General features: G+C 39.9%; 1 pseudogene; it reads right to left on the reverse strand.

The window, feature by feature from the left end:
* Positions 1-29,456: 29,456 nt before the first annotated feature.
* Positions 29,457-29,573, reverse strand: LOC125937175 (uncharacterized; annotated as a pseudogene).
* Between the last annotated feature and the right edge of the window lie 42,516 nt (positions 29,574-72,089).

The following is a 72,089-nucleotide window of genomic DNA, read 5'->3' on the forward strand; positions in this document are numbered from 1 at the left end:
TTTTTAAACACTCTTACCTGGCTCATTTACCTGCTTAAGGGTCTACCATGGTTTACTTTGTCTTACTTTATCAGATCTAAAACAACCTAATCTAGGGGCTCCTGGGAGGCTCAGTAGGTTGGGCATCTGACTTTGGCTCAGGTTATCATCCCGCAGTCTATGGGTTCCAGCCCCGTGTCGGGCTCTGTGCTGACAGCTTGGAGCCTGGAGCCTGCTTGGGATTCTGTGTTTCCCTTTCTGTCTGCCCTTCCCCCGCTCTCACTCTGTCTCTCTCTCTCTCCCTTTCAAAAACTAAACATTAAAAATAAATTTTAAACAATCCGATCTACTTTCAAGAGCTGTTGTAACCTGAATCTATTTTCTCCATTATATTCTGAGCAATGTATGGACTGGCCTGTATGGGTACCTATGTTAAGACAGAAGAGTCTTGAGAGACAGCTGAATCTAAAAATTAACAATGGATTTTTAGGTAGATAACATCTAGGAGTAGACCTGGTGAGTTTCTGGGGACCAGTAGGCAGAAAGACACATCAAAACCATTTGATAATAAATACACAGGAAAATGCAAAAATTGCATCAGAAGGTCTAGAAAGAGCAGCAATGTGTCCCAGCAGGTGGGTGAAACCCAGCAATGGAAAGACGAAGGACAGGAGAACTGCAGGTAGGCGAGCCGAACAGGAAAGTGTCTCAGTGGATTGAAAACCATGTGCCCCTGGGCTAAAGATCAGGAGGAGGTCCTAGGTTCTCTGGATGAGCCTTTGGGCCCATGAGAACAAGCAAAACAGAGCCCAGAGTGATTGAGGACCAAGGGACCGAGGTGACAGCCATGGGGACATGGAAACCAAATTCATCAGCCCCGTCCATTCAAGCTGGACACAACCAGAATCATGGAAGTGAGTGGCACAAGAATAGTAATGAGAAACTCTGCTTACATAACCAATCTTCCCTCCCGACCGGAAAAGATGTACAGATAAAAATATTTTGTGGCAGATTTTAAAGAGCCCCAAAGGGCTTTCCCATTTTAAAAACTTGTGACAGAGGGTGGCACAGTGGTGACGAGGCTGGATGTCACCTAAAACTTCACATTTTTCTCCAGGAGCGATCACCGCAGATGGAGACGTAGCACAGGGGGGGGCCATGGACAGGGACTCTTAGACTCCCTTCCCAGTTTTTTGTCCTGCTGTTAACCCCCAGTGGGCCTTAGGGTTTCTCCCCCAACAAGGGTGACAGGCCGTCCCATAGCTCCATCCTGACGCCCATCTTCCAGAGTCGTCTTCACAACCAAAGGAGATCACGTGTGTGACAAACACAACGTGGCCTAGAAGGTGCTCTTCCAAAGCATGTCCCCGTGTCCCCATCCCGGGCAACAGCACAGAAGCGGCTGATGTCATAGAGCGGGCGCATATACTGGCAGCATGAGGGCTGTTATTTAAAGTCTTTGCGGCTCGGAGGAAAACCCGACCTCACCCCTCGTTAGCTTGATGTGGATTTGGCCCCCGTCCAAGTGGCTCAGCAGCCTGCCACGGAGCCACGGAGCCGGGGAGCCGAACAAAGGGCGACGGAGGGGGCGCGGGGTGGGGGAAGGGGGCCCGGCAGCCGGGCCCCCTTCTTCCTCCCCGCCCCCCCCCAACCCGTCTCCCTCGGGCGCCGCTCCCCTGCCAGTTCCACAGTGACAATATGAGATAGCGCATCCGAAGAAGCACAGCCAAATATTTGATTTGGACGATTACACTGAAGATGCCTCATCACAACTGTGGGTGCCCAGATTACCAACTCCTTGCTCTTGGCTCCCGCACACTTTGCAGTGAGTACAAACGGCGCGGATAGAGCTCATTGCACACTGATGGAAGGGGTCCCAAATGGCTGATGTGGAGTGTCTTGTTTGGGGAAGAGTTCACTGACGAGGGATAAGCTGAGGAGGCAAGATGCTGTTGTTTTTCCTGTCAAGGCAAATGGTACTGAGAACATGGCAAGCGTGTTTTTTTTTTTTATTTTTTTTATTTTTTTATTTTTTTTTTTTCTTTCTCACTTGGATTCAGAAATTCTTGGCGACCGTAAAGCAATTTCTTTTCAGGGGAGATCACAGAGGAATAGTTACAATGGCTCTTCCTCTTGTCTCCTTGACGTGTGATGGTCTTCCATTTCCGGCAGCATGATGTGATGAGAATTGTCATCTGTGATGAAAATTACAGATCTTGGAAGGATGGGGGGGCGGGGGGGGGGGGTGTGTGGCACCTGTTTTGGGCAACCCCCATCACAAACGTCCAGCCCAGCCTCAGCAGTTTCTAACCCCCTCTTGTGTTCATGTTTTAATTTGATGGCTATGTAAACAAAACCGAGGCGCCTGACTGAAACCAAATAACACCTTCTTAATATTTTTATTCCACAAAGGATTTCTTGTAAGCGTTAGGCAGAAGTCCTCAAAGTTGCTCAAGAAGAGAGGAGACTGGAACTTCAGATTTCCCCACATTTGCTTGCGACACGCAAGAGGCACTGTGTTCTCATTCTCAATGTGCAACAGTGAATTTCGCGTTCAAAAGTATCCCATCTTTGTGCCGTTAGAGTTCCAAGTATAATCAGAGTCCAGAAGTGAGATGCGAAATCAGTGATGCCTTGGTCATTATGTGCATACATAGACACAGCACACACACATTTGGTAATTATACGGGAACATACATAGATGGATGTGCACCAATGTACAATTATGATGAGGTCCACATTTTACCTCTATAGTCGTCTTTGCATGTACTCACGTACGTTATTACATACATGCGTACAAACACAAGTATATGCCCATGCCAACTTATATATATATACCAAATTGAAGTCTTTAGTACAATCTAGAAAAAAGATTGAAATGGTCCAATGTGTGTGTCTTAATAGATTTCCCTACCTGATTTGCATACCCTGCAAAAACAAAAACAAAAACAAAAACAAAAACAAACAAAAACAAAAGAAAAGAATCTGGAAAATATGCTTCTGCAATTAAGTTAGTTCATTAGCTGTGTGCTAACCCAAGGTCATGGGTTCAGTCACCATGTGGGCCATTGACATTTGCTGTGCTCCAAAGCACCAGGCTGCCCTTCCAGCCCCACATTGGTATGAAGTGAATGTATCCCAAAGGGCTATAGCAAAGGAATGAGAGTTCTGGAATTGGCCAACATGGATGAAGGGCAGCTTTCCACTTTGCTAGCTATGTGATTGCCAATATGATACTCAACCGTCTTAAGCCTCCATATCCCCATCTGTAAAACTGGAATAGTAACCATATGTCTCTCATCAAATTCTGACGGAAGCTCAGTGAGAACTTGTTCCGCGGGGCTTCACACCTGACCGCCTAACAGACAAGATAGCTGAGGTGGAGTTGGGACAAGGTTGGAGGTGGTGGGGATATTCACAACTTTGTTCACAACTAAGGGGATATTCACAATTAAGTTGCCCCTTAGTTGTCAAGGGGCAACTAAGAAGTTATGTTCAGTGACTCATAAAAGTTCCATCCAGTGATCACAATTCAATAGCATGTTTGAAGTCCAGGATCCTGAACTTGAAGAGTTTGGGCCTAAAAATTCAAAACTACAGGTACAATAACTGGCTTATTTCCCAGCTTCCTACTCTATATTCACGGTAGAAAGTTAATTGACTGTATTCTCCAGACATTCCTATTTTAACTTTACTTCTAGTGAGTCTTTTCTCCTAGTATTGCTTCTATGATTTCACTGAGTCCAACAGAACTTTTAGTAGAATATGAAGTCAGATTTAATTTTGTTATCTAGAGTCCTAATTCACCGTAACAACGTTAAAACCATAAATAAGGAAGTTTGTGAGGAGTCCAAACGTTTGCCGCATACAGTATGTAATTTTTCTTTGTGGTAATTTACCTAATATCATTAAAGCAGAGTCTAGATTAATGTTCTGCTTGAGATGTACTGAGTCTCAGACTCTCCTATTCTTTTCTGTGTTCACTAAGCTACAATTTCTTCTCATAGTATGGGCTTGTGTTGCTCCTTTACATTAATTTTCCCATATGTTTCCAATGTATTCTCCAGAGAAATCGAGGTCACAAATAAACAAAACCTCAACTTGTTAAAAAGTAGAAAAAAATAAATAAACCAATCACTTGCCATCATCTCTCACCTTTCTATTTGCCTCACCCACCCAGGTAATCATTTAAATAAATTCATCTTGTGGCACTAAAATGGTCCATTTTATAATTAGCTCTAACACAACCTAAATCTTAAATCAATCAATCAATAAATCATCTCAGAGAACCTCCAGGCTTTCAGAGCCATTTGGAAGGAATTCTTTCTAGCCCTTTCCAGCATCTTCTCACAGAGAACTTCTAGAAAATTGTTGAGTGTCCCCAAAAAGTTTGATCCATTTTAAATATGGTCATCCTACTTCTTTACCCTATATTTTACATCTACATGTACTTTTACCATTATCTAAACAAATTCCTTTTCATATTTTTTCATGACAATTTTACCTAAATGTCTGTTTACTGGCCCTCTTCTCCTTCTTATACCCACATAAACTAAAAAAATTAAAAATATACATTAAAAGCCAGAATCTCTACTTACAGTGCCCTTAATAAAACTGAGTAGTGCCTCTTCATCTGATAGTGAAATATCTAACTGTTAAGTTCAAGCCACAGACAACATTTAGGAAAGGGGGGCATCCACGTTGAGCTCAAAACGTTATCCTTTACATTGCTAGCAAATAGAAAATAATTAGCATTTACCTGAGGGCGTGAAAATGAGAAAGAATTCCAAATATGGATTCATCTGCATGTCTCAATAGTAGGAAAATAAATACAGAAAACTACCATAAGATGTCGTTTACTGAGATGCCGATTATTCCTCTGGGGAATTTTCCCGACAGTTTAACGAGACCTCCTGAAAATAGTATCTGGCGTGGAGATTTACACTGACCACTTGGAAGACCGAGAACAATACATCTTGGGGTAGGCAAGGCCAGATTTCTCCCTCTTTACTGTCCCCCCCTGCAGTGAATCTCCAGTAAAGCTTGGCTAGGAAGACCTGTAGGTATCTGCCATCATCCAGTAGCTGTGCTGTGAATGCCGTAGGGACACAATCAAGACAGAGCTCTCTGCCTGTGGGAAGTCCACAAAGGATGCTTGAGAATGTGAAGATGTCCTTGAATCCCAGAGGCCAAGGCAGTGCCCTCCCTCCAGACTTCTTTGGTTACGGGACTATGACTAAAGCTCTTCCCCAGCTTTATATAATCTTCACCCCACAGCACATTAGGAAGACAGGGATATACCGAACGGATATTTTGTTAAAGAACAATGTAATACTAATTCGGGGAGCAGAATAAGAAGGAATCCCTCACAAACCAACACCCTCTTCGATGGTACAATTTGGTCATGGGCCAGGGTCGTGAAACAGAGTGATGACTCGTAACAACCACAGGTAGATTCTTCTCTGGATTCATATTTTGATTTTTAACCCTAAATGTTATTCATGGCAGCAAGGAATAAATGAATAGTAGTTAATGGTGAATAATAATCCAAGGGGGGGGGGGGGACGCAAAGCTCCAGGCAAGGTGATAAAGCTTCTCTTAAGGCTTAATGACTGTTGGAAGTGGATTTTAAGTAGGCAGAGAGGAAGGTATTACAGAAGTCAAGAGCTACTGAGGAGATGTTTTCTGCATCGTCAGTGGCTGAAGTGGTTTCGTATGGTTTTCCCTGCTATACAGTCCCCACTATATTGTGATGCTCGATAAATATTAATGGGAGATGAAAAATGCGTGAAAAGACAGACAGGAGCCTAGTGCCAGAGGAAAGAAGATTGAGAACTCAAGAATGCTTTCACTTCCATTTTAAGCTGGATAAATACAAGGGCTTGGAGGAGCATGAGGAAATCCTCAAAACTGAAGGGATACGAATGGGAGGAGGCAGGAAATTGAGAACAATTTTTAATTATCCTCAACCTGCTTATTACCACTTTACATTTCGAAGAGCTTCATAATCACTCGTTCCTTCCAACAGTGCTGGGAACAGGAGGCGTAAGACGCGTACATCACAGGGCAGCAGAGCAACGTTGTGGAGGAACAGGAAGTTCAGCGTTGGTGGGGGGGGGGGGGGGGGAAGCATAATTCAGTAAGGAGAAAAAGAGAAAAAGAAAACGCGTAAAATACTAGAGCGTAGTAAGTAAGATTGGAGACGCAAGCACCAGAGAAGGAAAGAGAACCTGGAACAAGGACAGACCTTTGCTTTCAGTGTTTGTTTTGCTTTTCAAATTGGTATCAGAGGCCATGCTTCATGAGATTCTGGCTGGGAGAAAATAAAAAATGCCTACTGCCACTTCAAGTAAGAGGCTATGGCGGGGATGATATTTCCTGCAACCAGTTCGTGGCATCATGGGTTGCAGTTCCGAAACTCAGATGCTCTGGAGCCTGTGCTCTGATGCTGCGAAAGCCAACAGGAGAACAGGTGCTTGAGTTATGTACCGTCTGTATGTAAGGGGATAATAGCTGAACAAAACTGCAGGCACCATGGCTAACTCCTTTCTTGAACAGTCGCTTGCCTAGTCTAGTTTGTGCGTTTGTTTGTTTTTAAAAATTTTAAGTTATTTATTTATTTTGAGAGAGAGAGAGAGAGATGAGAGAGCATGAGTGGGGGAGGGGCAGAGAGAGAGAGAGGGAACTGGAGAATCCCAAGCAGGCTCTGCACAGTGCAGACTGTGATGCGGGGCTTGAACCCACGAACCATGAGACGATGACCCGAGCTGAAGTTGGATGCTTAACCAACTGAGCCACCTAGGTGCCCCTATGGTTGTTTTCATAAGATTTTTTGACCTAGGAAGGGTCAGAAGACATTTAAATATAGAGAGAAGAAGGGAGGGAGAGGAGAGAACAAGTAGAGAGTTTCTAATGATGACAAAAGTGTATCAGTGAATTCCTGCTTTTGGTAAAATGTTCATGGGGATGGTGATGGTGATAATAAGAATTCGGTTGTTACATATTGTCTGAATTTGTCATGTGTCATCAGGCCTGGCATACCCAGCCACAGCTACCACTCCATCCTCTACTTGTGTCGTGACGTGTTTAACAAACCCAACTGGGTCTTTTAATTTAATGAATCAATTAATTAAATGATGATGCTGATGATTTCTTTTGTCAATCACGCCTATGATGATCACTTTACTGCCTCACCATAAAATTGCTAGTACAAAGAGTGAAGAGTCATTCCTGATGTTAAGAAATGGGAAAGTGGGGTGTCTGGGTGGCTCAGTCGGTTGGGCGTCCGACTTCAGCTCAGGTCATGATCTCATGGCTTGTGAGTTCGAGCCCCATGTCGGGCTCTGCGCTGACAGCTCAGAGCCCGGAGCCTGCTTCAGATTCTGTGTCTCCCTCTCTCTCTGCACCCCCCCCCCCCGCCCTGCTCATGCTCTGTCTCTCTCTATCTCAGAAATAAATAAACATTTAAAAATATTTTTTAAAAAGAAATGGGAAAGTGTCTGAGGCACCTGGGTGGCTCAGTGAATGAAGCGTCTGACTCTTGATTTCGGCTCAAGTCATGATTGAGCCCCAAGATGGGCTCCACGCTGAGTGTGGAGCCTGCTTGGAATTCTCTCTCTCTCTCTCTCTCTCTCTCTCTCTCTCTCTGTCTCTCTCTCTCTGTCTCTCTCGCTTTCTCTCTCTCTCTCTCTGCCTCTCCCCTGCTCACATGCATTCTCTAAATAAATAAATAAACAAACATTAAAAAAAAAGAAATGGAAAGTTATCAACAAAGAAGTTTCTTGAATGTCAAAAATAGGCAGTTTTATAAAGAAAGAAACAGCATATTTCCAGAAAACAGCTCCCTGGGCCTCCAGACATTCCTGGCAGGCACATATGGGTGTGGACAATACCTCTGCTGTTGAATGGGGCTCCAGCAAAAGCATAAGAAACTCCCTTTGGTGAGCTTACTAGGTCTTGATGCTATCCCGAATTCTCCCTGCCACTTGGATAGTCCTTCTGTATTAACTGTGTCTTGTCTCCAAGTACAAAGTCTTGTCAAAACGGCAACAAACACACTCCTGAGTATTTCATCTGAGACTGGATAAAGAGAACTTTGATTTCCCAGAAACATCAGGTCCAGCTTTTAGAGTATCTGAGGTTCATTCCTTAAAAGAGTACATAGATTTTGACTTGTGTAGTTATGAGGGGCTTTTTGGCGTTGTTGTTGTTGCTGTTTTCTAATTCAATACAGGGCTTGAACCCTGACATCAAGACCTGAGCTGAAGTCAAGAGGCAGGCGCTTAACTGACTGAACCACCCATGCATCCCTGTAGTTATGAGCTTTTAAAGGCTGGCATTTACCACGTGACTATAAGTCTAAGCACATTAAATAAAGTATGGCATATCATCTTACATATATAGCTGACATTACAAGAAAGAAACGAAAATCCGTTTACGGTAAAAATAGAGAAACTGGCATCTGAATGAGAAGCAGGTAGGAATGAGCTAACAGTTGCAATGGTGTTTTCTTGTCTATGTAACCAAGCAGTGTGTGTATTTCAATGACTGTGAAGTGAAGAAGACAAGGTAGGAATTGGAACGCAGAGAGTGACCAGTTTTAACTGGGTCACAGTTTACCTTTAACAAAAAGAGTAGAAGAGAAATTCTTCATCCAATAAGAGAATGAATAAATAAAGTTTGTCATAGTTTAGACTTTTCCTAGCCAAAAAAAAAAAAAAAAATTATACGTATAACCATAGTACTACTTTAGTACTAGTTTAGGGTTTGAATTTATACGATTTGCAAGGTCTGGGACATCATTTTCTTTTTAATGTTTATTTATTTTTGAGAGAGAGACACACACACAGTGTGAGAGGGGGAGGGGCAGAGAGAGGGAGACGCAGAATCCGAAGCAGGCTCCAGGCTCTGAGCTGTCAACACAGAGCCCCACGCAGGGCTCGAACCCAAGAGACGTGAGATCATGAGCTGAGCCAAAGTTGGCCGCTTAACTGACTGAGCCACCCTGGCACCCTGATCCAGGACATCTTAACTTGAGAAATGAACATAAAAATCCATCCCAGATTGTAACAGATCCAAAAAGTACAGAAGCCCCACCTCCCAAGGAATTCAGATAACAGAATGATCAGCCATAAATTCTAAAATAATTATGGGTAAAATAATAAAGGAAAGCAAACGAAGATACGGTGAAAACTTGAAGCACTCCAGGTTAAAAATTAAACATATTTGGGGCGCCCGAGTGGCTCAGTCGGTTAAGTGTCCAACTTTGGCTCAGCTCATGATCTCACAGTTTGTGAGTTCGAGCCCCGCGTCGGGGTCTGTGCTGACAGCTCGGAGCCTGGAGCCTGCTTCAGATTCTGTGTCTCCTTCTCTCTGTCCCTCCCCCCACTGGTGTTCTGTCTCTGTCTCTCAAAAATAAATAAATGTAAAAAAAAAGTTTTTAAATAAAAAAAATTAAACATATTTGAGAAGGAACCAAAGAAAACTCTATTACTAAAAATATTTCATTAGATTTAAACTTTTCATGGGTGAGTGAAAGACAACCTTCAACAGGTGATAAGAATATCAATCCGTATACCAGCAGATAGATTTTTATGGCTGTGCAATGGTCTGAGCCTATCAACCCCCCCCCCCCCCCCCCCCCCCCACCCCCCCCCCCCCCCCACCCCCCACCCCCGCCAGAGGGTGGACTTTGAACTCTAGGCCCTAAACTAAGTGGAGCTGGTTGAGTCCCTTTGGAGGGGGTAAGTTTTCTATGCAGTTCTTGGTCCTTCTGGTGTTGGGTGGGGCCTTGTGACCAGCTGTGACCGGTGAGTTGTAAGCAGAAGTGGTAGCAAAACCATTTGGGGACCAGAGCGTTTCCAGGTGGATGAAATACCCTGATGAATTCTCTGCCAGTTGAGACGGTGGCTGCTTCATCCCCCCGGCGAAGCTTCTCCGTGAAGAGTCCCCCGTATTGTGCACCGTATGGTGCTGCCTGTGTCACGTGAGCAAGAAATGAACTCCGCTGTTTCAGGGCAGGGAGAGGTGCGGGTTGTTCGCCACCACAGAATTGCCTTGCCTATTCCAACTTGTCAGTAAGAACTCGGTGCTATAAAGGGAAATTATAATAATGAAAATTTTAATGAGTAACGATGCTTCTGTGTTTATTTCTAGGAGAGGAAGACACAGCATGAGCAGGGGAGGGGCAGAGAGAGGGAGGGAGACACAGAATCTGAAACAGGCTCCAGGCTCTGAGCCGTCAGCCCAGAGCCCAACGCGGGGCTCGAACTCACAAGGAACTGTGAGATCATGACCTGAGCCAAAGTAGGATGCTTAACTGACTGAGCCACCCGGGCACCCTAAATGTGTCTCCCAAGACTTCCTGTTCTCTGAATCTTACCTTTTCTCCTTCTACCTAAATATTTACAGTAATTTAACTCGCTCTTGTTCGTGTTGTTACCCTTGCTTTACACTAATCTTTACGCCTCCCTGAACAAGAGGAGAGTCTGCTTCGGATTCACTGGACAGTGATGCACAAAATAGGTAAGATCTTTCTGTCCCTGATCTCTCATCACTGAGCGAGGGCTGGATCCCTTTTTAGATGGAGGCTAAAGCATACTGTGCTCAGCACCCAAGCCAAACACTCCTCTCTGGGGCAGCATTGCATTCCAGAGATGTCATCCCCCCAAACCCCTCTTTCATTCTCTGATGCTTTGGAGCAAATGGCCCAATTCAGTGAATATCGAGACAACACGATGATTTCAAGTAGCCCTCCTTCTCTCCTCTTTCCTCTCTCAGTGGAAATCCAGATTCACTCCAGGATATCACTTTTTATCATTCGTCCCTCACAGTAGGGAAAACCTGTCGTATTTTAAGACAGGACATTTTTAAGACAGGAAGTAACAGAAAGCACCTTAGTATGGATGGGTTGATTCGTGTTCCCTACAAGAGATATGTTGGGGTCCTAACTTCCAGTACCTCAGAATGTAGACTCGTTTGAAGATAGGGTATTTATAGAGGTAATAAAGTTAAAATGAAGTCACTAGGGTCGGCCGTAATCATTTTGGATTTAAGAATACCCGTAAAAAGGGGAATTTTTGACGGAGACAGACACGCATGGAGAGAAGGTGATGTGAGGAGACACATAGAGAAGACGGCTATCTAAACCAGGCCTGGAGCAAATACTTCCCTCAAAGCCTCACTAGAAACCACCTCATGGCACCTTGGCCTGGGACTTCTAGCCTCCAGATGTGTGAGACAATACATTTCTATAGGTTAAGCTATTAGGCTCTGGTAGTTTATCATGGCAAACTAATATCCACATGCTTAAAATTTTAATATTATTTTTTAAGTTTATTTATTTATTTTGAGAGAGAAAGAAACAGAGAGCAGGGGAGGGGCAGGAAGAGAGGAAGAGAGAGAATCCTAAGCGGGCTCTGTACTCACAGTGTGGAGCCTGACACGAGGCTCGAACTCATGAACCACAAGATCATGATCTGAGCTGAAATCAAGAGTTGGATGCTTAACTTATGGAGCCACCCAGGTGCCCCATAATGTTTATATAATTATTAAAACTAAAAATTAAAAAAATGTTATCAACTCAAACTTTAAACAGATGATGCTCTTAAGGAAACAGGATTTGATGATGATTTCCATGGTTACTTCCAAAATTTGGATCATGGATTTTCTTCTAGGATCTGTGTTCTAATTTTTAGATGCATTCCTTTATTTGTGGCAAGATGCCCATCACCTTCTGGATTCTGATGGTGACCATCTCTCTCAGCCTATTTAAGTGACTTCTCTTATTTTAGGTGGAAATTACACCCAAATACATTTTACTTTTGACATTAAAAATGGCAGCTCTCAGTAGTGCACCCCAGGAACCTACACATCCTGCTGGGGAACCAGAGAGAAAAAAAAGAAGAATCAGGTATCTATAATGCCTTAGTCTAAAGAAGCAGGAAAGCTTAGTCTGGAGAATGGAAAGTTAGGGAGAGACTGGACACACTTCCTGGAAGACTGAGGGGCTAGCTGGTAGCCTTAGCTAATGAGGACAAAGCAAACAATTCCTGAGTACAGAAGCAACATGGAAATAGGGTTTCCTCAAAACATTGTCACTGGGAGCAGAATTTCCCAGTCCCAGTGTGGAAACTGTCTTTAACAGACAAATAACAGAATTTCAACAACCCTTTGTCTCCTTCCATATAAAAATCATGGCACTCAAGAATGTTCAAGTAAGATCTTACCCTAAAATTATGTAATTAAAATATATAAACCACACTTTACAAAAACATAAAAGGCTCCTAAGTATCAACAACATGTGGTGGCCACAAATAAAGTCCGATTGAAAGTTGCTTGGAAACTTTCAAACAAGGGCATTCTAAGGTGAGTAAAGCCTCACTAACCTAGCCTACATTCAGAAAACTACAGTTCCTATCAAATGGCATTTCGTTTTTATAAACCACTTTCTAGCATAATAACAGTAATGATCATATAAATCATCACCTACTGACGTAAGGTTTAGGTATCACTCTAACCCCGAACTCCCCACAAAGCACATCACCACCCACTCATATACGCACACACATGCACTCATGTACATGCACGCTCATATACTGTGTACCACTCCAGCCCGGTTTTCCAAAGGTGAAAGTAGACTGGATGCTGTTTCCCACTTGTTGTCGCCATGGAGGCTCAGACACAGAGACACAGGTGATTTGCTTAAATTGATTTAGTCCACATTTACGGAGACAAGAAACAAATCAAAGTTCCTGGCTCCCATCCCAGCGCATAGTAGTAAACTTTGTTATCTCTCGCCATCATTCTTGGATGAAACATATCAAATGAATGTAAGGAAGAGGTCACCTTTGATTGCGCAGAGGAATTTTACTGTCTGTCTTTAAAAAAAAATAGGGAGAAAGGAGCCCCGAGAAGACGTCATTGGCTGATGTTGTTACACTGCATCTCTGACACTGTTTTTGAGAAAGGTGCCCTGATGGAGTATCACTGCTTGTTACCTGAAATGCCTCAATGCCTCTTGCTGTGTAGGATTGAAAGAAAAAGATAACTAGGCAAGTGTGCACCATGTCAGTGGCAAGAAAGACTGTGTCTTTTTCACCTCCGAAGCCTGAAAGCCCTTTGAATATTTGGTCTAGGATCTCCTGCGAGGAATCTATTTTCCATGTAATGGTGTGAATTTCCCACATTGAAACTAAATATTCATGACTTCACGAAAGCACTAAGCTTCTGGAGGAGAAAAAAAAAATAGACTCTAAGTCCGCTTTATACATTTTGGACAAGCTGGTATTTGACATACTCTATATGTTCCGAATAGTATTATAATTTCAAATAAATCTCTACTGACATCATTTCAGTAATGTCATGTCCTTAAAAAACGATCTCATAGGTGAAGTGCCCTTTTTGTGGATTAACCAAGTAGACCGTATGAGACAGGGTGTAGGGAGAGAGAAGAGAGGGCAGGCCAAGAAGACAGTTCCCTCTCACATAGTTCTTGTAGCCTCTTATCTTAGAATCTCATAAAGTCCTGTGGAACTTCTCTATGGCTCCATGCCTGGGGCATTTCTCACCAGACACGCTAGAAAGAGTTACTCTCGCTCTCTTCCTCTGGGGAAAATGCTAAACAAAGCAGATTACACGGGCTGTTTCTTGCACAAATTGAGTCTAGTAGGAAAATGAGGAGGGTTTAGGTGTGTAACCACAAAGTTGATTCTATGAAAGCCAATGACCTTACTGTTAAAGCCTCATTCAGGATGCTCTTTGTATATGGAGAACCATACTTATTTCTCTTTGTAGCCTCTCCCTCCTCCTCCTCTCCTAGGAGCTAGCCTGCTATTCACTCCAAATACACTCACTAATTTTGCTGAATAGGATATATGAACCACTCTGGGGCAAAATTTCATGCTCGATGTGGAGTTGATGAATATATAACTCTTTGATTCTGTGTTTGAAAAATAACATCGTAATATCTAAAACAAAGTAAATTTTTTTCTTTTTAAGAAGTACAACCTCGGGGCGCCTGGGTGGCTCAGACGGTTAAGCGTCCGACTTCAGCTCAGGTCACGAGCTCGCGGTCCGTGAGTTCGAGCCCTGCGTCGGCCTCTGGGCTGATGGCTCAGAGCCTGGAGCCTGCTTCTGATTCTGTGTCTTCCTCTCTCTCTGCCCCTCTCCCATTCATGCTCTGTCTCTCTCTGTCCCAAAAAAAAATAAATGTTAAAAAAAAAATTAAAAAAAAAAAAAAAGTACAACCTCAAATATTCAGTGATGGGGGAAGCCCTCAGACCTGGAAGATAGACTGTTCTTAGCCAATTGAGCTGAGCTTTCCGAAATCGGTCAGTAAAATAAATACATGTTCTTCTAATGTTCTTATTTTGTGTCCAGTTCTTCTTCAAAAGGAGAGTAGCCAAAACTTCTTGGTTGGGGTGCCTGGGTGGCTCAGTCGGGTAAGTGTCCATCATCAGCTCAGGTCATGGTTCGTGAGTTCAAGCCCCACATCAGGCTCTCGGCTGTCAGTGAAGAGCCCACTTTGGATCCTCTGTCTCCCTCTCTCTCTGCCCTGTCCACTCTTGTGCACTTGCTCTACTTGTCTCTCCTAAAAGTAAATAAACATTTTTTCAAATCGAAAAACTAAAAAAAAAAAAAAAAAAAAAAAAAAAAACAGAAAAACAAAAAAAACTTCTTGGTTTCCAATGAAACATTCCACACATTAGAATCTAGTCAACGATAATTGCAAACAAGAGACGGTTCCTTCTTTTACATTTTTTTTAATGTTTATTTATTTATTCATTCATTCATTCATTCAGAGAGAGACAGAGAAAGAGAATATGAGCAAGAAAGGGGCAGAGAGAGAGAGGGAGAGAGAATCCCAAGCAGGTTCCACACTGTCAGTGCAGAGTGCAATGCGCGGCTCTATCTCACGAACCATGAGATCATGACCTGATCTGAAATCAAGAGTGGAATGCGAAAGCAACTGAGCTACCCAGGGACCCCAGTCCCTGCTTTCAAATTTGAATATTGTGAGGGAGCGAGAAAAGTAAAAGCGTTACTACATTGCAGAAGGAGGGGTGTTATGATAGGTGAAGTGTTCTCTAATCCTTGTACGTGGCAAGTCTCAGGCTATTTCCCTCCAGGCTCCAGTTTTTAACTCTGGAGTTTCAACAAAGGGAAAGGAAAACTGGAAAACTGGACATCTTGCCGAAGTCTTGGTGCGGGGAATCCATGCTCTATACAAGACCAAGAGACTTCTCCTTTCAGACCATTGAGATCATTTCCAGGATTGCGTGGCTCTTAAGGGAGCCCTTCCACTTCCCCCCCCCCACCCCCAGGAAAATGCTCTCCTGCCATTTCTTCAAGTCCTGCCTTCTTTCTTTTTTATTTATTTATTTTTTTTTATTTTTGAGACAGAGAGAGACAGAGCATGAATGGGGGAGGGTCAGAGAGAGGGAGACATAGAATCCGAAACAGGCTCCAGGCTCTGAGCTGTCAGCACAGAGCCCAATGCGGGGCTTGAACCCACGGACCGCGAGATCATGACCTGAGCCAAGGTCGGCCGCTCAACTGACTGAGCCACCCAGGCGCCCCATGCCGTCTTTCTTAATTCACCCCTTCCCCATCCCGTCTTCCAGAATAAGCAATATTCCCTCCAAAAATCTTAACTCTCCAATCCAGGATTGCATCTTACAAACTTCTCAAATTCAAATGAACCTCAAACATCCAAGTGACCAAACAGAGACTTTGGGGAAGATAAGATAACAGTTGTGTGAGCAGGAATGGAAGTTGGGAGAGGAGTGTCATTTACTCTAGTTTGCAATTTCCTTACTCTGAGAATATTAGAATATCATCTTTATATTGAATCCAGAAGGAGAGTTTTCCATAAGTAACCCCTTACCAGGTCAGTGTGCTATAACTGCAACCAGTTCATCACAAATTACAAAGTTTTCTTCCAGGACCATAGTGAGGAATGGGTGCTTTTAATAGCTTTTTCATAACTTCCAAATTCTGCCTCCCCAACAGAAAAAGCAACCAGTTTTGTAAAGAAGGTCATGCATAGGGGCAATTACATGGCTGGATTTTCAAAGATTCAGATTTGTGAGTTATCCAAATGACAACTAAATCCAGAGAGGCAGGTAAGATTATCTTCTCTCTTTACCTGGATGTAGAATCAGAACAAAAATGCTCTTTGGACAGAATATTAAAAGGGACAACATACATGTGAGAAGCTTGGGATGACCAATGTGCTGACCAGGGAAATAAGAGCTTCCCAGGAATGTTGGGGTGTTAGAGAAGATTGATGTGAAGGACGACACACATTGTTCATTGGACTTGGTAACAAAAAAAAATGTTTGAGTGGATTCACTGAAAGCAGTATATATGTTGGGGAGGCAGAAGCCAGATCATAATGAATTAAAGAGTGAATGGAGGGTCTAGAACATTTCTAGAACTATGGCAAATTAGATACCTTGAATGAACCTCCTTACTGAAAAAATTAATATACTGGGTAAAAACAAAACTAAATGAAAAAAAAAAGAAAGACAAAAAGAAACCACAGCTCTTTAAATGCATTGCTGAATTGATCTGGTATTAAATAATTTTCATGGGGAGCCTAGGTGGCTCAGTTGGTTAAGCTTCTGACTTCGGCTCAGGTCATGATCTTGCGGCTCATGAGTTCAAGGCCTGTGTTGAGTTCTGTGCTGACAGCTCAGAGCCTGCTTCAGATTCTGTCCCCCTCTCTCTCTTCCCTTCCCCCTCTTGTTCTCTCACTCTCTCAGAAATAAAACATTAAATTTTTTTAATTAAAAATATAATAATAATTTTCTTACAGGAAAAATGAAATGAAACTAGAACCCTTGCTTCCATCCTGGAGGCTTCTATCAGAACAACCCTGAAATTTTCAGCTCCCATGCTAAGAAAAACACAGGCTTTCAGGTGGATGGTAAGCCTATGCCAGTTCAAGCAGGAGGAAATCTCATAGATTGTCATGTAAAGCTATGGACTGAGCCTTTCCCATCAGAAAAAGACAAAGGTGAAGGAGAAGAGAGGTAAAGAATAAGGACACTTGCTCTTTCAAACTATTTGCTGGTTGAAAGAACAAATTTGCTCCTTGGAATCTAGAACTGCAAGTGGTCCCTTACATGAGATTTTATTCTGAGTTCACAATATCGATGAAATCCAAAATTTAACTTAAAGTAAAATCAGATCAGTAGCCCACTCAGCCAACTAGCAGAAGCAAAAACAAATCCTTTCTAAGGCTTCACAGAATTCACACATGGAACATTCTTAGAATGAGAGTAGTTCATATCTAAAAATAATAAACAGGCAAAGAAACGAGTCACCATGAGCAAGAGCCTCCAAAAAAACAGCTGCAGTGAAATGCCCTAAAGTATGCACTTCAGTGTCTCAGGGGGCCACAGAGTAGCCACAGGATGGTTTAAATTTTTGAAAGAAACACAACAACACTTGACATCTGTCAGATTCAGAGAGAAAAACTAACTCAGTCACAGTTTCAATATTAGATCATGCTACATCTCTTGCAATGACTGTAACATATCTTTGTCAAGCTGCCATTGATTAAAAAAAAAGAGAGAGAGAGGAAGTACATGTGAGCATCAGCATAAAACCAGAATAGAGAGGTCAGTGCCCCATCTTTTTCCAACATTTGAGAAGTTGCACCCCCCCCCAAAGGCACAGGCATCTCATCAGCACACAGAGGTGATTACTAACTCTGGACCAATATTTTAATTATGTTATTCACTTATGCAATTATAAAATAATATAAATTGTAAGTTATAAGTAAAAATTATGTAGTTATTTATTTAACGAATTATGGAGCTTTTTTAATGTGAGATTTTTCCAAACTGTCCATAGGTTAGTAGAACTTGAATACTTATTAAGTTGTTTGGACCTACGTACTAGTAGATATTTCTTTTAGTCTGGGTACTCTGAATGAATCACAGGAAAGAATTTGGGTCCTCTGGAAAGTAGATGCCATTGCAGAGTTGGAAGTATAGGAGGTGCATTTAGGGTAATGTCTGTGAAAGGTAAAGGAGAAAAGAAGAGAAGTAGATGGGGAAAGCCTTGAGATTATGATGCAAGCCTAGTAACTCCAGTGGAAGGAGAGTAAGGAGGAAGGATTGGGTAGGAGAAATGTCACCTGGGTTACAGCTCTGAGAACGTCTCTGTCATCCTAACAGGGAGCTCAGATATAAGGACTGCCCACAGAGGAGTCCTGCATTGGGAAAAAATGGCCAAACGCTGATTCCTCATTATACTCAGACATCGACTGAAATTCAGCTGTCCGAGGACAATATGACTTAAAGCAGATCCTAAGCACTGCAGCTGAAGGGGCCAGTTTTCTGTTCTGCCCACAGCATCACCCTCTTGCAGAGCTATCTTAGCAGTGCCATGTGCTACAGCTACAGGGTCTGTGGGAAAGATCAGAGAGGAGCTCTTTCACGGGATTCTCCTCCTGAGCAGAATTTGGAAGAGGGAGGTTGTTAGAAGGAACAACCCCCTACCATCGCTGCATTAGTTGTGGGGCCACAACTAGTATCCATTGTCTTCCTTTTCACTTTTCATTTTAACCTCCCCCCTCCCCCCAGCTTTCATCTCTATAGATTTGGATAGCTTACCTAGTAGTATGACCTTAAGACCAATTGGTAAGGGTATGAGCCTTGGTTATAACATCCTCCTCAGGTCCCATTGGCTACATTTTTCCATCCATAGTGACTACTGGGCAAGAGAGTACCAAAAGGTGCCTAGTGGCTCACCAAGGGCCCCCATATATTACTTCCTGCTTCCATTGTATAAAAGTGGCTCTACTCTCTCACACTGGTTGACTGGAGCAATATATAGAGTGGCATTCCTCTAAAGAAATGAAGGGAAAAAAATGAAAAAAGAACAAGAAAAAAATTTCGAAAGATAGTAAGAAGAGATGAGAAGGGAAAAAGACACACAGAAAAGCAGGAAACAATAAAACACATAATAAATACAAAGTTAAAAATAAATCCAAATTAAACAATGACCACAATAAATATCAGTGGACTAAATCTCCAGTTAAAAGATAAGGATGTAAGTCTGAGTAAAAGCAATATAATAAGAGTAAAACAAATGAAACAAACATATTCACTGTTTATAAGAGAGGTCCCTTGAGCAAAAGGGTAGAGAAAAATTAAATCTCAAGATAAAGAAAAAGACAAACTAGGAACATACTAACAAAAAGAAAACTGGTGTAGCTATAGTAATTTTAGATCAAATATCACTTAATACCAAAAGCTGTATTAATAAAATAATAGTAAAGTATTTCATTCACCAGGAAGACATGACAATTTTAAGCTAATACATTAACAGAGTCTCAAAAATACATAAAGTATAAATTTACAGGCTACAAAGGAAAATGAATTCATCTGACATCTTAGTGAGATTTAACACACATATTTCAATAGATGATAGAGTACAGTAAAAAATAGGACACATTAACAAAACATAGGGATATAAAATACTTGAATATTATAAGTAAAAAATTTCACCTAATGGGTGTATATAGAAATATCTCCCATCAATTGAAGACAACTTATTTCTGAAAAGCACATATGGAACAGTTACGAAACCAATGAAATGCTAGTCCATAAAGCCCTCAAAAAATATGAAAGGACATGTATCACACAGAGCATTTTGCCTAATCTGACCTCAATAAAATGCAGTCATAAATCATTAAAAAAAGATAATGAGAAATAGCTCACATATTTGGAAATTAAAAACCATGTTCTAAATAACTCATGGGTCAAAGAATAAATCATAAGGGAAATTAGAAAAGTAAAGTAGAATGATAACAGAACAATAGTTAATAAATCTGTGGGCTGTTGCTAAAGCTAAATTCTCAAGAGAAAGTGGTAGCCTTGAACACTCACAAAGAAAGTCTCAAATTTAATGAATCAGTTATTCAACTTAGAAATTATCTAAGGAGAAATAGGATAAACCGAAAGAGAGAGAGAGAGAGAGAGAGAAAAGAAAGAAATAAAAGTGGAGATCATTTTCTAGAAAAATAAAACTTCTGAAAATACCTCAAGGAGAAATACCCAGCATCATTCTGAAACATTTTTTTAAAAATGGACTCAGTAAACAAAATTCTTCTCCTATATCTCCCTACAAAATGGAAAAACCAGCACTTTAATTCTACCAAACACTCAAATAATACTTCCAGAATATAAGAACAAGGAGAAACAGTATAAGCTTCATATCCATATTGGAAAAGGACAGTGTAAAAAAAAAATACGGATCAATCTCACACTCTCACACATGCATGTAGATATAAACATTATAAACAAAATATTAGCAAGTAGAACTCAGTATTATATGTTCTAAAAATGATAAAATTCATCAAGAGAAAATAGAGAAAGCAATTTTCTAGGAAAATAAAGTTGGTTTAATGTCAGAAAACCGATTGATGTAATTCAATGCATTAGAGATCAAACAAGAAAAAACATATGTTTGTCTCAATAAATGCAGGAAAAAATTAGGTGACATTTAACTTCCATTTGTAGTTTAAGATAGAATAAATTTCTTAGCAAATTATGACCAAGGAATTTCCTTAAGATAATAAAAGAATTTCCCAGGAATCTCTCACATTTCCGCACATCTTGTGGGCAGACACATTAGCTGCCTTTGTTTTGGACTATCTTTGCAAAGATGCTTATATTGCAAACAACCTTGAAATATAGCAAATCCCTACAAAAGGTAGATTTGTTTACTGCTTAGTAGAATAAAGATAATAGCTCAACCAAAATGGTGGCGTATGTAACCGCAGCCACCATTACTCAATACAGATAAACAATTAGACTACTATTCATTACCAGAAACAGCCCTGGGACAGGTCTGGAGTCCTCTTAAGAAACTTTACCAACACCATGGAACAAAAAAACCTAAGAATGGCCACACAAAAGGGGAAGAAAAGTAGTTTTATTTTACCTACCCCATCGATCCCCAAGCTAGCATTGCTGAGCCAGTGCTGAGAAGGAACTCCCATTTGGAAAAAGTTCCCTTAATGGAGAACTAGCGAGTGACCAATTACCCCAGCCTTTCAGAGCACCCTACAAAGAGCTCGTTTCCTTTTCACCCCACCTAGAGATCAGCAAAGCTAAGATGTATACGCACAAAGAAGCAACCACAGTCCCCATGACCTGCTCTGCAGACAACTACAGCGGCTTTGCCACAGAAGAAATCAAAGGCTAACACAACCACCACAGACCTCCTGCACATTTTCCTTGTTTTTTTGTCCTACAGGTATTCACAGTCACAGACACTAACTTCCTCTTGGCTCCTTCCATCCCAGTCGCCCTTGCAGGAGCCACAGCCACACCAGGAGCCAGCCCTGGTTTCTGTGGCTGCACAAGGGCAAAACACTTGCCTAGATCCCTGTCTCTGTCCCCCACCATCACGTGTGCATTTGTTTCTGCACCTGCACACTGATGACCTGATGCCCATCAGAGGCCTGTACTGCAGTACATCTATGGGGAGACTGTGCAGGCATAAGGTTTCACATTCACATCCAGGGCCTCTGCAACTCTTTGTGAGTCTGAACCTGACCCTTTCCCTGTCACTGGAGGGGCCCATTTGATCTAGCTCATCCAGCTGTGCACCTGCATGACCTCGGCTTGATTCCTGACACCAGTTTCCACCGCTGTGCACCTGAAGGAAGACCCATCACCCACAATAAAGCATGCCAACAGCCAGGGTCCTTACAGCAGCCAGTATGCCCACGTTTGGCCTTAGCCATTGCCTTTGGGACTGGCCTCCACCACTACATGTGTATCTACAACCAGTCCCTGCCACTAAACAGACACCTACAACTGGTCCCTGCACCTGAGTGTATGCCACTGACTCTAGTCACCGCCACTGCCTGCCCTACTGCCTTGTCAATAAGGACCGTAATAGCTCTTGAGACTGCTATAGATCCCCATAGAACTAGCCCAGGACCACACAGTTGTCCATGTTGTGGACCCCAGAAGCCTGAGATGAAGAGATATCAGGATCCTTTTTCTCCAGGGCTTGGAGTCACCACACTCCCCCCACACTTAGTGCCCTCCACCACTAGACTCAGAAACAGCACATTCCAGAACACCCCCACTTGCAGATGAAGGGCTTTTCTTACTGAAGTCAGTTTATAAAGTCTAGAAGAAGTGACTTTTTCAAATGTGCAGACACTTGTACAAGGCTACAGGGTCTTCCCTGAAGAATCAGGGAAACATGGCAGCATAAAAGGAACATAGGAGGCTTCCAGTGACTGGCCTGAAAGAAATAGAAATACATAAATTGCTCAACAAAGAATTCAAAATAATTGTTTTAAACATGATCAGACAACTGATAACATAGATAAGTAACTTAAAGAAATCAGAAAAACAATACAAGAAAAAAACTAAGAAGTTCAACACAAAGATAGAAAACATAAAAAAGAACTAAACAGAATTTGGGGAGTTGAAAAATACAATGACTGAACTGAATAATTTAAGACAGAGCTTTGCCAGTAGACTTGACTAGGCAGAAGAAAGAATCAATCAGCTTGAAAACAGAGCAACTGAAATTGTCCAATAAGAAGAGAAAAAAAAAATGATGCAAGCCGATGGACATGGGACCATTAAGAGAAACAAAGTATTCACCACTGGAGTTCCAAAAGTAGAAGAGAGGGAAAAAGGGGCAGAAAGCTTATTTAAAGAAATGATGGCTGAGAACTTCCTGTACCTGGAAAAAATTTTGACAACCAAGTGCATGAAGCTAATAGGTCACCCTAAAATTTCAATACAAAACAGTTTTCTCTGAGACACATTTTCAAAAATGTTTTATTTATTATTTTTGAGAGAGAGACAGACACCAAATGTGAGCAGGGGAGGGGTAGAGAGAAAGACACAGAATCCCAAGCAGACTTCAGGCTCTAAGTTGTCAGCACAGAGCCCAATACAGAGCACGAAATCATGAACTGTGAGATCACGACCTGAGTCAAAGTCAGACACTTAATGGACTGAGCCACCCAGGCACCCCTCTTCTGGGAAACATTATAATAAAACTCTCTAAAATCAAAGACACAGGGAGAATTTTAAAAGTAGCAAGAGAAAAAAATTCTCATAAAAGGGAATCCTCCCAAGGCTATCAGCAGATTTCTCACCTGAAATCTTTTGGTCAGGTGAAACTTTTCAGGGTAGGAGACAATGGGATAATATATTCAAAGTGCTGGAAGAAATACATTGCAAACCAATAATATTTTATCCATCAAAGTTGTCCTTCAAAAATGAAAGCAAGATAAAGACTGTCCCTAACAAACAAAAGCTGAGGGAGTTCATCACACTTAGACCTGCCTTACAAGAAACGCTACACAGAATTTTTGGAACTGAAGGGAAGAACACTAATTAGTAACATGAAAATATATAGAACTATTCAACACCATGGTAAAGTAGATTATATATGCAGATTCATAATATTCTAGTACTGTAATGTGGTAATGTGTTAACCACTTAACTCTAATAAAAATCATAAAAGTTAAAAGTGGTTAAAATAGCTATAGCTACAAGAATTTGTTAATACATACACAATATAAAAAGATGTAAATTGTGACACTGAAAATGTAAAATGTCAGGGAGGAGTAAAAAAGTAGAGATTTTGCATCTGATTGAAGTTAAGCTATTATCATCTTAAAAAATGTGATATCTATAAAATGTTTCAAGGAAACCTCCAGATAACCGCAAAATAAAAATCTATAGTACTTGCCCAAAAGAAAAAGAGAAGAGAATCAGTATATTACTACAGAAAATCATTATTCAAAAAGGAAAACAGTGAGAAAGGGGGAAAAAAAAGAAAAGAAACTCTAAAACAGCCACAAAATGATTAACAAGATGGCAAGAGTAAGACCTCACCTATCAATCAGTTTAAATATAAATGGATTAAATTCTCCAATATAAAACATAGAATGGCTTAATGGATTAAACACACACACACACGCACACACACACACACACACACACACACACACACAAGACCAACTATATGCAGCCCACAAGAGACTCACATCAGGACATCCATATGGTCAAAGTGAAGAGATGGAAAGAGATACTCCATGCAAATAGAAACCAAAATAGAACTGAAGTAGCCATACCTCTATCAGACAAAACAGACTTTAGGTCAAGTGTGTAATATGAGACAAAGAATGTTGTCATATAATGTTAAAGGTGTCAATTCATCAAGAAGATATAATAATTATAAATATTTATGTACCTAAGATCAGAACACTTAAATATATTAAGCATATTATAACAGATCCAAAGGGAGTAATAGACAATACAATAATAGCAGAGGACTTAAATACCCAGGTCACTTTCAACACCCAGACAGAAAATCAGTAAGGAAACATTGGACTTGAAGTACACTTTAGGCAAAATAAAACACACCAGCAAATAGTGGCAGAATACATCTTTCTTTCAAGCACACATGGGACATTCTCCAAGATATATCATATGTTATGTCACAAAACAACTCTTGGCAAATTTTTAAAAACTGAAAGCATACAAGTATTTTTGTGACCATAATGTTGTGAAATAAGAAAGTAATAACAGAAGAGAAACTAGAAAATTTACAAACATGCTAAAAGTAAACAACACCCAAATAACATCAATGGTTCAAAGGTAAAAGCAAAATGGAAATCAAAACATATATCGAAACAAATGAGAATGTAAACATACCATAACTAAATTATGGGATGCAGCTAAAGCAGTGCTAAGAGAGAAATTTATAGGTTACACGCCTACGTTAAAAAAAAAAGAAACTCACATAACTTTATAGTTCAATAGAAGAAGAAGAAATGAAGCCCAAAGTTAACAGAAGGAAGGAAGTAATAAATGTGAGACAAAAAATAAATGAAATTTAGAATAAAAAAGTAAAAAATATCAAAAAGCTAAAGTTGGGTTTTTTAAAGCAAAAACAAAATTGAAAAACTAGCTAAATTTACCAAGAGAAAAGAGAAACCTAAAATAAATACAATTATAAATGAAAGAGGATTCATTACAACTGATACCACTGAAAAGCAAAGAATCATAAGACTCCCAAAAGGATTAATATGCCATCAAATTGGACAACCTAAAAGAAATGAAAACCTCCCAGAAATTATATGACCTCCCATGTCTGAATCATGAAGAAATAGAAAATTTGAGCAGATCAATAACAAGAGATTGAATCAGTAATCCAAACCTCCCAAAATAACCCTTCCCAAACCAGAAGCTTCACAGGTGAACTCTCCCAAACATTTAAAGAAGAATTAATGCCAAGCCTTCACAAACTCTTCTGAAATTTGAAGAAGAGGGAGTACTCCCAAATTTATTTTATGAGGCCAGCATTACCCTTGTACCAAAGCCAGGTAAGGATAATACAAAACAAGCAAACAACAACACAAACTATAAACCATTAGACTTGATGAATATAGATGCAAAAAATCTCAACAAAATAAAGCAAAGCAAATTTAACAACAAATTAAAAGAATCATACACCATTATCAAGTCTCCCTGGGAAGCAAAAATGGTTAAAAATATGCAAATAAGTGTGATAGACTACATTAATAGTACAGTTTGTCTTTCAAGACAAAAATCACATGACCATCAGGAGATGCAGAAAAAGCATCTGACAAAATTCAACACCCTTCATACGTTGAAAACTGTCAACAAATTGGGTTTAGAAGCAGCATAACAAAAGCCTTGTATGGCAAACCCATAGTTAACCACATCCTCAATGGTGAAGGGTTGAAAGCTTTTCCTCTAAGATTGGAGACAAGATAAGGGTGCCCATTCTTTTTTTTTTTTTTAAGTTTATTTATTTGGGGGTGGGGACAGAGGGAGAGAGAGAAAGAGAGAGCCCCAAGCAGGCTCCATGCTGTCAGAGCAAGCCCGACATGGGGCTTGAACTCACAATCCATGAGATTATGGAGATTATTTGACCTGAGCCCAAATCAAGAGTTGGATGTTTAACCAACTGAGCCACCCAGGCACCTGAAGGGTGTCCATTGTCACCACTCCTTTTCAACATAGTATTGGAAGTCCTAGCCAGGCAATAAGGTAAGAAAAAGAAATAAAAGGCATTCAAATCAGAAAGGAAGAAGTAAAATAATTTGTTTGCTGATAATTTAATCTTGCATATAGAAAATCCTAAAGACTCAACCAAAAAACTGTTGGAACTAATCAATGAACTCAATAGTTTCACAATACAAAACCAATAAATAATACTAGTTGGATTTCTACATGCCAACAGCGAGCTATCTGAAAAAGAAAGAAATAAACTAATCTTATTTATAATAGCCGCCAAAATAATAAATTACAGGAATAAATTTAACCAAGGGCATGAAAGATCTATATACAGAAAACTATAAGATACTGATGAAAAAGACTAAAGACACAAATAAATGGAAGATAATTTGTATTTATTGATTATGAGCGTTAATATTGTTAAAATGTCCATACTATCCAACACCACTTACAGAGTCAATGCAACCCCCATCAAAATCTCAATGGCATTTTTCATAGAAAGAGAAAAAAAAATCCTAAAATTCACATGGAATCACAAGAGACCCCAAATATCCAAAGCAATCTTGAGGAAGAACAAAGTTGGAGACACATATCAAGGAAACAGAATCAAGAGCCCAGAAATAAATTCTAGTATATATAGTCAACTAATATTTGAGAACAGAACCAAGAATACTCAATAGTATATTGATACACTATTGTGTAAGGATTGTCTATTCAATAAATGGTGCTGGGAAAACTGGATATCCACGTGCAGAAGAATGGTATTTGCTCTTTTACACCACTAGCAAAAATTAACTGGAAATGCATTAAGGACTTAAGCACAGGCACGAAATTGTAAAATTCCTAGAAGAAAACACAGGAAACACACTCCTTGATGTCAGTCATGTCCATGGGTTTTTGGAAATGACACCAAAAGCACAGGCAACAAAAGCAAAAATTTGAAAGTGGACCTATATCAAAATAAAAAGCCACTACACAGCCCCATAAATAATGAACAAATTGAAAAGCGTATGAAACGGCAAAAGGTATTTGCAAACCATATATCTGATAAAGGGTTAATACCCAAAACATGTAAGGAACTCATATAGTTCAATGGCAAAACCAGAAAGCCCAGTTAAAAACTGGGAAGAGAAGTTAAATACACATTTTTCCAAAGACATACTAATGCCTGATAAGTATATGAAAAGGTACTTAACATCACTAAATCATGAGGAAAAAGCAAATCAAAACAACGTATTACTTCATATCTGTTAGAATGGCTATTATCAAAAAGACAAGAAATGACAAATATTGGAGAGTATGTGGAGAAACGTGAACCGTTGTGTACCATTGGTGGAAATGTAAATTCATGCAGCCACTATGGAAAATAGTATAAGGATTTCTTTAAAAATTCAAAACAGAACTACCGTATGATTCAGCAATCTCACTTCTAAGTATGCATAGAGAAAAATGAAATCACCATATCAAAGAAATGTCTGTACTCTCATGTTCATTGTGGCATTATTTACAATAGCCAAGACATGGAAAAAACCTAACTATCCATCAATGGATGAATATATAAAGCAGATGTGGTGTGTGTGTGTGTGTGTGTGTGTGTACACAATGATATATATATACATAATGGAGTAATATTCGGCCATAAAAAAGAAGAAAATGCTGTCGTTTGTGACAGCATGGATGGACCCTGAGGACATTATGCTAAGTGAAATAAGACAGAGAAAGACAAATACTGTATGATTTCACTTACATACAGAATATAAAAACATCAAACTCATAGAAGCAGAGAGCAGAATGGTGGTTGCCAGGGGCAGAGGGGTGGGGAAAATAGGCAGATATTGGTCAAAAGGTACAAACATCCAGGTAGAAGATACGTTCTAGGGACCTAATGTACAAGGTGGTGACTATAATTAACCATACTGTACCGTATACTTAAAGGTGGCTATGAGAATAGAGCTCTCATGTTCTCCCATTACAACAAAAAGTTTGTAATTAGATGGGGTGAAGGATGTGCTAAGAGACCTAATTATAATAGCGTGTCATAATATACTCGTATCAAATCATCACATGGTGCACCTTAAACTTACATAATGTTTTATGTCAATTATTTTTCAATAGACCTGGGGGTGGAGAAAGATGGCTAGAAAGAGCTTGTGTAGGCAAGTAGTGTTCATTTTAAATGTTCTGACAAAGAAATATCTAAGCAAAGACCTGAAAGGAGTGAGGGATTAAGCCATGCAGATATTTGAGGCAAGAAGTTTCCAGGCAGACATAAAATTAAGTGTAAAGCAAAATCTGGACAAGAGAAGGCAAGTGCGATGCTTAGGTTGTAAAGTGGGAGGAAGCCACTGACTTCCAGCTCATGCAAATAGCACTTGATCCTGGAGAGGCCCTGGAGGCAAGCTGTATCTGGCAAATTTCTGGAATAGTAAGGTGTTGAGTCAGCCTGGAGCAAAGGAACCAGTATGGAGAGCAGCTGGTGAGTTCAGAGGCGTAAGGAGGCCACCTTAGGCCTCCCAGGCATTGTAGGGAGATTGGCTTTGATCTGAGTGAAATGAGCTATTGTAAGGTTTTAAGCTGAGGAGTGCTGTAATACAGGTTAAAAAAGAAAAGAGGAATAAAAACCAAGAAAGAATGAAATAAAACCGCCCTTCTGTTGAAAAAAATAAATAAAACTGCCCTAACAGCAGATGGTATAGTTACCATAGAAAACCTAACAAAGTCAACAGAAAGCGTGTTGGAAAAATCAGAGATGGGCATGGTTGTTGGATTTGAAGTCAGCAATGAAACCAATAGTGTTCCTTTATGACAGAAGTACCAAAGACAAAATATTACAGAAACGAATATCTGATGTATAAGAACAAATGAGTAATATGTACATTGTCCAGGCACTAACTGAACAAAAATAGCCATGGTCTTTATGGATAAAATTTGAAAACTTTATTAAGACAAAAAGAAAGATTGGAATAAACTGAGATGCATCTTATGTACAGGATTTAATATTTAAAGATATCCATTGTAACCCAAAAAGTCAATGAATTTAATGCGAAAAAGACAGTATTTCCTTTTGGGGCAAACTTCAGATAGGCTCATTGCCCATCATGAACGATTTGAGGGGCGCCTAGGTGGCTCAGTCGGCGGAGCATCTGACTCCCGGTTTCACTCAGGTCGTGATCTCATGGTTTGTAAGTTCGAGCCCCGTGCTGGGCTCCACACTGACAGCACGAAGCCTGCTTGGGATTCTCTCTCTGTTTTTTTGTCTATCTGTCTCTCTCTCTGCTCCTCCCCCGCTCACACATGCTCACTCTCTCTCTCAAAATAAATAAACTTTAAAAAAAAAAAAAGATTTGAGTCCCTTAAGCTTGGGTTTCCTCTCTCTCTCTCTCTTTGTTTTTTTTTTTTTTGTTTGTTTGTTTGTTTGTTTGTTTGTTTTTAAATATGGAACGCTTCACGAATTTGTGAATGTGCATTTGCATCCTTGCACATGGGGCTACGCTAATCTTCTCTGTATGGGTCCAATTTTAGTATATGCACTGCCAAAGCGAGCGCGGGTTTCCTCTCCTATAACACAATTCGTGTTCAGGCATCCCCTGCCCTGTGGGAATGGGGCTTGGAGAGCCTACACAAAAATGACGACAGTCTGGCTACTTCTATCAGCTATAACAAACGAGATCTCCTCTGTCTCTGTCTTGTAGTTTCACGTTCTCCGTCAGTAGAACGGAAACTAACTTGTTAACTTGCAAGTCGGTTACCCATATGGGAGAAAGTGAAATTGGATTCCCACCTGAAACCACACATCAAAATCTATTTCAGGTTGATTAAAGGCTTAGAAGCAAAAGCCAAATAATTAAAACTTTAAGATGACATTTTAGGAGAATCTTTATGACCTCAATACAAAGAGGAATTCATGCCGTAAGAAGTGGGAATTGTAATAAAAATTGATAAATTTAAATCTTTTAATACTGCAAATTTCTATTTATAAAAAAGGCCACGATCGTGGTGAAAAGATAAGCCATTAAACGGGAGAAGATATTGCTAATCCATATAACTGACAAGGGAGTAGTATTCAGAAAAAGTAAAGAACTCCTAATGTTATCAAAAAGAGAAAAACAAATCGACTTTTTAAATTAAGACAAATGCCGTGGAAGGACATTTCACTGAAGATATATAAAAAGGCTCTTAAATACATGGAAAGAGCCTCAATCTTATTTGGAATCATGGAAATACAAATTTTAACTACAATAAGATACATTTTCCCACCCACTGAATTGTCAAATATTTTCTTAAAAAGTCAGTTTATATCCAGGGAGCCTGGGTGGCTCAGTCAGTTAAGCATCCAACTTCGGCTCAGGTCACGATCTTGTGGTCATGATCTTGTGGTTCGTGAGTTCAAGCCTTGTGTCAGGCTCTGTGCTGACAGCTCAGAGCCTGGAGCCTGCTTTGGATTCTGTGTCTCCCTCTCTCTGCTCGTCCCCAGCTCACACTCTGTCTCTCTCTCTCTCTCAAAAATACATAAACATTTAAACAAATTTTTTTAAGTCAGTTTATATCCGACATGGAGTAGGATGTGAAATATCAGAAACTTCACTACTGGTAAGAGGGTAAACTGATACACCTTTTGGCAAAATGTTTGGCATTACCATTTAAAGCTGAACATGAGCGTACCTTTCAATCCCCAAGTCCAATCCTACCTGGTTGCACAAGTGAACCAAATGATGCTTTTGAAAGTGTCCATAGCAACATTGTTCATAATGATAAATCTTTGAAGGGTACCTGGGTGGCTCAGTCGATGGAGCATCTGGCTCTTGTTTATTGGCTTGGGTCATGATCCCAAGGTCATGGGATTGAGCCTTGTGTTGGGGTCCGTGCTGAGCATGGAGTCTGCTTAAGACTCTCTCTCTCCTTCTGCCCCTCCCACTTGCTCGTGTACTCTCTCTTTCTAAAAATAAAATAAAATAAAATAAAATAAAATAAAATAAAATAATGAAATATTTTAAAATATGTATAATAATAATAATAATAATAAATTCTGGAAACAACCAATAACCTTAAGTAATGACAATGGACAACTAAATGTTACTATATTCACATAATGAAGTGCAGCTGTCAAAATCAGTGAATTACTGTCCATCCATTAATATGAATGGATCTGAAAAGCACAATATTGAAAAATGGGAATTTAGTATGGCATAGTTACTGACTGAAAAGCTCTAAAACAGGTGAAAGTAAATAAAGTAGTGCTTGAGGATACAGGTATATGAATACAACCAGAATGAAAAAGCAAAGAATTGGCACAAATTCAAGATAATGTTATAATTATCTCTCTGAGAAAGAGGGACCTACTTTTGATGACAGCATAGAGGGAATTGCTAAGGACAGAAAATGTTTTGTTTCCGAATCTCGGTTGTGGGTCCAAGGGCATTAATTTTATTATTATTGTTTTTAAGTACACAGTGCAAACATTTTATTGGTATAATATATTTCACAATACAATTTCGAAGGCATTTTCAGTAGAACGGCATGATGACTTCTTCAACATATACATTATAAAATATAGAAAGCCTAAGTGCCCTTTGTAGTCAACAGAGACAAATTACTCATTTTAAATGATGTTTTGGCGTTACAGCTCAAATATCTTTCCCAAAAGTCACTTCCCACTGCATTTTAGCATTTATGTAACACACTCTTCTCTAGTTGCTTCCAAAATTGGACTCCCTGACACATGGAAATCGCCTGTGCTCTGCTGTTTGTTTGTTTGTTTGTTTGTTGTTGCTTTGGCAAAAAGTGAAATTGAGATATATTCTTTTGCTGGAAAAAGGTAAGAGGCAACTAACCACTCTAACGCTTTTGGCATTTAGGGGTGTCCATTTTTCTGTGGTTCTACACAGACTTCATTGTGAGTTAACATTGCAAACATTATGTGATGAGTCAGGCAGTCAATCCTGAGGGATAACTGGGCAGATGTCAGGGTAATGCCACACTCAAAATGGCACCAGATCATGATGACTCCGGAACATAAACAAGTAATTCCCCAGCACAGAGTCCGACTCTTGTCTCCATATCAAAACTTCGACCTGCTTTATTTCTGTCTTATCCTATCTCTTTGGCCTGAGATATCTACTGATTTTTTCATTCATGAATTCGTAGAAAATCTAAAGCCAAGGGGTTAAAGGATTCTTAAAGTACCCGTCAGAGAAAGAAGTAAGGAGAAAGACAGTGGCGTGCTCAAACAAATTAGAAATTTTGATTACTACTGCTCGAGGCCAGCAATATTTGTGTGTTTCAGGCCCAAGGGTGCCAGGCCAACTGTGGAAAAGACAAAATTAATTAATGTTTTCTGAGATTAATTAGAAAATTAAATGGAAGTATAATGAAAACCAGCATGGTTTAGCTCACTGGATTTATAACTGCGTGCCACTAAATTTCAGAGTTGTTCAAAATTTCTATGTATTATTTGAATAAAAATGTAGTGAGATAGGCTTTTTTTTTTCCCCTCCAACTCTAGCACCTAATTCTAAAAAGAACTGCTAGAATCTTCACAGTATTATAAAGCATAGAGCTGTCTGGCAGCATTGGTCCGAGTTAATGTTCTTCTTAGAGTACCTTTAAGTGGTATAAAATAAAACGCTCCATTTTTGGGGTGGAATTTTGGAAGGTTGCCACACGCTATTTTGTTGGCCTCTCTACTGGATGGTCCCTCTGGATTTCACGGGCCTTTTTCCAGCTGAAACATTTTTGGTCAATGCATGACATCATCCATCAACCAGAGGAGGTATAAAGACAAAACAAGGCAATAAATGCCGGTGGGGGTACACAAACAGCCAGACAAGCATGACTTCAACTTTGCCACATGGAAGTTATGTGACAAATGCTTTCACCTTCTTTGACCATAAGTCTTGTTTTCTGTAGAATGGGTATATTGTAAATGTTTTGCATATGTCCATTTCGAGCTGTCAGGTAATGAAACAGGAATAAGCCAATTATCCTATCACAATCCCATCAATGGGGATTTTACTATAGCTTAAGATGGCTGGCATTTAAAGGTATTCAATCATTGCAAACGTAAGAAAAACTGTAAGTGCATACAATTCTGAGTAAATACAATTGTCTCTCATCAGACTTTAGATAAATCTTCCACCTGTCATGGCCAGTACTCAGGCATCTTGTTCAAACTTTACCTCTGCCCACTTTTCAAACCCAGCTCTTATGAGTTTGTTTTCTGCTCTCTCTCAAGTGCTTGTATGTATAGATGCCACCATCGAATGTATATTGGGATAAAGAGAAGACCAACCCAACTCTTCTGCTCACTATCAGCCAAGCAGTCACCAGAGCCAGCAGGATGCAGCGGATAACTGATCATGGAAGGTAGTATGTTTCAGAAGCCTGTGATTAGCATTAGAGCAGAGAATTTCACTCCATGTTCTTCATAAGCTCTCAAGGTGATTCTGAAAGTCACCGTGTTTGAGAAGCACTCTGCTGCTGAAATAGAGGTTGCCTTCAATTTATTCCTTTATTTTTCATCTCCTGTGTCACATGCACCTGGCACCGAGATATGGGACATAAAAAATGAAACTGCTGGCAAGATGGTAACTTACGGCAGAGATGAAACTCACCATACACTCTAGAAGCTTGGACGTTGCTCAAGGAGGTTTCAGTCATTGACATATCAGAAACTTGGTTTCACTTGGCAAACTGCCCTGCTACCTCTTAGACTAATGACACGATGTCATGTATAAATGACTTTCTCTGTTTTGTTTCAGTCACTCCCAGGATGATCAGGAACTCACGTCATCTGTATTCAATCTAACGTCCAGTTCAGAGAAATAATAACCTCAGTGAGGGTAAAGAAAGTAGGCTTTAGGCTTTTGGCTTCCAAGATGAGCTAGGTTCAAGAACAGAAGAGGGAAAGGAACCCAAGAACAGGCAGTCCAGATTCCAGGACAGAGTGGGAGCGAGAGGCAAGATTCAGCATCTCTGGTGTCTGAAAGGGGGCCGCAGGGGCTGGGACATGGGGAGCACCACCATGAAGTTAAAGCAGAAAGTAAAATTTCAGATGGAATAAAGGGAGACTCAGAGTCATCTGTTGTCAGTGTTGGTTTAGCCTTAATTTGAAACACATTTCGTGAATCCCTTCCATTTCCTCTGTGCAAAACCCGAAAGCTTTCATACCTGCATTTCTCTTCCCAAGAGGCAAGCCCCCAACTTCCTAGAGTGACTGAATCTCCTACAAGCACTCCGTTCTGCTTTAGAGGGAAATGAAGTATCCTGGTTAGCACGAAAATCTCTTAAACAGGAAAGAAGCCCTTCAACAGCTTTGCTGGGGAATCGCTGCTTTGATAAGACCAGGTCCACAGGAGTCTACACACACAAGTTCGAAAATTCTTCAAACCGGTCTTTCTTGTTTTAAAATAAGATACAGCAGCAGCAACAGCAAGGCTTTTATCCGAGTGTTCCCATTTGAACGTACTCCCCTACTTACAGGTCAGTTATGCCCATCTGAGCGGTTATTTTTTTTTCTTTCCATCCTCCCTCCCTGCTCCCTGGCTCCCTCATACGACTTTTATTTTTATTTCAGGTAGCACTATGGATAAAGACCTCAGGAAAAAAATACCAGTGCCCAAGACACTTTGATGGCCTTTTCCCTGTGTAATTATACTCACTCTTGATAACACTAAAGGCATGCCTTATTGGCGGTGGCACGGAGGCCTTCTTTTTCACAGGGAGATGGATTGTTTCTTTGGGCCTTGATGGTCTTCAAATTATCTCAGCGCCGAAAAGAGAGCAGAGTGAATTTTATTTTAACTCATTTTATTTCTGAATTTATTTCCCAGTAGCTAGGAGGTGGTGACTGCCCCAGCAGTCAAGTCAATTGTTATCTGTGGGACTTGATTATGTTTGGACCCAGTCGCTCATTTTGAGCAAGGCACAGTTAATGAGGAGAGAAATGAAAAGTGCATTGAGTCACAGTGTGTTTGTGGTAATTTGTGACACATTTACTCCACTCAGTTCTTTGTTTATTCCTCCCCCCTCCGCGCAGGTTCTGTGGAAAAAGGAGCAGATAAGCGAATTCACTGGTAGACAGTTAAGGGTGTTGAAGGTAATGAATCTCAGTATCTCCGTATCCATTGTTGGCAGTAATTGGGGCGCCATTCATCTCTACAGTGAAATGCCAAGAAGGCTCATCTTAACGAAACATCTTTTTTTCCCATTATTTCACAACATATTTTTCATTGACACGGCTGGTTTTCATTTTCCCTATGTCTTTGTGTGTGTGTGTGTGTGTGTGTGTGTGCGCACTCTTTGCCACTTTTCTAAATAATAGTCCATTAAACAGTTCACAGTGTGTGTTCTGTAGAAATGTAAAAAAGGGATTGGATGATACTAATTAAGGAGAGAGTTTGTTTCCACTTACTGCAGATCAATGGTGGGTTACGTTAAAGCTGCATTTTGTGATGAGTTTAACACACAAGAACAGCTGTGCTAAATACATATTTCAAGACACACAGGTAGGTCAAACAAACATTCCTTTCTTTGAAAAGTCTGTGTGTTAAAACTATAAATTCAACTTGCAGAAGTGTGAAGAGACACAAAGGCTAATTATTCACTGCAATCATTGTTAGTTTTAGTAGAAACTGTTAAGGATGAAATTGGGATATGTTCAGTTACTTCTAGAACTACTTTAATCTGGGTCCTTCAATGTATTGGTTTTGCTGTCGTATTTTCCCAGGCTGATTTTCAACCAAATTTCCAATTTAATAAGATGTTCTCTTTTTTTCATATAATCATTTTGAATTGAAGACAAGACAAGTCAATGTGTTTTTGTGACTTATCCATAACTGTCTTTGTGATTATCTTTATCTGTTACGTGATAGAATTCACTTATTCCCCAGGAGTATGACTTACCTCCTATACAAGTTGGAGGTACTATGGTCCAGTTCTGTGAATGACAATCAACAGCCATTAATGACTCTCACAAACTCTGAGGGCCACCTGGATTAATAGAATTATAGAGCAAAGAAAAGGAAGAGAAAACATCTACATCCGTCACATAATTTTAGCCTGCAATAGCTACATTCCAGACTGTATGCACGCAACCTATATGTATACACATGTCTTGCAGAGAATGTTATTTTTTATAGCAGTAATATTCTTTGTGCGACTTCGTTTGACATTTAGGTACATGCGATAGGTAACTTATAGCGATGTTTTGCTTCACCTGCATTGTTACTCGTGTATAACACCGTCTACCACAGTTAGGGGTTTGCAATTGTGAAAGTTGCATTTTCACAGATGCGAGTTTACTACAATATTAATTTGCATCGAGCACAGTTTCCACCCAGGTTTGGGCGTGAAAGATTGTACTTTATAACTGAATGAGATTGGTGAAAAGGCTTGCGAGGGGGGAAGAATCCAAGATGGTGTTTCTGATCCTGCACCTGACTTGTAGGATGACTCAGGGCCCGTAGCCCTGCACCTCTGTTTAGTCATGGATAAAATCCTCCTTGATGGTAGTGAGAATCATACCAGAGAAAGGATGTACAACTGACTTCAACAGATCACATATCTGGAGGGAAATGCAAGCCAGGGTGTAAAGATAGGGAATCAGGCTGTGAAAAAGCACATTTCTTTGAACAAGGGACCAAAAGCCCAGGAGGCTATGGTTGGTTATGGGACTCAGCTTCTCGGGGGAGCCCATAGAACTCATCTGGGTTCTGAACGACGGAAATGGTCTTTTGCATTTTCTGCATTCTAAGGCAACAAGATGAGAGAGAAATGTAACTCCCTAGTGTGAAGTGAATAACATTGCATTCATGTCAATATATCTACATGTATTTTTTATGTATCTTTTTTTTTCCACATCTACGTTGATGTTTTTCTTTACCTCCTGGACATGAAATGTCTGTATCTTAGTTACCTCATCTCCTAAAGGAGATAATATTATCTTTCTATCAGATTCCTGATGAAGGTTAAAAGAATCCCCAAAATAGTATATGGGAAGCTCATTATAAAATATACATCTTTGTTGTTGATTTAACTTTGTCGGTTTGCCACGACAGGGTTGTGGTGGAAAGTGGGCGCTGACTCTACGTAAGGTAGTTGAATTGGCTTGTTGTTGTTATTTTTTTTTTTTCAACAAATATGTATTGAACGCTTGCTGTAAGCCAGGCAATGCTGTTGGCTCCTGGTTACAGCAAACAAACAGACAAAGCAAACAAACTGTCCCGTCCTCATTGAATTTATGTTTTAGCATATGCCCCTATTCTTATCATCACCTTGTTCGTTCAAGAAGCAAAAAAAAAAATGTTCTTGTTCTGTTTGTTTTATTTGTTGAGTGTGCATGTTGCTGCTTAAAAAGGTAAAAATCTTTCTCCATGAAACCCTAAGATTTGAGTGCTTAGAAGTGAAATAGACATGAAGTCATTCCGAAATTATAATGTCCAGAATTAACTTCTCCTTATTCAGTGTTGTTGTGAGGTATCATCACAAATTCTGCATTCCTCAGGCTTGTCCAACTTTATCTCCTGCAGTGTATTTGGGGATGCGTGTGCTGTCTTTTGGACCAGAATGAGATACTCGTAGCTCAGGGACTTCATTCTAGAGACTGATGCCAGATTGTGCACCAGAAAGGGATATGAGTCTCTCAGGTGGGGGATAAGTGCTGAGATAGGGGTTTGAGAACAGGAGGACCCAGAAAGCCTGGAATGGGGACAGTTGGAATGTGCAGACAAGAGACACCAATCAATAGCCTGGTCATGCTTTACCACTGGTTGGCTGAGTATTACTTGGATTATTTATATGATACTATGAGATATAAGAAGGTTTGGGCCCAACAAATGATTAATGATTTCCACCAGAGTGATGAGAGTCGGCATGTACGTGGACTAAAAAAGCCACAAATGTCAAATGGAAAAATCTAGAATTGAGCATAATTCAGAGCTTGCTATTTGAACCACTTGAGCTGATGGCATAAAACTCAGACTCTCATTATCCTGACCTTTACAAAGGCATAGAAAGCTCAGACTCATAAGATAGCTATTGCCACAGACTGAATGCCCGTGTCTACCCCCAAATTCATATGTTGAAATCCTAACCCCCAAGGTGATGAGTTTTGGAGGTGGGGCCTTTGGGAGGTGATCTAGTCATGAGGGTGGAGTCCTAGTGGATGGGGTTTGTGCCTTTACAAAAAGAGATCCCAGAGTTTCCTCACCTTTCTTGCTATGCGAGGACCAGACACTGGATCTTCTAACACCTTGATTTTGGACTTTCCAGCCTCCGTAATTGTGAGAAATATATTTCTGTTGTTTATAAGCTACCTAGTCTGCATTATATTTATTGTAGCATCCTGAAAGGACTAAAACAATTGTAAAGAATAAATTATGCATGGAACCACTTTATAAACAATAAACAATAAAGTAGTGATAAGTTATAATTTACACATGGCCTCACTAGTCCATGACTGATAGCATTTGAGAGAGAGGTATGAGATGGCATTCATTCATTACACGGATCTGTACCAGAGCCGCCGATATTTTGGGGAAAGGGAACATCGACATTTATGGGAGTGTTTCAGTGTGTTAGAACACTCACTTTTTCCTACCGATGAATAAGAATGTTTTTCCTCCCCTCTCCAGGTATTGTTACAAAGGTTTACTTCTCTTAGATTGAGGAGAAATTTTCTAGAATTAACCCCTTAGCTGTGAAATCATCTTAATAAAGTCCTTTATTCCTTTATAAATGATAAAAGCATAAAAATACACATTCAGGGCTGATGAATATTTGTAAATGTTTATTTCAAGTACACATGGAGACGATAACTGTAGACCTTGTACCACGATTTGTACAAGGCAGAACTTGTACAATAAAATGTCTCATGCAGCCACATTGTAACTCTACTTGCATTGGTCCTACAGTACTGTTTTTTTTTTTTTTTTTAATTTTTTTTTAAACGTTTATTTATTTTTGGGACAGAGAGAGACAGAGCATGAACGGGGGAGGGGCAGAGAGGGAGGGAGACACAGAATCGGAAGCAGGCTCCAGGCTCTGAGCCATCAGCCCAGAGTCCGACGCGGGGCTCCAATTCACGGACCGCGAGATCGTGACCTGAGCCGAAGTCGGACGCTTAACCGACTGAGCCACCCAGGCGCCCCTACAGTACTGGTTTTTAATGTTGTTTTTCTTTTTCCTATTTTTAGGATAAAGCAGACACTTTGAGAGGCACCATAAGGACAAAATTGGATAAGACCTTTTCTTGCCCTGAAGGAGTTCACCAGACTATAGTCTTCCCAAAGGCAGGAACCATCCCTCATAATGTGATTTGGTCCTCAGTTCCAGGCACATTTCTTAGCACGGCAAAATAGGTGCTCAGCAATCCCTGTTAAATGGATGAGTTGGCGAGATAGACATGTATTTTTTTAAAAGTGGAAGAAACTGGTACGAATATTAACTAGCTATGTTGAATTTTCAAATTACCGTAAGACTTACATGTTTTATCTGCAGGTACTAGATGGTATCTCCTATTTTAAGCGCAAATGGGATCAAGGTATAAGTTCACTTGAATAGACAGTGTAGCCACATGTGGATTACTAAATGGTTGGAGGGTCAAAAGTCAACATTCAATCAAAGGTTAACATCACCACTGTAGGATGATGCTATGAGGTATAAGAATAAATATGAAGCTTTTCCCAAAAAGTAAATAATTATCATGACAGTTTGATTATGAGAACAGAGTCATTTAATTTTGAGTTGGCATTATAGTATAGGAACAGAAATTTCACAGACCATCAGAGTTTCTACTACTTTTACAATTACAATATCTTAGGGGTGCCTGGGTGGCTCAGTTCGTTGGGCGGCCTACTTCGGCTCAGGTCATGATCTCATGATCCGTGAGTCCGTGAGTTTGAGCCCTGCATCAGGCTCTGTGCTGACAGCTCAGAGCCTGGAGCCTGCCTCGAGTTCTGTGTCTCCCTCTCTCTTTGCACCTCCTCTACTCACACTCTGTCTATCTCTCAAAAATAAGTAAACATTAAAAAAATTAAAAAAAAAAAACAATTGCTGTATCTTACATTAAATTGGGATTCATTTTCTATTAGGGACAAGAGGGGAATGAGATATTTTGAGTATGGTGTATATATATATATATATATCCCTAATAATTTAATTTTTTCCTTATATTGAACATATACCATATATTCTTTATTGTTTCTGGATTAAAGATGATATCTCATGGATGTTGTTTGCATGATTTGGGAGTGTTCCTTCTCCTAGCTTTCAAGTAACAAAATGGATATTCAATTTTTAAATCATCCACTAGTTGTAAAAATTTCACACAAACTGAAGGACTCATTGGCCAATGAAGTAAATAACTAAACATTAGAATTACAATCAATTCTTATAATTCATAGTAGCTATGTTCTATAAAGATATCACAAACACTGAACCATTGCTCTTAAGGGAAAGGTTAGGTTCCCATGAGCTTCTGGTCACAAAATTTTCATCACCGGATCAATACATAACCTTGTTTTATGTATGTTTCGGTTTAAAGACACCTTAAATGATAGATATTGTTGATTCATCAACACCGAACCTGCTGTAGGAGCTATTTTCAACAGTGAAATCCACAAAACTTTTAAAAAATGCAAACAGCATGGCACTGAAAATACCAGGAGAAGGAAGCTTGTTTGCTGTAAGAGAGTGGGATGAAAAGACAGGACACCCTTGTTCAACTTCAGGTGGGAAAATATGTAAGGTGGCTCAGACTGCCCCCGGCTCTGTGCAAGTTTGCATGTGACCCTAAAAGTGTACAGGTACTGATTTTAGAGTTACAAACAAATTTTGGCAAGTAGACAAATTTGCAAACATAAGATCCATAAAGAGTAAAGATTGTAGCTTGAAGGGTACCTGGGTGGCTCAGTCGGTTGAGCATCCGACTTCAGCTCAGGTCATGATCTCACAGTTCGCGGGTTCGAGTCCCCCAATGGGCTCACTGCTGTCAGCGTAGAGCCTGCTTTGGATCCTCTGTCCCCATCTCTATGCCCCTGCCCCACTTGTGCTCTCTCTCTCAAAAAATAAACATTTTTTAAAAATTTAAAAAAGATTGTAGTTTTAAATAATACTTTAGTTGGTGTTACGATTACTTATAACAAAAAAAACTCCTATAAGAAAAGAAATATGAAACAAGAATATGGTATTGTTTACACTTTTTTAGCATGTGTTTTTCAAAAAAAAAAAAAAAATCATGTCAGTCCTGAATTTAGCTAACTCATTTTCTTTTAGTTTTAACTGCCCGTCTATTTCTCTATTTAGTTACCTATTTCGGAGTTCCTACTAATATGTTCATGGATGAAACTAACAGTTTAAACGTGATCATAACTTTATTACAGGATTCTCTCTTGCAATAGTTACTGTATTTGTATACTTCAGCAGAATTTTACCATTTAAGACACATACAGAAAATGTTCTAATTTTTTTCTAATTTTGCAAGAGAGAGATAAGTCAGGACGGCATTCCTTGTTGCCTTGTTCCCATTTCAGACATTATACTAAATAGAAATGATAAACTACAATAAATATACAGCCACAAGATCACTGACGGAATAAAATTCAGGGGAGCCTAAAATGATGCCAGGGCAGAGTCCAAAGCCAAATTTGTAGGGTTAACTAAGTATTAAAAAAAAAAAAAAAAAAAAAAAAGCCAAACATCCGTAAACCCCGTTCAAAAATCTGAACCTCTTGGTTCTGATTCGTTGTCCTTAGTGTCACCCCTGCCCCAGCACAGCCCTAACTTTCTGTACAAAGAGATCCACGATTGCATTCTACTACTAGCCTGGAACTTACAATTTAAAATCCGTTCTTGCATGAGAGGAGTCCTTTTTATCTGAAATAGTTTCTAATCAACAAAGAATTATTTAGATATTTCCTTGCCTTAGGCAGAAGACAAGGCAACCTTTTGAATGCATACCCTGGGGGTGTGTGAGATTTGTTGCACTTCTTGTTTCTGAGAGGCAGGACTGGAGTCAGATTGCCTACTGTTGTGTCCTGTCCTGCCGCTGATTAGCTATGTGGTCCCGGGAAATTACTTTCTCTCTTTGCGCCCCATCTCCTTAGCCATCCAATAAGGACATCAACAGAGGTAGATGTCCTTGGGTTGTGGGATATGGGAGTCAGTATATGGAATGAGTGCCTGGCATGTCATAAGCCATTGGTAAACCTCAACCCTCATTTTATCTCATCACCAACGCTTTTTTCTGTAACCTCCATAACTGGCAGCCTCGTTCCTTCACCTCAGTACTGGACTCAGTTGAGACCAGTGTTATAATTAATTTTGGATGCCCGAATTCTGGCTGAATATTTTCGTTTTGACTGGATCGTGTTATAGGACGAAGGTTAGGAGATAGTCACTCCTGTGATTGAGTTACATTATAGACTCCCTCTTAGCAGACCCAAGTGTCTCCTGTTGGCATTAAAGAAGATGCTGTGTTATAAGAGGGCTCCATGGATACGACCTAAGACCAGCTGCTAGTAGCTGAGAAAGGTCCCCAGGTGACAGACAACAAGAAACCTCAGTTCTCCAACTGCAAGGGACTGAGTTCTTTGAGTAACATGAATGAATGTTTAACAAAAAAAAGACCTTGAGCTTCAGATAAGAATGCAGTTCTACAGACATCTTGATTTTAGACTTCCGTGACCCTGCGCAGAGAACCCAGCTATGCTGTGCTTGGGCCTCTGCTCTACAGAACCTGTAAAATAGTAGTAAGTGTTGTTTGAAGCCACTAGATTTGTGGTAATTTGTCGCGCGGCCTAGAAAACTAATACAATGGCTTGAGAAGTGCGAGGACTTTGGGGATGGCAACACTGGTGTCGCAGTGAAAAGCCTCCCTCTTCAGGGACAGTCGACATACACATAGTCCAGATTCTCAGGGCATGGTGCATGCTGATGGCAATACATGTCCTCTTTCTTATTTGGAAACTTCAGCTCTGGGTCCTGTGGCCTACTCCTTGGTCCCAATGGCCACGTTAATGTTTCTTTCAGGAGAAAGGAAAAAAATATATATATATGTATATATATATATACGTATATATATATACGTATATGGGGGGGGGGTCTTTATGGTCATTCCACCTTGCCAGATTACATGTCACCTCTGGACAAGAGCTACTGACATATTTTGGAATCTTGAGTCATAGATGAGAATATAACGTAATGGCTGAATGATCAGCATCATCAAACCCATCGCATACCCAATATATACACCACTGGTTTCAAAGAGAATTAATGTCCTGTTGGGAAAACAAATGTTCCTGGAGACAAATTACAATCTTCTTCCTTCCTTTTGCCTTCATCCAAAGAAGGAGAAAGGCAAGGCCCTTTATTGTCTGTAAATGCTCTCTGCACTTGCTTGTCAAAATAGTCTGCTGCAATTTGAATAAGGGACAGTTTTGAAATGCTTCCCAACTCAACATTTTCAAGGGTAATATTTTCTTTTGAGTTGACAGACAAAGCCTTCATCTGACAAATGAATGTACTCAGGAGATTATATCAATGGCTAATCCAATTAAAAATCTTTGATATGTTCAGTTATCTCTGCTGTGAATTTGATGAGCTGTAGATTGTGGAGAACTGAAAGTTATATTTATTTTCACTTAAATCTTTACTAATCATTTTTGTATTTAACTTTAGGGAAATTATTACTTCTAATTATTTTTCCTTATCTTTAGAATGAAATAAGCTAATAATAGAAGAAGAATCCTACCCCAAATCTGTTTTTTTAAGGTTAGTTTTTTTCTTGGCTATCATTTTAAGCTTAAGCAAACTTATTTTGCTAAATCAGTGTTTAGAAAGAAAAAAGAAACACATGAATGGGGCCAACCAATTGTTATATTCGTGTGTGTGTGTGTGTGTGTGTGTGTGTGTGTGTTTGACTAGAGTTATGCCTCACAATAATGCATCAATTAATGACGTTGACCCAATTTCCAATTTGTTATTTTGGCATTCTCTACACAGATCCACCAGGTAGGCAGCCCGTGTGATATAATTTTTGGCTTTCAGAAACATTGCAAGAAAAATAGGCAATGATTATTTTAGAATAAAAGCACAATTTGAAAACCTTTTTAAAATGAAGTCATTAACAGAGAAGGAGCTTCTTTAGACTGTGGGGTTTTGTTTTGTTGCTGTGTGCTTGTGTTAACATGAAAAAAGGGAGGGACAAGAGAGTATTTTATTTTATTTTATTTTTTTATTTTATTACCTTCTTTTTCATTTTATATTTGGTGTGGGGAATGCCAATCCTCAGATTTGCGAGCACACTTACTTTCCTACGAGAGTCATGTTTCTGACTTATAAGATGTTTCAAACTGTCTCCCTAATCTTTCCAATAAATACCAGTGTAGGAGCACCAGTGCCTCATAAGAATGTTGGAACTTAGGAATATCTGCTTATCTGCTAATGGCGTCAAGGACAGCACTGCACCTTGCCCAGCGATTTCCAAACTAGATCAATTGTCTCCAGTTCGCTTGCAAATTCAAAGTTTTAAAAAAAAGTGTTCATCTAGATCCTTTTATAAAAACCTCCAACCCTGCTTTCCTATTTCGTTCTTAAAGTTTATTTATTTTGAGAGAGAGAAAGAGAAAGAAAGAAAGAAAGAAAGAAAGAAAGAAAGAGTGCAAGCAGGGAAGGGCAGAGAGAGAGGGAGAGAGAGAATCCCAAACAGGCTCTGCACTGTCAGCACCTCAGAGCCTGACACAGGGCTGGATCTCCCAAACCTTAAGATTGTGATTTGAGCCAAAATCAAGAGTCGGACGCTTAACTGACTTAGCCACCCAGGCACCCATTGTTTTCCTGTTTTAAATTCTACTTTGTAAAATGTTACCAGCAGAAAAACCACTTCCAGCGAAAACATTTTCCTTTATGAAGTGCTTCCCCCATGAAGAGAGCATGGCTGTGATGAGAATTCTTCTCTCCCAGTCATTTGGCTACCACAAACTTGGCCCTCCTCTACTTTGCATCCCTAAAGCTTTGCATGTGTGATTATCATAACTCCCTTTTCTGTGGGATTATGTGTAATTAAGTTTTCAATCGATTTGACTAATTAAATGGAAGCACTGTCTGTGGGCTAGGTTGGGGGACTAGAAATCTGGATTTCTGAGTATTACCACTAACTCACTAGGTGAATACAACGGGTTATTTAATGTTTCATTCTACTATGAAGGGAGTGGAGAGGAAGTATTTAAGGTCAGATCTCCAGGGTCCCATTTTTTTAAGAACCCCAAATTCCTATCTCTGTCTGAGGTTCTGTCTTGAGCCTCAGATTCAAAGTCCCAGCTGCCTCTTCTTGCAGGTGAATTTGGAACCTCAACAGGTCCATCTGAAAAGTCAGCCACAGAGGACTAGATAACCCTGGGGGGATACCACAGACCCTGGCTAAGGGGGTGGAGTAACATCACTGAACTGGGTTTTAGAGGCTTCACTGGTCAAATGGTGGTAGTCATAGGGAGGAGACTATCTTAAATTCATTAGTAAAGCCTTTGATTTTCCTTTATCTCTTCACTGAGCATGAATTAAGTATTGTACTGGGAAAATAGTCTTTGCTACGCCAATGTTTGTAGCTTTGGAACAAATATGAAATACTAGGATATAATTGCTAGAGGGCACCTTAGAGATACTGTAGCCCAACTTGTTCACTTTCTATAAAGAAGGGGAGGCCTATGAAGGATCAGGACAGGCTATCTCAGAAGGAGCTAGAGCTCTGTTCTTCCTTCCCAGAGCTCTTACAACTGTGACACTACCCCATGCCAGGTGTCACCAGCATTGACAGTCATGGCTGCTTGGGCCGCTAAGCATGAGCCTACTTTGCGGAAATAAGGAAACACTTGGAGCAAACACTGCTCAGCTCAATGGCCCAACAGTTGGCCACCATCTATCATCTCTTGGGTATCCAGAGAATCAGAAAGCTCAAGTGCCAAGAGCAGCAGATGTCCCATGGGACCCCTATGTCTGTATCCCTTTCTACAAGGCACATCCTTTCTCCACCCTGTGGCGTAAACGGGAGCTATAGGAGGAACATTCATGAAAAGCATGATTTCCAGAAAAACAAGCAACAATCTGAATGAGAGAGAAGAAACATATAAATACTTTCCTGGGATCCAGTATCAAAGAGCCTCCGGACTGGAAAGAAGAAAGGTCACTTTTTTTCATTTATTTTTTTTTTTATGTTAATTTATTTTTGAGAGAGAGACAGAGCTCGAGCGGGGGAAGGCAGAGAGAGAGGGAGACACAGAATCCAAAGCAGGCTCCAGGTTCTGAGTTGTCAGCACAGAGTCCAGTGCAGGGCTGGAAATCACAAACCGAGAGACCATGGCCCGAGCCGAAGTTGGACACTTAACTCACTGAGCCATCCAGGTGCCCCAAGAAAGGTCACTTTTAATTCCAGCATCTTCCCTCAACTGGGCCCTTCCCCAAGAAGCCCTTCCAGGCCCCCAAACTGCAATCAGCCCCCTCACCTCAATTAACCCCTCCTACATGTGTGTTTCCTTCAGCAGGTACATTCATGGGGACCTAGCTTCCCTCCTTGACCCACCAAAGCACAAGGCAAAGTTTCCCTTACTTTAAATTCCTCAGTCTTTATTTAAATAATCTCCTCTGTATTATCATGCACTATTAATATGCTGCCTTGGATATGTTATTTAGTTATTTCCTGTGTCTTTTTCACATCACCCTGCAACATTACAAGTTCCTTGAGGGGAGAGGCCGTGACTTCTTTGGCATTTCTAACAGAACTTACTACTTAATAAGCATGCATTGGGTTTACATAAATCTCCATGGAGACGTGAGAAAAGGGTGAGTTTTGTTTGTTTGTTTGTTTGTTTGTTTGTTTTTCAGCCACTCTTTCAATGTTCCTGTCATGGTTAAACAAGGAAATAAAGGACCTGGGCCTCTGGTGACTTTAAACTAGCTCAGTATCCAAGCACCAATTCATTAAAAGCATTTACAGTTTCAAAATGAAAAGCCAATTTTTGCTAATGTTTAATTGTTTTTAAATTGTAGATTACGTGTCTAAATTTTGAAATTAGAACACATTTTTAAAAGTTAATATAGATAAGTCAATAACTAATGCAATTTTTGAAGATTGGTTTACAGTGACCCCAGAATCAATAGTTGTGATCTAGAAATATGATATATCTCCACACCAGAAATGAAACCATTTTGCTTTTCCCTGCTAAACTAATTCTTATTCCGTCATGCGTACTGCTCACAAATGTTTCAGGGAATAATATGTGCTAGAGCTATCAGGGACAGGCCTGCAATGTTAAATAGTACCAAGTCAAAGATGACAAGCCTTGTCATTTAATGAGTCAGAGATCAGATACTAATATTGTATTAAAACTAAGTGACGTGCACTCATAGTTTGCTTCTCTCTTCGCTTGCAAAATGTCAGCAGAGAAGCAACAGGAAATAGAATGTGGGAAACAAAAGTTGCCCATACTTGGATGGCAATGAAACAAAATGAAATTTGTTTAATTGAAATAATGAATTGTTTAATTAAAAGAAATTCATATCTCCTATTCATTAAGATATGCATCATCAAGATTCATTTTAGAATAAAAATCTAATATCTGCTTTGGAACTTCACTGCTATGTTCACATACTTTTATATTCCAGAATAATACTGCCTGGTGGAGGAGGAAAAAAAAATCTGCATTTATGCTTCTCTGTGTTCTGCACATATACCACTGTCTCAAATAAAATTAACAGCTTCAAAAGAAATGCATCAGAAATTATGATTAATCTAGAGATATAAATTGCAGGTGAGAAGGAGTATGACTCAGAGAACTCTTGAAAGCTTTAAGATTTAAGTCTCTTAAAATTTACATTCATATCCACTGAATGGTGACAGATCAAGGCATCTCTAGGAAACTCTGAAGGCAGCTGGCACCTTGCATACTGCTTTTTTATGGGAACATTTAGACGAGTAGAATAAAAATTCTCTATTAAAAATAAAATTGATCATTGGAGGAAAGAAACTGATTTCAGAATGTAAAATACACACAACCACACTGTTTTCAATTCTATGTTGGTTGAAAAGATCTTACTTCTTGGTTCCTGGTAACGAAATATCAAATTATGTGGAGTGACATCTGTCTCCATTAAATAGAGTAATTTTCCAGAGAGGAACAGACTTTCAATGCAACAATAGAAGACTTGCCCGTTGACAGGAAAGAATGTTCCTTGACCTGACCATTGTTGATGGGACTCTGATGTGTTCTCCCAGGAGTGGATGGTCTAAAGCATTGATTCATTAGTCTGTTTAATCTTCAGGCTTGCTAAGAAAGAGATCCTCCTTGATTTAAAGGCTGTCAGGCTGTCATCTCAAGAGGTTCATCCCTTGTCATTCCCTCCATCCACAATCAAAGAAAATGACTCTTAGCCCTGTTACAAAGAATTAGCATAAAGAAGAAAGAAATCTAGAAATAGAACCTGAAGTTTTTACCTAGGGACATCTGCGCTTCTGTATCTACCTACTTCTACTCTCACTGTGATTTTCAGTCACTCAGGTAGATATATTCTGTCCTCAATATGAGATTACCAGTTTTTTTTAAATCTCTGTTGAAAACAACGTGATCTGGTTTGTGTTGAGTTGACAATCGCGGCTTTTAGTTGTGTAATTATGATGTTATTATTTAGAATTAAAGTTTTGATACAGGAACCCAAACACATTGCAAGGAAAGTTGAGAAGAATAGATTTTATTGGTGAGAGGAGCAGAACAGTGGTGAAGTCCAACAGGATTAACTGTTGAAGTGCTTGGAATTGACACATTTTAGATTACAACATCGGACTGGTTGGGAATTCACATTGGTCTGTGTTCTGCTTTAAAATTTCCAGATATTTTAGGGCTCCTGTGTCACTCAGTTGGTTAAGTGTCCGACAGTTGGTTAAGTGTCCGACCTGGCTCAGGTCATGATCTCATGGTTCGAGCCCCTCATCGGCTCCATCCTGATGGTGCAGAGCCTATTTGGGATTCTCTCTCTCTCTCTCTCTCTCTCTCCCTCTCTGTCCCTCCCCTGCTTGTGCTCTCCCTATCTCTTTGTCAGAATAAATAAACTTTTAAAAAATAAATAAATAAAATGAAATGAAATTGACATATCTTTTATAATTTATTAATTTATTTTATTTATTTATTTATTTATTTATTTAGAACCCAAGTGAAAATCTACGTGCTTAGAGGCTGAATTAATGGTATGGAAATATTTAGTGTTTTAATACCAGGTGACAATGCAGACCTGGCATTGCTAAGTGGCAGATATCCATGTTTATAGAAAACCATATTTACATTTGCATGATTATATTTAGCTACCACCCAAATCATACTGGTCGATTCTGGTTGAGATTTGTTCTATTAAAAAAAAAAAAAAAAAAAAAAAGATTTATTCTATTTCTCAGTTTCCAGATCTCAATGATTGAGCTCGTTAATGTAATCACCACTCTGATTATTGGCATTGGATTGAGTGGATACTGAAATACTATAATGCTGTCTTTGCAAGTGTGATTTGCAAGTACACACTATGTACTAAGGGCTCGCACACCCTTGTTACTGGTGCAAAGTTTTACACTATGTGATCGGGAAGAACACCCCTTTGATTCTCTCCACCTTCTTTCTCAATATAGCATTCATCAAGATCAGTATTCACCAAGATTCTATCATTGGTAGTCTGCACTCCATTCTCTCTTTTAGCAGCCTCAGGCTTATTCGTGATTCCACCTTCAACCTGCCTCACCACTGTCGTTTCTGCTTACCATCCATTCTATCTTGGAAGTATTCCTGTATTGGCATCCAACATTCTGTATGTTCATGTTCTTATCTAGGCTATTAAAATGGCCTCCTAACTGGACTACCTGCTTTCAGTTCCGCCCCCTTTCTAATTCCTTGTCAGAATTTTGTGAGAGTAAATTCCTATCATGGTTCTCTCTGCTGAATATATCCTGCTTCCCCCCGTTGTCTATGCATCAAGTGCACTCTTCAGCTGGATTATTATCACTGCAGCCCTAAATCTTGGTTAAACACGTCTTCATGACTGTATATCTCTTCATACCTACACCAATGTGGGCAATGTCCCATGGATCCCTTTCCTCCCCTTGCTCTCTTTCACACTTACCCTCCACTTGAAAGGGCTCTTCCTCCATATCTTCATGTCCGCATTGTGTACACTTCAATGCCCTACAAGAATTCTCCCCCCACCCAACTTATATAAGATTCTTCGCTAGAAAAAAGTTATGCTTTTCTTTTTTATAACTCCCATGTCACCATTCACTGGAGCTTCACTTATGAAATATCATTTATACCATCTACTTAGGTTATTTATACATTAACTATAAATTTCTTACAACTGAAGTACATGTCTTTTAGGTTCTCTGGCTCTCCAAAAACCCACCAGTATATTTTAGGTTGCATACCATAGTCTAACACATGCTTAATTACAAATATTTGCCAGAATCTTTATGGTTATTATTCTTATAGCCATCTACATCTACCCAGACCAAGAGTTTTGTATTATAATGTATTTACATCTGATCTTTGACTCAACTTTGAAGAAAGAGAAGAGTATTGCCCTTTTGTAAAAAGCCGTGGGGGCATCTATTAAAGGCTGGCAAGTACATGGAAGATGAGTTTCTTCTGGGATGAGGGGAAATGGAAGTACCTGGTCTACGTATTTGAAAGAAAAGCTTGTGGCCCAAAGAAAAGAGCACACCTTTACCAAGATGGAGGTCAACATGCTCAAGAACACTCCTGGATGGAAAGTGTGACCACCCAATGCCTGACCACTTCACTGTACAAGAATCCATTGTGCTGTGTTTTGCTGCAGTAGAGTCATCAATTAATGTCACTACAGACTCTAGTATTAGACCCAGGAATATGCCCTTCCCCTCAAACATTGTGTTTGAGGAATTATAAATGGAAACCTTTGAGTTGGGAGTCTAAGAAGGTGGTGCAGTATTGGTGGCTATTTCTTGAAAGTTATCCCTGGGCAAGTTGAAGGAAGTTGAGTTGATGTATCTTCCCCCACACTACTACTCCCTTTCCCCTTTCCTTGTTGAATACGAAGACCAATGACCTTAAGGCAGAGCGCGGAGGGGGTGAGGTAAATTCTGGGATGACATCCTTGGGGGCTGGGTTCTCTGAAGAGTGGTGAAGTAACCGACCAATAGATAGAGAGTGGAAGCGAGAGAAAGAGCAAGAGAGAAGGTCGAGGAGCTTTTAGATAGTCACATAACGTACAGAGATAAAGTTTACAAGTATTTCCCCTCTTTCCTAACATTTGCTTTCTAAGGAACGCCATTTTAAGATAAGGATAAAAAGAGCTAAGCAAGGAATTTCCATCCTACCTAATCAGGTAGTTATGGTAAGAAACGAGAAAAAAGAAATGTAGACCATCTGGCCCCAGACAGAGCTTAGGCTTACCCAGCTACAGGCTTGCCACAGGGAGAACTGGGTCCTCAGAGTCGAGTCACTTTTCTCCCTGGAGCACCTAAGGATTTTGTAGTCTCTGCTTTCATCCCTCCTTTTAGAATGCGATTTTAGCCATTTCTTTCAATCGAGTGCAAATGACAGGTAACAGCGTAACATGTCATTCTTCCCATGGATATCTGTATTTCAACAAAGGATTAGTCTTTAAGCTCAAGTGTCTTCCATGATGTTTCAGGCAATCTCTTAAAAACAGGGTAACATTTTAAAGACATCTAGGTTCTCATGAGATCTCTAAAATCCCTCCTGAGTGGACACATAGAGAAATAAGAGGGTCTTGTTAAGTAGACTACCCTACCCTGCTATACCTGTTTGAAGGAGCTACTGTCTTTTATGAGCCAAACAGCAGGTCTTTTGCTGAGGATAATTAGCTTAAGAGTTCTTTGCAGTAACCTGGCTTCTTTAAATGTCCTGTTAATTTTGTTTTCCATGACTTAACTATTCACCTCCTTTGTGATGCACAATTTATATCCACTTCAAAAAGACACTAAAAGTCCACTTTGTCCAACTGATGCTCCTGGACTGTTGAGTTCCAAACAATTGATTTCCAGATAAGAAAATATGAAATATCTTTAATTGACCCTTCTATGAATGGCAGGGTTTAGTGTTTTTAAAAAGGGTGTAGCTAGGAGGAAATGCCTTTTCCAGCCACTCTCTTATGCTATCATTGAAGGAGGCTGCTTTGCTAATTATTCTCAGGAAAGTGTAATGCTTGTGGGGTTCAGACGAGTGGCAAACTAAGAGACTCAAGTCTGTGCTACACAGAAAAAAAATCCAACTGATGACCTCCTACATAGCAGTCAGTGCATGCAAAGATGCAGGAGGACACAAAACTGAGAAATATCACAGCCCTCATGAAGCTGACATTCCATGGGGAGGTTGAGGCTGATTTAATTCTAGATGCTCTAACAAATGGAACAGACTCCTGATTTAGATGGATCTGAAACAGCTTGCTCAAGACCCCTCATTTTACATAAATGCAGGAAAAATCAGCACAGTAACTAAAAGGACATCAGAAACTTGAATAAGCATGGGGGCGCTCGGCTGGCTCAGTCGTTTGAGCTTCTGACTTTGGCTCAAGTCACAATCTCACGGTTTGTGAATTCGAGTCTCGGGTCGGGCACTGCACAGACAGTATGGACAATGCTTCTGACCCTCTGTCTCCCTCTCTCCTTGCACCTCCCCCGCTTGGGCTGTCTCATTCAAAAATGAATAAACATTTTTAAAAAAGACTGAAGTAAGCATCTATGATGCTTGCTGAATGAATAGAATTTGAATTTTCACCTATCTAACTTGTAATAAAGGAATGGAATAAAAGTTATAATATCTCTATATGTAAAGGATTAAAACAGTAATCGGGACTACCACACATTACCCCATTCCAACAAACTAGCTCTTAGAATGCAAAATCAAGAATTTCCCCAGTAGTGGAATTGTGTTCTCTCTGTGATAACCGGCCAAGAAATTTAAGTAAGTCATGTGCCAAGCCCATCCTCTTACGCTTCCTCTAGTTTTAGTAAAGAATTAACCACGATTGAGGACCATGTTGGAAAAGTATGGTTTTTTTCTTTCTTTTTCTGAATGTGCCATAACTAACTTAGGTTTGATTAAAAGAAAACTAAAGGAAAGATGTTACCGGTTAACATTAAATGATTGTGCCGTTATTTTGAAAATATACCCTGAGAGGTAATAAAATAATGGAATATAATCTGCTACTTTAAAAGATGAGAGCAAACAAGACTTAAGTAGGCGTGGATAGTAAATCAACACTCAGCTCCTTCCGTAAGATCTGCTGCTATGACATCTGTCCATCCTCTATCACTGGACTCCCAGCTGCAAAGGACCTTATATTAATAGTCGCTCTGGGTTCAACATCATTCTCGTTCACTGTCAAGTCACCACAAATCCCACATTCCCCTCATCTCTCAGGCTTAAAAAATTCATTTAACACCAAGGGCTAATTAATTAACTGGATTTTCTTATATTTAATAGAGAACATTCTAAGCCATTAGAATCCAGCCTTGTTCAAATTTAGGTCACTGAAGAGTTACAAGAATGCCTGTCAACAGAAAACCTAACCATTTTTTTCTTGGATGTCATTTTATTAGTAATCAGGTTTTCAAAAACACCATGTTAAAGCAGAGCGGGGAGCGGGGGGTGGGGGGGCCCTTCATAATTCCCATCAGTATGCAAGTACTTATTTCCAAGATGCTTTCTTCATTTTACACACAAAATGAACTTACCTTTAACACGTGTGGTATCACAAATAAATAATACAATACAATAAATGGTATAATCCATTCTAGAAATAGTGTAAAGATCCAATGCTAAATGTTTGTGTATATTTGATTATAGGGGGGTCGCCTTGTTCTCTGTGGCTAAAGGCGGTAAATGAGCTTCCTAAAACTATGGCTGTCAGTTTTTCCCATGTTGGAGTTGTCTGATCTAATACCAGCTAGTGTTTTATTTGAAGTTGGCAAGCTCCCAATAGCAAACAAAAGCATGAAAGAAAATAGGGATTTCTATCCGTGTATACAAATAAAGTGACCTCATTCTGCAAAGCTTCAAATTGGCAAATATTCACGTATCAATTTCCATAAACACCTTACCTCTGAAACTAGATCATTTCTCCCGGGCAAATCTAAGACCTCTATTTCTTGAGGATGAGAAACCCCAAGTTCCGTTTACCATCAGAAATATACTTTCCATCATTTTGTATTACCTGCTCAGATTTACTTAAAGATTGTTTTCCAAAATAAAACCCAAATGTATCCTGCGGCAAATTCACAGTAGGAAGATTCAATCAAGAGCTAAATCATTTCTAGAGATTTATCCTCAGGGATATGAATGGATTGTTCTAGCCAACAGCTCTCTGAAATCCTTTGGGTTAAAGTTTCATGACACTGTTCAAAGCTGCATTTCCCAAAATGTTAGTTCCCAATGAAGTTACATTTCAAAATGTTCAAACTAATGTGAGGTGGTTTGGATTTATTTTTGTGTTCTTCCCCTAGAAATGTAGCTGAGAATATTCGCTGAAGTAAGAACTCTCTCAGATTTTAGCTCCCATTCTATAGAACTGTTTCTAGAGAATGGTTTTCTTCAAAAGTGGAAAGTCAACCTCACAGAAATAAGATTTCCACAAAACTTGTGTCATATTCTTCAGGGAATACACAAACTATGGACTCTATTAACTCAAATGGCTTTCCTGTGACTGGCTGATCATTCCAGAATATCAGGCCTAAATGCCCAGAGCATAGACGCCCTCAGGTAGCAGCTCAAGAAGCACAAACAAGCCTAGAATCATCTGAGGGCGAGGGAGCAGGAGGGCTGGGTTGATTGTCAGGTAGCTATAGGTTAGAACAACTCATGGTTTTCAGGGTAGATCTTGAGTCTTAGAAGTCTCTTCAGAACAGCCACCAAACTTAGCAAATGTTAAAAGACTCACCAGACGGGCAATGACCCAAAGGCACAATGCAGGTTTTCAGACTGTGGATAGCTTGCAAGAGGGTCAGTTTCCCTCACTCTGCAGCCAACAGTGAGTCTCCAGGTCTCAAGAAATTTGGGCCTGTAGGATTCACCTTGGAACATTTGAATTGTCACCTTGACACTCATAAGAGATGACCATCATAAATCCCAAGGATTCCATATTGAGAACGCTATAGTTTTTGTCATTCCACTCGTAAAGTTTATTTAAATTTTTTTTTAACGTTTATTTATTTTTGAGACAGAGAGAGACAGAGCATGAACGGGGGAGGGGCAGAGAGAGAGGGAGACACAGAATCGGAAGCAGGCTCCAGGCTCTGAGCCATCAGCCCAGAGCCCGACGCGGGGCTCGAACTCACAGACCGCGAGATCGTGAGATCGTGACCTGAGCCGAAGTCGGACACTTAACCGACTGAGCCACCCAGGCGCCCCGTAAAGTTTATTTAATACTAACAGGGGGTGACTTTAATGAAAGTGAATGTGATTTTAGTAGTGCAACAGCAACTAATGGGCCACTAGAATCAGGCCTTTGCTAAGCAAATGTTTTCCAACCCATTACTCTTTCATTCGGAGACTCTAGCTCATCCTTCTTTGTAGAAAAAGTAAAAACTTTAACATGTGAGAGACCTTCAAGGGCTAAACCATGAATGCTTACTAGAGCATGCCAATGGTCTGTTTTCAATAACTGAATCATCTTTCAGGACAAGACCTATACAGTTATTTGATAGGCCGATGATACCCAGCAAAAAAGTACATTGTACCAGGCAAATGTTCCCTAAATACTGGTCACGTAAATTTAAAAGTGAATGAGTCAATGAATTTATCACTAAAATGATGGCATCACCGTAGTCGTTCTTTGTATCAAGTCTCTGGAGTGACTGAAAGCATCACACAATAGCACTGCTTCACCTCATGAAAAGCCTAGATCCAGGTAACCCTTCTGTTTGATCTAAATCCCTTTGGCGAAAACATGATTCTACCAGCAAGTGTGATTTAACTGATTCTAATTTCATCATCGAAGTAGATATGAGAATAAAGAATACGCATCAATACCAAATAAAGCATCATTAACAAAACTCACACATATCCTATCATAGCACATAACATCATTTATATGGTGATGGTATTGAAATACTTTTCAAATCTGGCCCTGTGAATGCTAAAATACAGTGAAATAAACATTGGGTGGGTCTCCTGTTAACATGTTTCAAAGTTTTAAACCAAATGATTATTTAAATTAGGCATCAGGGGCACCTGGGTGGCTCAGTCGGTTAAGCGTCCGACTTCGGCTCAGGTCATGATCTTGCGGTCCGTGAGTTCGAGCCCCGCGTCGGGCTCTGTGCTGACAGCTCAGAGCCTGGAGCCTGTTTCAGATTCTGTGTCTCCCTCTCTCTGACCCTCCCCTGTTCATGCTCTGTCTCTCTCTGTCTCAAAAAAAAAAAATAAATAAACGTGAAAAAAAAAATTTTTTTAAATAAATTAGGCATCACATGTTTAGATATAATAATTATATATTCATTTGCTCACATGCCTTATGATCAGAGAAATTAATAGTTTAGAAAAATGACATCTCTTCTATATAGTGATTTTTCTGGACATTCTGTGGTTTCATCACATTCAAAAGTGACGATCCATTTTTTGTTTGTTTTTTTAAATCGGGGAATGATAATAACAGTTAAAACATCATGACATTATATCAATTCTGACAATGCCATTATAAATGTAAAGAATTCCTGAAACAGTACCATGATGAAACAACTTCTATTTCTACATTTAAGTAGTGCCTATATATAGGTTCAATGGGATTTGCTCATCACTTAAAAATTCAATGTAACTCAGTTACAGCACCTGGGTAGCTGAATCAGTTGAACGACCAACTTTTGATTTCAGCTCAGGTCATGATTCCGGGGTCGTGGGATGGAGCCCTGTGAAGGGCTCTGCACTGAGCATGAAGCCTGCTTGAGGTTTTCTTTCCCCCTCTCTGCTGCCCCTCTCCCCCACTCATGCACTCTCTCTCTCCCTCTTTCAGTTAATTAATTAATTAACTAAAATGCAATGTAACTATTCAACATTTGCAACCTGTAGCTGTCTTATTACTTTTCTAAAGCAGAGTGGCTTCACGCTTACCAATTGCTTGCTATCCAATCTGCCGGGATTGGGTGTTGAAGAGGAAGGCTTAGACAGCCAGCAAGGGTTTACAAAGTCAAGCCAGGGCAGAGCGACCTCAACTCCACCAAGAAGACTAAAGGTTGAGAGCAGGAAGACGGAGGAGGGCTGCAGGAAAATACAAGGTTGGTGGAGATGCTTTAAGTCTAAGCATATAAAGAACCTAGCAAAGTGAAGAGAACCAAACAAAACGAAGGAGGACAAGAGAGAGCCGGGGGGCAGCCCTTGGGGCAGAGACAAGGTGAGGCTTAGGGTCAGACAAGGAAACCTGTGGACCCGGCTGCTACTCCGGCACAGGTCATCTTACTCTCTGGGGCTTAGGCTGCCTCTCCCAGACAAGGTTTGGGGTGGAGGCTACATTTTAGAGGGAAAAGACATTAATGCTTGGAATGGAATTCTTCATAGGTTTTTTTGTGATCACTGAATTTATATTATTCATTAATTTATATTATTACATATATTAGATTTATATTTAATTTACATATTATGCTACTGCACATTTTCCTACATTACTATCAGCCAAATGTAGCCATTGTTATTATGTTTATTCACTTTGTTTTTATCTGGTATATATTTAAATATTTGCAGTCATATTGTAGGTATATTTTCACCTAATACATGTAATTTTTTTTAATTCTTTTTAATGTTTATTTATTTATTTTTGACAGAGAGAGACAGGCAGAGAGGGGGACAGAGAATCCCACGCGGGCTTCTGGCTGTCAGCGCAGAGCCAGAAATGGGGCCCAAAGCCATGAGATCATTAACGGCAGAAATCAAGAGTCGGACACTTAACCGACTGAGCCACCCAGGTGCCCCTATGTTCACCTAATGCATTTTAAATCGTACTAGTTTAATAGATATTCTTGGTAGTGTCACTGGCCTCAGCATTTGGATCCCTGTATCAAAGGCGCCACCGATATTTTTGAATGCAGAGGTTTTCTTCTACGGCTTCCCATATGTTCTCTTTTCCATCCCTGCCCTCCAAACTGGACTGTGTGCCTGGGCTCAGAATATCCTCTCTGCATTCCTACTGGGACCCAATTCCACAGGAAAATGAGTGGCTAGTTAGTCCCAATGTCTTTCTCCAATTTCATACCCTCAGTCTGGTATTCAACTGATATTTTCCATGTTTCCTGCTTTAGATTGTAGGTTATTTCCTAATTTCCAACACTGACTCGAGTTCTTTTTCTCTTTGTATTTTCTTCATCATTGTTTTTACCTCTGAGAAGCCAGGTCATAGAAGATATTGTGCAAGTCAATATCATGGCCCCAATTCAAGCCCCCTGTTTGGGTAGCCTACCTGACTCATACTCTTTTTTATAAATGGAGCCTTTCTATCTCTTTCAAGATCCCCTTCCAGAAACAGCTATTCTGCCTTTGAATTGCACCTGGTTTGTTACAGGGTCACAGAAATTTGCTAGTGTAATGACCTTTGATTTGAATTTAAGAATCCGTTTCTTTTTTTTTTTTTAAGTTTATTTTTATTTATTTTGAGAGAGAGATAGAGAGCAAGCAGGGGCAGAGAGAGAAGGAGACAGAATCCCAAACAGGCTCTGCACCAGCAGCCTGGAGCCCAATGCAGGCCTCGAACTCATGAACTGTGAGATCATGACCTGAGTCAAAGTCAAGGGTCAGACATTTAACTGACTGAGCTGCTCAGGAGCCTCTAAGAATCCGTGCCTTTAGATCATCTAGAACTTTGTTTCTTCTGTCAGTGAGAATAGCTTCCCTCCCTGACTAGTTTACTTGAGCTCAACAAATATTTACTGAGCACCTGATCTGTGCCATTAAGGAATAGCCATACGCAAATTAATAGGACAAGCCCTTACTTTCTTGGAGCCTAGGTACTACCGGAAATAGACAAAGACATAATGTTTAGCAAGACTGCACTTGATCAAATTCCATATATTAAGATGAAGTTTTAAGCAAGGAGTCAGAAAACCTGGACGCAAATTGTGACTTTGTTACTGTCAAATGTAAACTGTCAGGTCTCTTAACTATTTTCATGCTAGTTTCTTTGCATGCCAAACTATTATAGCAATACTGGCTGCATAGAGGTTTGTAAAAATGGATTGAGGAAATTTATGTGCAGTAACACATTCAAATATAAGCATTTAACTGTAAAGTGTTTGTTATGTGATAGTCAGCCTGTGTTTCTGAGCACTGCGATTGTGTTACTGTTTACGTATCGTCACTGCCCTCCAGCCCAAGATCAGCAGGTGCACACCTGTGTTTGACAAGTTGGATGTGTTGCTCATCACAGAAGGGGGGTATGCACATTGCAAGATGCATTTCAGCGGGAAGGTGTTAGAAAGGACATATTGTAGGGTTCAAGTTTGTGCTAGATGACATTGGGAAGAATTTATGGAAGCAGGGCTTTACTCTGGATCAGGTGCTCTCAGGAATCCTGAGTAATTTTGTGATTGGGTATCCTAAAAACTCTTATCCAGAAGGAGGGAAGACTAACATCAAGCTAAAGTGGTGTCACATTTAATTGCTCAAAAAGCGATGGTCACTCATAGGAGCCAGAATAGGGGGAGGGGGTGTTCGGTCAAACTCGTGGTTTAGCCAATGTTTATGACTTTGTCTGTGGTCGGCCATGACGATGCAGTGGCCTCATTTTTGTCTTCGTCCGCCACAGAGTAGACTGGTCTGATCCAGAATAAATTGTTTATGTTCAACAAGACAGCACCAAGACCTGGCTGTGAGTACCAGGCCAGCTTCCGGATGCCAGGGGCTTTGTTTCTCTTCCCTGATATAACTACGTGCGTCTCTGTATGTGTGTGTGCGCATGTGTGCGTACACACATATCTAGAAGCTCAGTACCAACTTCAAATTCTGTAAAACTGAATAAATTCTACTCCCAATGTATGTTCATTAATAGAGATGAAATCTTTTATATTAGAGAAAAGTTGCACCAGCTCTTTAATGAGTATTTGTCTATACTTTTCATTTATTCAGTTTAAGGCAAGAGATCTATAATGTTGCACAACACGAAAAAAAATGTGTAACTACCAGATACCTACGTGTGGTCTGAAAAGAATAACCAAGTGTAAAAATAAGTAAGCAAAAGTAATAACTTTTTTCAGAAAAGAGGAAATTCTAAACTTGGTTAAGGTGGAAAAAATGAATAAATAAAATGTACATGGATGTTTTTCTGGGTTCAAGGTTTGATTATGTCTTGAGCCACCCTGCCTTCCCACTGCCAAAAAACAAAGAAAAGAAAAGAAAAGAAAAGAAAAGAAAAGAAAAGAAAAGAAAAAGAAAAATTATATTTGCAGGGCAAAGAAGAAATAATTATTATTTCCCAAACATATTTACTCCAATGTGTGGCGCTGAAGGATGCTACTTAGACAACCCAACAAATCATCCTCATTCTCAACCATGCTTGCATTTTGCATGGAACTATCTATGCCAAATGGTCATTTTTCTCACATTTATTATGTTAACAGGATAAATGCCAACATTTGTCAACATCTTGTAAATGATGAGTCTTAATGAGGCAAGCTACTGTTTCACTCCTCTGAGGAATTTCATAGCAGAATAAGCAAAATATCAGGTTAAAGCAAGTGGGAGGGAATCCCAGAGAGCAAACCTTTTCTATGAACGTATATTCCTTGAGGTTTTGCTGAGAGTGTGTTCTAGGATCCAGGCCAATTTGGCCTAAATCTTTATACAACATTTTAATTATATTTTTAACAAATCCTGCAAAATGAGGTTCACATGTTGATTCAGCCAAAAAAAAAAAAAAAAAAAAAAAAAAGCAGTATCTACATGCTAAACAGAATGCAAGAGCGAGGGAGTGATTTAGAGATGTTGCCAAAACCCAATGAATACGGTGTTTTTATAATACCAGGCCATGTTCCACTCATATTGGGGTAAGTATAAAGACTGATGGAGGATATATTCTTGCTCTAGATTATATGAACCACTAAATTTTTATTTAACACATGCGTGCTAGACTCAAAGTAGAAAATGTGGCATTTATGAAAACATTATTTACCACATGAGGATGTAAGACAAGGTAAGTGTTAAGTAAAATAATGCTTGGGCTTGCCAGTGTGCTCTGTAACAAGCCTAGAAGTCAATACGACATTATGGTCTATACCATCAGTTTTGGGGTCAGAAATACCAAGCTTGCGCTTAAGTCCTGACTCAAGAAGTTACAAACTAAATACACTTGGACAAATCACTTTATTCCCCTTTGTCTCAGTCTTTTTATCTGTAGAATGGAGATAATAATGCCCACTCTTTGAGATTCTTAGAATAATTTGGGGCGCCTGGGTGGCTTGGTCGGTTAAGCGTCCGACTTCAGCTCAGGTCATGATCTCACAGTCCGTGAGTTCGAGCCCCGCATCGGGCTCTGTGCTGACAGCTCAGAGCCTGGAGCCTGCTTCAGATTCTGTGTCTCCCTCTCTCTCTGCTCCTCCCCTGTTCATGCTCTGTCTCTCTCTGTCTCAAAAATAAATAAACGTTAAAAAAAATTAAAACAAACAAACAAACAAAAAAAAAAGAATAATTAAATGTGATGGTAGACACAGAGTGGTGCTTAATGAAAAGCAGTTATTGCCACTGTTGTATCTGTTAATGAAATTGAAAACTACTAATCCTTGGTTTTTAAAAGTAAATAGTAGGTGGCAGGCTACCAACAGTTCTATAAAATAGCATGTGTTTCATTGTACTTAGCGGTGTGTGGGGGGAGGTATGGTGGGTTCCTGTGTAAACTGTAGAATCCTTTAGAAAGTAATGAGTAAAGACTTCAACATCTTTATACACTGTTGAACTCTTAGAAGTGTTTCCTAGTCAATATTCCTCAACTGCTGGTGAAGAAAGATTTGGCGGTGGGAACACCAGTGATGAAAAATCTTTACCATCAATACAATTATCTGAGTCAAAATGGCTGCTGCTGCTCCAGGCATTTTGTCCATATCCCAGGCAAGGAGAAGCAGCATGGCAACTCTATCAGGAAAACAAAACGTTAACAGAAGCCCCAAGGATGTTTCTACTTCTTTATCACACAGCCATTCCTAATTTTTGGTCATTTGCTTTGTTTCATTTTGTTTTAAGTCAGATATTTGCAACTACGAACAAAATCAGGGGTCTGGAAGTGAGATTGATGATCTAAAAGAGAATTAGCCAAACCAACTTATGTGAAGTGGATAAGCAGTGAAAGGAAAGCTGTAGGTGGAAGGGAGAGCCGTGGTGATAGAGCATGTGTCCCAGAAGTAAGAGGGCAAATGACTTTCCAAGTGTCCCTATGAATGGGACTTAAAAGGTGGTGGGAGAGGGTTGTTGGAAACCAGTGGTGCTAAAGCAATCGATACGTTTATCCTACAAGTTATGGGGAACCACAAGAAAGACATAGATAGATTTATGCTTTAGAAATACCATTCTGAACACAATGTGAAAACTGGTCTGTGTGGTTAGTGACACGTGTGCCAGTCTATTCACTGGCCTGGATGGAGGAACAAGGCAAGGAAGATCATGTGTGAAGTGTTAGGCATATTGGAGGTGAAGGACTACGTAGGTTATCCAAGTAGAGATGTCCAAAGGCCCGTTTGGATAAACAGGTCTAAAGTCCAGGAGAGAGATTTGGACTGTAGGCAAAGATCTGGCAATATTCAGCATGGAGATAACCAAAGTCATGAGCATGGATGACATTAGGTAGGAAGAGAATGAGTCAATTCCATAAGATGAGCGAAAAAAAGATGGTAACAGGAACTGTGAGGGATCCTAGCGACTCTGAAAGAGAAGAAGAAGAAAAGTCCGTAAGGCAACTAAGAACACGTAAGGAAGGCAATGGTAAAACTGGAAGAACATGGTTCCATGGCAGAGAAGAGACACAGCCAGGAGGGGCAACTATTACCCAGAGCCTAAGTTATAACATCATCTAATATTTCTGAGTGCTTATTATGTTCCAGGCATGGTTATAAGCCAAAACTCAGCAACTTTCCCACAAGGGGCTGGATAGCAAGTACTTTAGGCCATACAGTCTCTATATGGGCCATACAGTGGGCTATACAGTCTCTGTCTTAACTACTCACTCTGCCTTTAAGTGAAAAAGCAGCCACTGACAACACATAAAAGAGTGAGCATGACTGTGTTCTAATAAAACTTTATTTACAAAAACAGGCAGTAGGCTGGCTAAAGTCTGCCGACTTCTGTTCTAAGTATGTTACATGCATTAACTCAGCAATTTTTTCTCTATTGTATAGATCAGGATACTAAGGCCTAGAGAGTTTAACTAACCCACCCAAGATCATAGAGCAACAAATGTTGGAGACGAAATTCAGTCCCAAGTACCTGGCTCCACAGCTTGTACTGTTAAATTCTAGCTATTTCCTTCAGCCATAAGGTCCTCAGTGATCTCAGTGAAAGCAGTTTAGAGGCAGGGGTGAGGGGAGACGCTTGCTGGCAGTAAGCTGAGAGATATGTGGGAAGTGAGAAAGAGAGCACCAACAGCAGGCAACTCTTCCAAAATGGTAGACTATGAAAAAAAGATATAGGGCAAAGAAGAAATAGGGTCAGAACAAGACTTTTTTAAGACAGGAAAGATATTTTAAGTTTTTAAATGATAAAGAAAGAAGAGAGAATAAATAACACTAACTATAAATAACATAAGGAGGTCTGGGGACAAGGCAAAGAAGGGATTCAGAGATCGAGTACTCAGAAAATGGTTAGACACACCTCTCTGTGGCAAGAATGATTCTGTGCAAGTAATTTTGTATGTTCACGTGAATGAAAATTTTGAAAATTTCTGCACAAAAGCTTCTATTTTTCTCTGTGTAATAAGGAAGACCACCTACTCAGACATCTGAAAAGCATAGGAAGATTGGAATTATTTGTTTTGCAGAAAAATTGTTGTCATACTGAAATAACATACTGAGGTATTGAGTGCCTAGGTGCAAGATACCAAGTAAATAAAGCCTTTTAAAAGTACTGTTTCATTCCAGGGCACCTGGGTGGCTCAGTTGGTTGAGCGTCTGACTCTTGATTTTGGCTCAGGTCATGATCTCATAATTCATGAGATCGAGCCCTGCATCAGGCTCTGCACTGACATCACGGAACCTGCTGGGAGTTCTCTCTCCCCCTCTCTCTACCCCTTCCTCACTGATTCTGGAATGCTGTCTCTCCCTCTCTAAAACTAAACTTCATTTTTACAAAGATACTGTTTCATTCCAAAAATAGAGCATCCCTGTGAAGTAGAGAGTCTCGTATTGGATTTAGAAAGAAGACTGAAGCTCAACTAGAAACTTGCCAATGAAGAACAAATATATATATATTTTTTTATTTCAAAAGTAGGACTTTTATCCCTCTACAATAATAATGTAATTATTATGCCCACTACAATAGAATATAGGGAAGAACTGACCGGGGGGAGACAGAGGGTTGTGACCAGTAGCTGGAGACATGACGCTAGAGGCAAGATTCTGCCTTGTTGTGTAGACCCCCGAGGGCGGTATATGATTAACTACACAACAAATAGTGAAAACGTCAACTGTCCTACAACACCTGAGGGGTAAGAGGTCATCCCCTGATCCAATCAGTCACCAAAAGTCTTTCTTCTTTCAGAATACTTGTGGTATATAACAGGAAAAAGCACATGGAGATCTTTCCTTTGGAGGGTAGTCTTGACAGCTGAGCTGAGCAAAAGGAAACAAAAGGGACCCACATAGTAGGAAACATGAAAATCGACATTCAGGGCGAGCCAATGGTTTGAATGAGACGTACACTCAGGAGCCGTGGCCAAGACACGGAGACAAGGTTAGAAAAACAAGAGGCATATCACATATTCTTTCATTTCCTCATTTAGATGAAATCCAGAAGTACCCATGGTGTACAGAGCTGGGCCACGAGGAAAGGAAAGTGATGGTGAGTGGACGGAATCTTATCCCAAGGAGCCTGCACTACTGGAGAGGAGTCATGTGCCATGTTGCCAAAGCGTGAGGAGGAAACTGATCAAGACGTCTCTCTAGAAAACATATATGAGTGGCCACAGTGAGCCACCTACATATTTCCAACTAATAACTTTATTCACACACACACACACACACACACACACACACACGCGCACACACACAAGGAATCCAAATGGTTGGTTTGTATCCCATGCATGATAACCCACGTTCAATGTCATCCCCCCGTATGGATTCTCAGAATTGTTCCCTCATTTTTTATTCCTCACAGAATCAGTCATCTTAATCACTCTAAATGACTCTCAATGAATTTTAACTACTTCCAAAAACTGCTTTAGACTTCAAAAACCTGTTGTCCTGTGTGAGAATAACCAAAAGAATGTGATTTCAGTTCCCAACAGTGAGTATCTGATATCAAAGTTTGAGAGCATCCTTGATCATCCAAAGGAGTTTTTGGAACAGATAACATTTATTCAGTGCCTGGGTTTGGTACTTTATTTTTCTGAACTAGTCACTTAACTCTATCTGTTTTGGTAGCAGAGATCACAACTCCGCTGTGGATTGTGACTTTTGTTTGCACGTAGGTAATGGATTGTTGCATTTTCTTTCTCGAAAGTCTTGTGGTTACTGCATCAGGAACAGGACGATTGCTGTGCTAGGAATTCTCTGGGTAGGAAAAGCAGGAAAAAGAGGGCAGAGGACAGAAGAATGATGTAGGGTGGGGTGGGCTGGGCTGGCAGGATGGCCCTTCAACAGCAGAAGAGGAGAAGGAGCAGAACTTCCATAGAGCTGCCTGGTTAGCGTCAGGATCTAGAAGAGAGCTCTCACCTTCCTTTTGAGTTCCCTGCTTTGTTGAATCTTCAGGCAGGAATGAAGAGAACATTACAGGTAGTCATCCTGTGTATCTCCTCCCGGCAAACCCCCAGGTCACTCCAGGGACACAAATAATCAGACAGTATTTTAAGATGAAAAATCAAAGAGTATTTTAAGTACATACCACATAGTGATATGGAGTATACTTTCTGAACTACTTTTTTGATATATTCTGTTTTTAAATTGTTTTAATGCTTATGTATTTTTGAGAAAGAGAGAGACAGACAGAGACAGAGAGCAAGTTGGGGAGGGGCAGAGAGAGAGAGAGAGAGGGAGACATAGAATCCGAAGCAGGCCCCAGGCTCTGAGCTGTCAGCACAGAGCCCCAACACGGGGCTCAAACTCACAAACCGTGAGATCGTGACCTGAGCCAAAGTCAGATGCTCAACTGACCAAGCCACCCAGGCATCCCTGATATATTCTTTATGAAAGAGAGTAATGGCAGAGATTTAACCTCTAAAACTTGACAAAAGTCACCTCAAAGCCAATTTTGGCATGAAATTGGGAAATTAGAAAATGTATTAAAAAGTAGAAAATATTAAACAGCGTGTAATAAGGAATGTGGGAGTTCCCCACAAAAATATATACACTTTCTTATGACTCAGTTACCCTCTGGATCTTAAATCCCAATTTTAACATAAAGTCAGAGATGAAAAAGTTGCACCAATATTCTTAAGCAAAGCCCACTGGCCAGAAGGCACATATTTATCCCTGAGGTTCATATAAACAAAAAGCAAGGGCAACAGATGACTCCAGCATGGTTTTATTTTTACTGCTTCCAAGGCATCAAAGGGCTTCATTGAAATCTCTGGGACAGGACTGGAGATTATAACAAATTTTCCCTGGGAATTTTCTTTTTTAATCTACACATTGGGAGTTTGTTATCTAATAAGAATACCTAATGAAGATGATAATAAAACCCTGATTATTCCCTTGGGGCAATAAATTAATTTAGAGCTTAGCTTGTTTTCCTATTTTGCAAGAAATATCCCTTCTTTTTATATGTGTGCTATTACAGAGAGTAGGAGAAAACTTGAGTACCAAAGTATTAACCAGGTAGCAAAAGGACATATGCCCGTTAAAAGCCACCAGGGATGCCTGGGTGGCTTAGTCAGTTAAGCATCAGAGTCTCGATTTTGGCTCAGGTCATGATATCACAGCTCGTGAGTTTTAGCCCCACATCAGCCTATGTGCTATCTGTGGAGGCTGCTTAGGATTCTCTCACTCCCTCTCTCTCTCTGTGCCTCCCCTGCTTATGCTCTAAATCTCTCTCTCAAAATAAGTAAACATTTAAAATAAATAAATAGGGGCACCTGGGTGGCTCAGTCTGTTAAGCGGGCTGACTTCGGCTCAGGTCATGATCTCATGGTTCTTGATTGAGTTCCGGCCCTGCCTCGGGTTCTTGATGACAGCTCAGAGCCTGGAGACTGCTTCGGATTCTGTGTCTCCCTCTCTGCCCACTCCCCTGCTCGCTCTCTGTCTCTCTCTCAAAAATAAAGAACGTTTAAAAAATAATTTAAAAAGTAAATCAAATAAATAAATAAACAAACAAACAAAGTAGAAGAAATTTTACGTCAGAGAAAAAGATACTAAAATGTTGGCAAGACAAAAGAAAGAATGAATGAAAGAGAGGAAGGAAGGAAAGAAGGAAAGGGAAAAGAAAGAGTAAGACTAACAACATCAAGTGTTTGTGAAGTTGTTGAGCTACAAAACTCTCAGACATGACTAATGGAATTGTAATTTGGTGCATCTATCCACTTGGGAGGGCATTTTAGCAGAATCAGGAATACCTGAAATGGCGCGGGTCCATATATTAAAAAATTCCAAAGGAGCATCTTGAAAACAGGAAATCACGTCAATAACCAAACCCCATCTGGTAATCACGTCTTCCTAATCGGTGTGCCTGGAAAATTATAGAGGCCAAACACTGTGCGATCCATAGTGCCGTTGTACCGGGTGACAGGTGGCACGGCCTTATGGCTACTGTCTTGATTTTAGAGTTAGACCTAAGTTCTAGCCTTGGCTCTGACATTTAATCAATAGGGGTTTGTCATCAGTTCAATTATCTAATATTTATTTCTTAGTTTACTCATCTGCAAAAATATATCAGCAGTAGTAATATCTACCTCATAGGCTTGTGACAGGAATTATTGAAGAAAATTTACGGAAAGCATTTAGCAAAAGGCCTAGAATAAAGTACTCAGCAAATATAGTTATTTAGCTAGAGTGATTATGACCATTATTATACAGCCCTGCCCTGACAAACTACATCAGCCTTGGCCTATTCGTTGTTTTAATAGTGTATTGTTTCCATTGTCTCTAGAAGACAAAACCACACCCTAGCATTGAGACTACCCTCAGGAGCAAAGTATGGCCGCTGAGGGAAGCAGCAGCAACAGAAGACGGCATTGTCAGCCTCATAGAGAGACGGCACTCTTAGTTGAAGACTGGACAAACCTCACAGTGTCCATAAAGCTGGCACTGGCCGTAGGGTTTGGACTTTAGCCTTTGGATACCCTCAGGGAAGGGAAGGAGTTACAGAGTTTCTTTTTCACCATTGTGCATAACTCCTTAAGGAAGAGTCTAGAGCCAGTAGGTGAGTAGAGATGATGATGATGATGGTGATGATGATGATGATGATGCTGATAATTATAGACTTCACCTTATGCTAGACACCAATGCTGGTGCTTGACTATATAATTCTTCTTTTAATCCTTATGACAGTCTTACAACGTAGGTACTATGATTATCCTCATTTTACGTGGGGATGATTGAGGGGCACCAAGGAGTTATAACTTGCTAAACAGTGACATAATTTTATTAAATGTTAGGACTGGCTTGTACCCACAGATATACTAGCTCTGGGTTCCTATGTTCTTAACCCCCCCCCCAGGAGTCTAAAATCCAAGAACCTGAGCGGAGGCTACAGTTATGGACCTTGTGTCAGAATGCACTATTCCAAGTGCCAGACTTATTTTGGGAAATACTAGTTAATCCTGGAATCTAAACGATACAAATGGATGATCTCAACCCTAACCTGCGTTTGAATGAGGCCTCTTTTTAAATATTCCTAATGCAAGCATGCAAATAAATGTTGCCCTAGTTTAAGCTCAAGCCCGAATAGGCAAATCTTATTCTGATACGGCTGTTCTCTTAAAGATCATAGCCTGTTTCCATTCTTTTATATGTACAAAATAATAATTATTATTTAGAATCTAGCTGAGGATACAGAAGCTAAATCTATAGTTTATTTTTTTTAAATAATCACTTTAAGTAGGCTCTTGCAAACCACTTAGCTGAGAGGATATACTAACACACTGATATTATTGATAATGCGCTCATATGTTCTTGCTGTTCTGCGTCGCTCTGTGCCCCCAACTGCTGCTATGAGTGTGCAATTTCCATTGACTTCCTAGAGAGAATCGCTAACCAGAGTAAAGAAGGAACAGGCTAGAAGCAGGTCTTTGGCTGATACGAGAAGGAAAATTATGCTGAAAATGGAGTGAATAATAAGTCCTATTTGGACAAAGCTACCAGAAGATGGAAGCAATCTTAAGACAGGTCAAGACCACTTTCTACAGAGAATGGCATGTAATATTATCTGACGAGGGAAATGCACCTTGTTTCTTTTCTCCAGTGTCTGCAAAGTTATGCAGTTATGTTGAAGGGTTTGGCGGCGGGGGGGGGGGGGGTAGCGTGCGAACGATATACAAAGGCACCAGGAAGGGGCTACTGCACCATTCCAGAGATGAGGATGTAGATTCTCTGACCAGACACATCGTTTCACAGTTGTGTATGTTTACAACGGAAATAATGCCTTTCCATTAGTCAGCATGAATAACCCTAACAATGTATGCTTAAAAGGCCTTGTTTTAAATGAAATGAAATTATCTGTTAAGCTGAAACACTTAGAAAATCACTTTTAATAATGTGACATGGAGCTAATTAGTGTTCATGTCCCTGTGCCAGATTTCTGATTTTTTTTTTCCTGTCTCTGTGAGGAAAACCCAATATTAGCTTAGATGCATAGATGTTTGGGAATGAGGAGGAAGGGCTTCCTGTGACTCCAAATCGTTTGGGGGATGTATGTTAACCAGTAAGATATTGAGAATGCATTAGATCAGATGGTATTATCTAGACCAAGCAAAGAGTGAACAGTTAGGGGCACCTGGTTGGCTCAGTCAGTGGAGCATGCGACTCTCGATCTCTGGGTCACGAGTTCAAGCCCCACGTTGGGTATAGAGATTCCTTAAAAAAAATAAGTAAATAAACTTAAAAAAAAAATAAGAGTGAACAGTTAGTGGTTCATATTCTTTTCTCTTGGGTATTATTAATGATTTTTAATTGATTGATTAAGTTTAATTGAAAGTTAACATTTACTTCTATTTGTCATGAATACAGCCCAGTTTTCAGTTTCATTTACATTTCCCTATGAAAGGTTTTGGTATAAAGAAATCCACTTAGTATTTAAAATAGATTAATAATTTTATATATGATTTGTGTCATCACTTTTACTCTTAGGAACCCCTGCTCATTCTCAAATTAGTTAAATAGTCAAATTTTTCTTTGCCAGTTTCAGTGTTAGTGATATTGATGTTAATGCTTTCCTTTTTCACACTCAACTCCTGCAATTCTTCCACCATGATTTTTTAAAACTAGATATTTAAGGGGGCGCCTGGGTGGCTCAGTCGGTTAAGCGTCCGACTTCGGCTCAGGTCACGATCTCACGATCTCGCGGTCTGTGAGTTCGAGCCCCGCGTCGGGCTCTGGGCTGATGGCTCAGAGCCTGGAGCCTGCTTCGGATTCTATGTCTCCCTCTCTCTCTGCCCCTCCCCCGTTCATGCTCTGTCTCTCTCTGTCTCAAAAATAAATAAACGTTAAAAAAAAAAATTAAAAAAAAAAAAAACTAGATATTTAGGGGCACCTGGGTGGCTCAGTCTGTTCAGTGTCCGACTTCAGCAGCTCAGGTCATGATCTCGGGGTTCGTGAGTTTGAGCCCCATATTGGACTCTCTGCTGTCATTTCAGAGTCTGCTTCAGATCCTCTGTCTCCCTATCTCTCTGCCCCTCCCTCGCTTGCACGTGCATTCACTGTCTCAAAAATAAATAAACATTAAAAAAAAAATAACACTAGATATTTAGATCCCATCTTAAAAATATACTTGTTGAATTCAATTGGGAAGAGTATCAATCCATCTTTTAACAACGGCTGCCATAACCATCTTCAATCCAGGTGGTATGCTTTTTTTCTTTATTTTTTTTTTAACACAATCTGCATCTTTAAGTATTTTTCCTGAGAGAGTCTTTAACCTTTTCAGACATTCTCTAAGAAAACCGATCTATTTGAAACTCCAGAGAAATATCACAGAGCATTTAAAGATTATGTTTATTATGTGATATGTTATCACCCATATTTTCCGCCAGGTAGCTGTGGTTAAAAAAAAAAAAAAGTCACAGTGCTAAATATTGGTCATATTAGTGCTTTCTCTATGAGTTACTCTTTACTCCCTTAATAATATGAATTCTTAACTCTTGTCTGCCAGACCACCGAATGCATTTGTATGCATTACCACTAACCACTACAACAATAGCTCCTGAAATCAGAACAGTCTGCTACTCAGACCACAAACTCCCACACCCCCCACATCCAGTAATACACACAGGAGTAAGCACAGCCTTTTTCCTCCACGACAATTGAGTGAGCACAAGAAAAATAAAAGGTGGTAGATTTAAAGCAACATGGGACTTTCCCATGACCCAAAGTAAAGTTCTCGGAATGCCTGGGTGGCTCAGTCAGTTAAGTGTTCGAACTCACGGTTTGTGAGTTCAAGCCCTGCATCAGGCTCTCTGCTTTCAATGCAGAGCCGGCTTCAGATCCTCTGTCTCCCTCTCTCTCTGCCTCTCCCCTGCTCTCTTTCTCTCTCTCTCTCTCAAAAATAAATCATCATTTGAAAAAAAATAAATAAATGCTGCTGAGGTTCTTTTTTAAAAAAATTAAAAATAAAGCAAAGGTCTCAAAAACTGTTCCTCACATTAAATAATGTCTTTGTGGGTAAGATGGGAAGTGTTTTATCGAGGAGTTTCAGTTCTAGAAAAATCACCATTATTTTCTCA

This window comes from Panthera uncia (genome assembly GCF_023721935.1).
Source record: "Panthera uncia isolate 11264 chromosome A3 unlocalized genomic scaffold, Puncia_PCG_1.0 HiC_scaffold_11, whole genome shotgun sequence".
NCBI lineage: Eukaryota > Metazoa > Chordata > Mammalia > Carnivora > Felidae > Panthera > Panthera uncia.